This window comes from Papaver somniferum, chromosome 9 (genome assembly GCF_003573695.1).
Source record: "Papaver somniferum cultivar HN1 chromosome 9, ASM357369v1, whole genome shotgun sequence".
NCBI classification, from domain to species: domain Eukaryota; kingdom Viridiplantae; phylum Streptophyta; class Magnoliopsida; order Ranunculales; family Papaveraceae; genus Papaver; species Papaver somniferum.
Genome location: NC_039366.1, coordinates 81,278,828 through 81,350,339, shown reverse-complemented (window position 1 = coordinate 81,350,339; position 71,512 = coordinate 81,278,828). Strand labels below are relative to the sequence as shown.

Sequence of the window (71,512 nt, the reverse complement as noted above, 5' to 3'; positions counted from 1 at the left end):
TAACAGTAGCATGCCATTCATAATCATGATCACGCTTAATCATTTCACGAGCAGGAAAGAGTTTCCGTTTAGCAGATCCCTCAGTACCAGGAACATACTTCAGCTTGGCATCACTCACCTCACTCAAAAGACGAATTTCACCACGAGGAGCAGCAATGTTTTGAAGACTAACACTCCACGGCTTACGGTTTCTACTGTTTACATAATCCCCAAAGGAACTGTTAAAATTCTGAGGAGTGTACCACTCTCTCTCAGCAGGATTTGGAACATAGCAGGTCATCATAGTCTCTCCCTTGCTCCGCAGGTAACATTCCTTCAGTGCACGAAGATAGTTCCCAGACAGTTGTGACACGGAACGATTATGAGTGTTTGTGGAAGAGCCTTCGCGACTAGCCAGCGCGTCATAATAAAAGGAGTTACCCGACTTATATAGGGGCAACATGAGACCCGCCTCGAAGGCTCCAACCGTAGTCAACAGATGAAACTCATCAAACTGATACTTAGCAAGGAACTCGTAAGTGATATCATCGTCAGGGGCATAGAAGCGAACCTCAAACTCTTGAAGCTCATGTTTTTCCTTGAACATCTCAAGATCAATATGCTTGAAAGTGACCTTCTTCTTACCAACTGAAACGCTGCGTATCACGGGGGCAGTTTCTTCTTCGTCTGCGGAATCTGAAGTATGACTCAATTCCGAAGCTTTCCTTTTAGAAGGAAGATTTTTAGACGGATCAGCTCTCGACATAGTACCCTTGGAGTACTTCCCTTTGAAAGAAACCGTTGGAGGAGGCGGCAAAGATTTCTGCAGAGGCACTGAAGGAGGAGCCATTGAACGAAGGGGCGGAACATCCAATGTTTCATTACGAGGAGGAGGAGCCCGCGTACTCCTAGAGTCATCACGAGAAGGAGCTTGCGTACTCCTAGAATCTTCACGAGGACGAGAATGGGCGCGGTTAACAACATACCTAGACCCAGAAGGACCCTTCGGAAAATCCCCTTTCTTAGTAGGCAAAGCCTTCGCACCAGAGGAAGATGAAACCCTATGACCCCGAGGATCTGATTGCGAAGACTTATAAGAACCTTCCCCAAGTGGAGATCTGTCAGAATCTCGACGCGGATGGGATCTTGGCGGACTAGACGACGGGTTTTGGTAAGGAGCCCGCGGACGATCAGACATATCTACAAGGAAACACAGAAAAAACAGTTTAGAGAAGAATACAAGGAGATCACTAAAGATCAAAAAACCCATAATTGATGGTTCATCCGGATTAATATCAAAAACCCTAAAAACTAAAAATAACCAGAAATACCCCATCAGACTCCAGAGATAATACTTAGATATAGACTCACAGACTTTGTAACAAAGACCAGGGGCAAGCATATATGCTTCGACATGTGTGTTCTTCATCACAAAGCCAAGAATACAGCAGCAGGAGACAAACGGGTAGATAAATAGATAAATCAATGATGAGCAGCTAATGAAAAACCCCATACCTGTATAAGAGAGGACGACAAGCACCAACCACAGTCTAAGATAGAAGGATCGGAGATATCAAAAGCAAGTTATCTTTGATACAGGGGAAGCAGCAGTCAAGAGCGAAAGAAACAGAAAATTGAATGTTGTTATCTTCCTCACAAGAACGACGATAATAAATGACTAAAGAACAAGAATAGAAAACAAAGAAAGGATGAACACTGACAAGAAGAGGATAAAAGTTTTTTTCACATTCTCTTTCCTATTTATAAAGCTAGAGAAGACAATAAATGTCCCTCGTACCAAGGAGCAGTTATGGGGAAAGTTAATGCAAAAGTGGGAAACGTGCCCGTATTTATAGGGGAAGTTATTTCAGGAGAGATAGAACGTGTATGGCGACCTTTCTTCTTCTAAATTGCAAAATACGCCCAAGTCAGAAGAAGAGGGGCAAATTGTATGTACACCTTTCATCATCCACCACGTGTACTGGAAGAGACACGTGGAAGGCACGCAAAGCGAGATATCAAAACATGATAACAAGCCGTCATAACCTAGAGGAGCATCTCATCAGAAAATGTCACCGGTCAGCAGATCTGACGGTCAGAGACAGAGGATCACAAAGGTATGATGGCTAAGAGGAGCACCAGATAATACCCCTTGGGTGTTAGTACATCCAATCCCGAGGAAGATCCCAGATCAACGGCTGAGAGAGAGTTTGACTGACGCAGATGTGACCAGACTAAGAGACACTTGTCTGACACGAGCGGACGTCCATCTACCCGCATTAAATACCAAGAGATATACACGTGTCAATCAGCTCGTGGAATAAGCGAGGATAACCCTTCGTATTCAAGCTTAGACCACAGCATATGCCGAAGATCTCTGCGTAATGGGCACAAAGCACAAGAAGATAAGGTTGCAACGGCACCTCAGAAGTAGGACCCACGTTCCAACCCTATAAATACTCCTCTCTACTAAGAGAGAAGAGGTCGACCAATCCAGAGCAAATATAGGAGAATATAGGAGAGAGAAATAGGAAGAGTAAGTGATCCCCCTACTTCCGCAGACCTATGTGTACTCTAAAGTCATTCGACTATCTTTGTAATGATTAAATACATAGTGAAACACCAGCCCCATGGATGTAGGCCTTAGTGCCGAACCACGTAAATCTTTGTCTTGTTTACATTTCAGCACTTTACATTCAACGTTGAACGTCATGTGCTTTACATTTATATTTGATTCTCTGTTTACCCCTTTATACGAACATTATTTATGATAATATTCGACTAGACAATGATAAGCTCGAAGGCTTAGAGTCGATGAATCGATATAATCATCCCCTTTACGTATACGACGTACAATTTCAGAATTAGAATGTATGCGAGTATTGTTTGTGAACACGTGGATGGCTTCGAGATTTATGTGCTCACGTAATCCTTTCCTCGTACTCCTCCTCCTCCTTACTCCAAATTTGTCTAATTTCGGCGTGGGCATCATCCATTGTATCCCACCATGTTCCAGGATCACAAAGACGAGCATCATCATTCTGATTATCAAATCCATCATCATAATCATCATCAGATTCAACATCTGTGTCCCCGTGTAGTTTGATATTCTTTTCTACGTAATATTCTCCACACTTGACAGCCGAGCTAACATCACATTCTTCAGACTTATTAGACATAACTTTTTTATCTTCTCTTCTAGCAGTAGTGCGTACGACAGGTTCTAGTAGCAGAGGAGGAAATTCAGATAAATCAGATATATCGATATTATCACCTTCTCCAGAATTTACGACTGATCTAACTTCATCTCCTCCTCTAGAAGAAGGTTCATATTTGGGAAACCTAGATTTAACAACATTTAAATACGTGGATGATTCAGAGATGGTACTCTCTCTGAAAACATCATCAATAGTTTTAATCATTGTATTTGCGAGTTCTAGTGATAGGGTTCTGGAATATATAGTTTTCCGAAATCCTAGAACAAGCAGGTTCTGATAAAAGGAATTAAACTCAAACACCAAGCAAACTATATAAGGCTGCTTCTAAAGATAAGCTACAGTAAATAAGGAAACATATGCGGTGAATTCAGTAACATGCATGATGCCATGTAGCTTCGTCAACAGGGCCAACGAGTTATGCTTGCACATTCCTCGTTCCATTGGTAGCCAAAAGCATCACAGTTTCAAGAGCGAAACATGAAATATTGGATGAATGCGCAATGGGAAGGCAAATCCAGTCTACGGCTGTTAATAGGATAAATTACGAGTGGTATAATTTGCACCTCTTCCAGAATTATATGAGCTTACTGATAACGAACAACATCCTCATGAAAATCATATCATTTTACAATAAAAATAGAAAGCTTATAGCCTTTGTTGGTCAAAATTGGTAACATCTTGTCTATAAGGGTCTACACCACTCTTATCTAGAACTACATGATTAAGAAATTTAGTCCCCAAGCTATGAACATGTTTATACAATATTCCACTTTAGCTCCAAGGCGTTGCAGATCCGACCAATGCAGCACGCAGCACGCAAAGGATACCTAGAAACTGCAAAAACCCAGAGTAAAATATTAACTAGGAAGTAGAATATATAAATTGAAATCAGCTTAAAAGGCAAGGCAGACTATATTGTGTTTTGCTAGTATATACAACTGTAACAGTTTTCACATACCGAAAGGATAGATAGATACTGCAGAACAGTAATTCAAGGTCATACAAACAGGAACTATCAAATGTGATATATTCTGTTCAAAGTTTCCTAGCTTGCAGTATGAAAAGGTAATATTTTTTCATCATCTTAGACTAAAAAATAAATCAAAATTGTCATTCCGTCAAGGGATTTTTCATTCAGAAAAATAGATAAAAATCCACGAGTCAAATCTATGTAACTGGATCACCAAACAAGAGATCCTAGTGTTACCATATGGATGCAAAAAAAGGCTCGAGATAAAAAGTACTATAGAATCATTACATGCCCGAACCAAAAAGAAAAATAAAACTCAATGGGAAGTTACAAACTTAACTGCACAAAAATGAGAAATTCGATATATACATTTTGGTAGAGGAACAGAATTCACAGAACTAGTAGGAAAGCATATCTCCGTACTAAACGGGGATTGAAATTGTTTTAAGTGCAAACTTCTTATAGCCTAGGTTGAAAAACAAAATGACCACAACGAAATACATGATTGACGTATATAATGAGATAGGATGATCTGCTTATATGCATGTACTAAGATTCACAACACTCTTCCTGAGAAAGCCATTCAGCAATCTTCTCCACCACCATTTTTAAGTTATAAGCTAAAATCATGTATAACATCCACAGTTCTAGATAATTTTAATTTACTTGCCTGATATAATATCATCAGTATAGTCGTTATTGATTTTCCCATGAGACATTCCCCCGACCTGGATGTATATGACAAAACAGGATATTGAAATCAGATTAAAAAGCTGAATAACTAAATTGTCATTAGGACATCGCCCTCAAAAAGGTGACACCCACTACAAAAGCAAGGGTAATAATAATACTCAGGTACGTACCATGAACACAAGGTTCATATCATCACTAGTAGCATTCACGTAGTCCCTCAATTAAACCAACTTCGATGAGCTATATGAGAGACCTGAAACCAAACAAATCGTCAAATCCACTAAACCCACAAAAATGGCAATAGCAGCTTTTGCGCCACATCTAATGAACTCACCAATTCTACGAGAGTTGAGTGGTAAATGCTTTTTTACTCGATTATCAATCACACGCAAAAGCTTTTCCCTCTTTCCAGTGGCAGTTATACTCAGTTTTTGTAGTAGCTGCACTGCAGTAGTAATTGACACAATAATACCCGGTAATAACAATAACACATCTATATATAAATCCATGATTTATGAGAAAACCCGTTTAACTTACCCATGATACCACAAAACCTCTTAAAAATTCTTGGCATACGGCAATGAGGTTTTACTTCAAAAAGCACCCCTTTCTCAGTTTTCACATAAACAGCTTGTAACTTCCCAGCCTTGTTAAGTGGACTATCTAATATCGCAAGCAATGCCTGCAGATCATCATAAATTATACAACTGTGATAACAATTATGTTTAACTTTATCCGACACATGGGGATTTTTGTGTATTGAAGCTATGGCAATGTCACCATCCATTCAATTCATTAACAAAGCAGAAAGTTTTCAATAGATCAGAGACCATAAAATGGAGAAATTCACTGACCTGATGAGCGATGTCAGGCCTGTAATCGGCTGGATTGTCACCGCGTTTCTTTAGAAAATTAGAGTGTTTATCAGAATTCAAGAGCTGGTTGGTCTGCACACATTGCAACAATCAGAAAACCCCAAAACTTAAAACTAATAGTAATAAAAAGGAAAAACTTAGTCAGTGTATATCCAAATAATCAAAAATCAAAGACAGACACTAAACCCTCTTAAACCCCAAAAGTGACTAAACCCCTAAATATATATTACCTTTCCAACTCCGGAAACTTCCGAAGAAGCTCTTTCAAGAACGAAAACAATCCCAGGCTTTGATTTTTTATCAGATGGAACAATTGCGGAATTATGCCTGCACAAAAAAATAAAACCAAACACGAAATAAATTGTTATGGCTGCGGACTAGGTCGCTTTCTTCAAGACGTTTCGCGGCTCTGCCCAAGATTGTGCAAGCAGTTCTTCAATTACGCGTCGTCCCAGGATAAAACAGCCGAAATCAATCTCTTACACAATCGCTCTTGCACGTTGAGAGGATGTGAAACTTCTACTCTTTGTTTACGCTCAGAAACTCTTTAGAAAAACCAAGGATGATCACACACTTGTTTTTCTTTCTCACAAAGTTCATTTTCTAATAAACTTAAGAAACATGATAGAAAACTCTCACATAAGAAAAAAGACTTTTTACAACTCTCCAAATTCTTTTTTATCAAAAACTGATTTTCAATAACCAAAAAATTAAATAAGATTAAATGACATGCATTATTAAGTTCTTAATTAGCACCATTAACCTATTCAACAAAAAACGGTTTTTGGCATTAAAAATGAAATAAATTTATTCTTTAAAAGAAAGAATAAAAGTCACATTAAAACCATTTAAATGAGAGACAACTATTCGGAAATTAATTAATGTTTTTAAAACATATATCTCAACAATCCCCCACTTATATTTTTCAAAACATTGAGCAAGAACATACAGAGATGTGCATAAGCAAAGGTGTCTCGCGACTTGAACCTTTACATAGTGTTAATAGGCTCTCTTAAAATCTGACGATAGAGTGAACACAAGTCTTGAACTTTAGTAGATAAAAAGATCGCTTAACACACACGACTATAATTAGTGTAAAGTATAAAGCCAGCACATTACGGCCCTGTGCTTGTATCCCAGTTTAATGAATGATCTAGAGAACTGCACATATTCTCATAGAACGCCGTCACACTTTCACATTCACATAGGTGAATTTATCAAGAGTACTCCTGAAAGTACTCCACTCTAAATAGAGATATAAACATCATTAAGAGTTTAAAAAATTAAAAAATTAAATCTTAAACTCAACCTCTACTCACTTCAGGATATCATGTCGTGGGATGAATTCTTCAAAAGCATGATTCTCGCATCTCCATATTATCTATGACTTGGTGTTCCATTTGAACCTATATTTTGGGATCTCACTCCATAGGTAAGGGTTACCCTTTTGAACCTACTTTTGAGATCTTGAGTTATAGGTTGGTAACCGCATCGTAAATAACTCAATCTCAATGATGCTATATCTATGACTTCGTCTAGTCCCTTTGAACCTATTTCTAGGTTGGGTATCCATCACAAATGACTCAATCTCAATGGGCATCAACCTCATCCCTAAGATGTATTCACATCTTCTTATCAATCCTTTCGTCAAAGGAATAACGAAAACTCTTTTCAGACATTATATAATCCATTTTCAAAATATCAACTCTTATAGTTGTCGTTGCATGCATTCTCAATTCTTGCAATAGCCGCGGTACTATCACATTGGATGTATATGTTTGTTCCTCTATCTATTAGAGGATCGAATCGCTTCATCCCTTAAAGGATTCAACTGAAAGTATGTCCAATCAGCTTCGCAATATCCTTAAAGGATTGCGGTAACCATTTAGATAGTGTATTTCTAGGCGTAAAATGTGTTTGAAACACCTCAAAACCTTCTCAATATTTTACCAATTTTCCATACTAGGATTGGTAAATCTGAATATAAATTAACCCCCACTATGGAAGCAATATATTACACCCCCACTACAAAAAATACTTATATATATATAATCAATCACGTAGCAAAGAAGCATACTGAGCTACCATACTCATGTCTAGTGCAATCACACACAATCTCAAAATCATTAGCACTAAACCAAATGAGTGAAAACTTGTTTACGGTCAAGATTATATATATTTTTGTCTCTTTTAAAAATTCTATTTTCATTGAAATGAAAATTGATCCAAAGAAAGAAAAGATTCGTTTCAAATATAACACCATATTCACTCAAGTCTTTTGGTAGGACTTGAAAGAGTACTTACGACTATGTCTAACTGCAAGTGCACAGTGTCACAATATAACACAGGGTAAGCACATGTCGATCCACAGGGACAAGGTGGGTGTAGATTTGAAACTATGGTTTTAACTATAATTGATTCGAAACAAGAGTAGCACAAAATGGGATTTTGTTTTGTCGATACGACGGAGATGATGGTAGTAACAGAGATAACAAAAACGAAAACAAAAGTAATCCAACAAGCAGATAAATATGATGCTAGGGCAGTCGAATCCACCTCTTAACCACACCAATTCAATTCAATCTCAACAATGTTCTAGTCCCTTATAATGGATACCGGTGGTATTCCGCCTATCCAGGGCAGTTTCAGGAGGATAGTTTAGTGTCACTAAGATGATTCCTAACCCTAGTATTAGCTGCCCTCTCACAAGACAAACTAACCGCAGATCAATCACTTAGATAATTAAACAACCCTGATATGGATATTCTAATCGCAACTAAGGTATTTCTCAAAAGTACTAACTGTCTTTTCAGGGCACAACTAGTCAAAGGATCGAACAACAATCAATTAAGCATGAGTTGTAGCACAATCAACATAGTGTTACTCTAACTACAATGGATACATGGCATACACTGTGAGAGCAAAATGCTGAAGGCTCAGATTATATTTATCCAAAACATTATAGCACAACAAGAACAATATCAATACACGAAAATGTAGCGATGGATTAATGGTTTCATCTAAACCCTAACTACGAAATTAGAACATCATGGAGATAATGAAATCAAACATGAACTACTGCTTGGTGCACCGGCTAATCCGGGCATGAATCCTACTCACACACGCACACTCAATTTATAGTTACAATGAGTTCTAAAAAAAGAATCCCTAATTTTCAAAACTAGGGTTTCGAAAATTACCTAACCAATTCGTACCACCCATGCTAGATAACTGCTCTATCACTTCGACCCATGTTTTTTCTGCTCTCCCCCTGCTCCAATTGACGCTTATGATGCTCTAATTGTTCCCTAACTCGAGTTGTTTTATTCGCCCCAAACCTAGGATTCAGTGGTTGTGAGATGAGTAAAAGAACTAGGCTAGGGAGATGGTGGAGATGTTTGGAATGATTTGATGGAGATGGTGGCAGTGAACATCGGGGTCTGGTGGTGGCAGGATATGGTGGTGAAGGAGTTGCAGGTGATGGAAGAGAGGAATTTGGGGAGAAGAGGAGAAGAACCCGATAGAGAATGGGTTAGGGAGTGTTTGGGTATAGGTGTTAGGTGTTGTAGTGTTGAGCGGTTGTAGCAAATTCGATGTCCAGCGAAGATGATACGTTGGATGATCACATCTGGATTAAATCGAACGGCTAAGATGGAACAAGCTTGCAGCGACCCTTGGATGCGTGATACAACAGTTCCGATGGCTTAGATTGGAGTTAGGTACTATGATGTTTGACAGGAGCTTCAAGATTTGATGCTCGGTGATGAGGCGAACGTTGGATGATGTGATGGATCCAATCTGACGGCTCTCATGGAAATGGGTATGGATATTGGAAATGGATTTGGGTAAGGGTTTTGGGCCTTGGGTATGCCAAGACCATATCTTCTTTAAGGACAATTCTTCATCTTCAAGCCCACTTCTAGTTGATCCGGCTCTTACAAACATCATTTTTCGCTGCCTTTCTGCGGGAGTCTTTGTCGTTTCTTTGCTCTTTTCGCTCCGTGAGTTAACCAGGATTTATTTAGTACCTAAAAATGCAAAATTAATTGAGAAAAGTATTTATTCTTGAAAACAACGAAAACACAGAATATGGGATAAAATGGAGCGTTAGTGCACAAATGATGAGTTAAATGCCAATAAAAAGGTGCAAATATATACAATATTTGGCACTCATCATCTTTCATGTCAAACAACAAACTAAGCATGTTCTCAGTTTCATTTTCATCATATAAGTTAGAATAAAAAATCAACAAATCACTTATGCATACAAAACAAAGAGTATTGTGCATTTCACTTTCATCAATTTTGAAATCATTCGAATGAATCAAGTAAACAATTTTTCTTTTTTTTATAAATTGTTTTAAAGTTGTTTTTATCTAACTTATATGATTTCCTTTATTGTAGAAACTATATAGTTTTCCATGCTTGGTTTACACAGATTCTCATCCTTAACTTACACAAAAGTATATATTTCTACTTACGAATGTAACAAATCATACATTGTAGAAACAACATCAAAAAAACAAGCATGTAAGTTATTTAGCGACATGAATGCAAGAGTCAACAATTTTCTGTTTGCTTGTCTAAAAATAATAAGGTCATAAAAACTTTTTTCCAAAGATTTAATAGTTTGAAGAACAAAGTTACTCTCTGTAAGAAGTTATTTTCCAGCAACAAAATATTCATGACTAAAATTTAGTCTCAGTATATATGCTTTTCTAGGTTCATTTTTAGTGAATTACTTGTCACCTTCATTTTTCTAGTTCCTCTAGTTTAGATCAAAGCTGTTAAAACATAGGGTATGGAACCCCCACTATTTTTTTTGACTCAAACAAGAATTTCAAAACAATATCCAAAGATCCCAAAAATTGTGAAAAACTAATAAACCAATGATCTAAACCCAAAACGTTTTCCACAATATAGAGAAAAATTCAAACAATTTTCTTGAAAGCAACATTGCCTAATATTTACTACTCAAAAAACATATTTGATATTAAGACAAGTTACTCGAAGCATCTTTATAGAATTCTCAAATACTTTATTTCATCCAATACTATTGCAAGTTGCGTAAGATTTGAAAATGTACATGCTTTTATGAGTTAGGTAAGATTATTACATACATGTTACTCAAAAATTCACCAAGTTCATAAGAAAATATAACATGCTCATATTCATCACTAACTCATTGATTTCTTAAAAAGCATGACAAAATCTCATATTTCAAATATTCAAAATTCGATTTATGTTATGATAAAACTGTAATATTCTATTCAAACATTTTATCCATCACTTATCATTTGTAGCAGTGCAATGACCAAATTCAACAAATTTCTTATCTCACTCTTGTTTATAACAAGATATGAACATCTTGTTATTAACAAGTTGAACATCTTGGAAACCAGATATATCCTTAACAAGATTGTTCTACCCAAAGTAAACTTTTAGACTATACCAATACCTAAAGTCCTAGTGATGTGAATATATCTCAACGCCACTTTCTTTCAAAACGATTAGGTTCAACTTTTGAACCATAACCTATCAGAACAAATATGGTGTAAAACACCAATATATATCAACCTCTCACCGTATCCATAGTCCACATTAACTAAGCTTGAAAAGTGTTGTTAATAACATTTGATATCCTTGCAATGCCATGCAAGAATAGCAAATAATCTCATAATCAGTATTATGTTCATTTCTTGGTGAGAGTTGATATTCACATTTGTTTTGACTAGGTTTCTAATTATTTAGGTTTTGGGTTCGTATAAAATTTCATCTCATAAGTTCAAAACTTATATGAGTCACATGTTTATTGTCATACACAATAATTCTTAATATCTTGTTTCCCTAAAATTTATTCTAACATTGAATAATCAACTTATTCAATTTAAAATGCCATTATTTGATCACTACAATAACTACAAATAGTTCATCAAACATACCTCAATTGCTTTTAAAGCTCAATTGGTTGTAAACCATTGTCCATTCTTTGCACACCAACAAAGAAATCAGCAACCCCATTGCTCCACACATCGATTAATCTCTCGCAATTTTTATTTCAGTGGAAAATAAAAACTTGCTCAAGTAAGTGAATGTTCACCTGTCACAATCATTTACATGTGAGCATTTGAAACCAAACATAAGCTAGTTATGCACTTATGCAATTACTTAAAAATCAATTAGAATATAGCACTCCAAGTTTCTCTTAAATTTCAAACAAAGATCCAAAATTCTATAGTTATAACATCATATATTTATAACTCTCTATCAAGCATTTTATCAAACATATGTGGTGCACTAGTTTGATTGCTAACTATAATCTTCCTTTTTCATTACCAAAACAAGATTATGAAATACTAGAAAATAACATTATTTTTAAAGTAATTTCTTACATCTCTTATCTCTAATATCAAGTATCATGTCTCCTATTTTGGACATATATATACAACAATTTCGAAATTACCATATCTCAAACTAAAAATCCAAACAGGAAATTTCAAAAAGGGTTTTGAAGATAAGTTCATGATTTACAAGTTTCATCTTACACATAAACCCAAAATATCAACACAAAGATCAGATAAACGAAATTAATCAGGATTAAATTTCTACCCGTCAGAAATTTTCAGCAACGTTATGCAGTTTTGTAAAATACTCTAAAAATACTTTTCGGACTCCAAAAATTCTGAAATTTTACAGGTATGATCCCAATGATGTCTAGTATACTCTTTCAAAATTTCAAGACCCGATTCATTTTCGTTAAAGACATGCACATAAAACTCTACATGTTAAAAACACCCATTTATCATCAACAATATTTTTCTATGTCAAAAATTCACAAATAAATATTTAACCATGTTATTCCTAATCTATCAAGATCATACATAAATTTACTTTAGGTATTAAGTAAACTAATTCCAAGCATCTTGCTAAATTTCTAAAGAAGAATTGTACCGTTTATATAATTTAATAAAACAAATTAAACAATGATACTTATCGCGTTTCAACAATCGTTTCTTTTGATATCCGTGGCAGAATAAAACGTCTTAAAATTGTTGGAACAATTGCCGATTATGCCTGCACAAAAAAATAAAACCAAACACGAAACAAATTGTTATGGCTGAGTCGTGGACTAGGTCGCTTTCTTTAAGACGTTTCGCGGCTCTGCCCAAGATTGTGCAAGCAGTTCTTCAATTACGCGTCGTCCCCAGGATAAAACAGCCGAGATCAATCTCTTACACAATCGCTCTTGCACGTTGAGAGAATGTGAAACTTCTACACTTCGTTCTCGCTCAGAAACTCTTTAGAAAAACCAAGGATGATCACACACTTGTTTTTCTTTCTCACAAAGTTCATTTTCTAATAAACTCAAGAAACATGATAGAAAACTCTCACATAAGAAAAAAACTCTTTACAACTCTCCAAATTCTTTTTTTTTTATCAAAAACTGATTTTCAATAACAAAAAAATTAAATAAGATTAAATGACATGCATTATTAAGTTTTTAATTAGCACCATTAACCTATTCAACAAAAAATGATTTTTGGCATTAAAAGTGAAATAAATTTATTCTTTAAAAGAAAGAATAAAAGTCACATTAAAACCATTTAAATGAGAGACAACTATTCGGAAATTAATTAATATTTTTAAAACATATATCTCAACATCAGAAGAAAAAGGTGCGATCGGAATACCAGCAAGTTCACTCTCCATTGCTGTTTCCTCTGCATCTTTTTCTTCTTCATTATAATTATTATTTTCCAAGGTTGATATTGTTGCTTCAATCTCTGCATCATCGTATACTTCTTCTCTCTTCTTTCTCTTAACCCCACCTTTCACTGCGTAAGGCCTTACCATCCTGTTTCTTACTTTGTCGACTGAAGAAGCGGTTTCCTGGGAACTCGATGAAGGAAAGCAAAATTATGACAAGGAGATGCAGTGTAAAATATCGAGTTTTAAAGAGGGGCTTTGTTTTATATTGGGCAACCCCCAGTATGGATACACTTTTTATATTTTAAGCGAGAGGTGCCTGTGGTAAATATATAGGGCTTACAAATAGGTCAAACAGTGTTGACCGGCTAAACCTAAACTCTGGCCGTTTTACGTCTGATCAATATTTGATGAGGTAACTAAGAACTATTTGTTGAAACGCAGACGCAAATAAATTTTCTTCAGTTGGACTATATGTGGCTGAGGAGTTACCAGCCAATAGTTTCCGATGTGCTCGTCTGTCTGCTTCTGATTTCATCTGTGAACACGTAAATCACGTAAGCATCTATATGTTCACAAACAATATTCAAACTCTAGGTACCAACTCGTGCTGATAATACAACGGCATTGATTCCTTGGCTCAAAACCTTCGGGTTTATCATAGCCTCATCTAAGAATACTGCGAGTGGCGTTTACGCAAGGGGGATAAAGAAAACGAAGCATAAAAGTAAAACTCATGAAGCGTTAGACAAAAATAAAGTGCTGAAGTGTAAATGAGACCGGGATTTACGTGGTTCAGCACTAAGGCCTACATCCACGGAGTTGTTGTTTCACTATGTACTTGATGGTTACAAAGATAGTCGAGTGACTTTGTAGTTTACATGGGTCTGTCCATTGTAAAGGACTAACTTACACTTTCAATCTTTTCTCTCTCCTTATCCAGTTTTTCTGATCCCTTTACTCTAGGTGGAGAAGGGGTATTTATAGGGTTAGAGTGTGGGACCCATCTCTGAAGGCCGTTGGAACCTTATTTTCTTGTGTTTTGTGTCCATCACGCAGGGGTCTTCGTTCGTAACTTCATCACGCAGAGTCATCCTTGTTCGCTCCACGGGTTGATCGACACGTATGCTGCTCAGAGTATTTAATGCGGGTAGTTGAGGCGCCTGCTCGTGTCAGGCAAGTGTTCTCTGCCTCTGTCGTGTCTATGTCAGTACATCTTCTCTCTATCGTTGATCTTGGCTTCTTTTGGGGATGAGATAAAGTAACTCTTTGGGAGTTATTTGGTGCTCCGCAGTACAACGTGTTACCGGAACATCCTTTAACTTCTGCCCTTAGATTTGTTCGGGCAACGATCCAACGTCGGCGGGATGGGCATCTTGGTTGTGGGCACATGTCATCATGCTTTGATGACTTTGTCCGCATGCTCTCCACGTATGTTTCTATATACACGTGTTTGATGATGAAATATGTGCACACAATTTGCCCCTTTTCTTCGGGCTTGAGTGTTTAGCGGGAGCATTGAAGAAAATAGTCGTTACATATTCTTCCTCTCTCCTAATAACTTCTCCTAGATACTTGGGCATGTTTCTTTATTCGTGCATTAATTTCTCATTTACTGGGCACGTTTCCCATTCCTCTCTTAACTTCCTCCTCTTTCTTTCGAGTATATTAAGGAAGAGAGAAAAATTAATTTCATTCTCTCCGTCTTCATTCCTTGCTCTTCATTCCTTGTTCTTCAGCCCTTAAATTCTCTGTCAGTCTTCATTTAAATTCTTTGTCAGTCTTCATTCTTCAGTCCTTAAATTCTCTCCGCCTTAGCATTAATCACACTTGCCTCCTCTTTATTTCTGATTTGTTCTTTCTGTTGCTGTTTTTGCTGGTAAGTTTTTTCTTTTCTTTGTTTCCACTGTTTTACGCTATGTTGATTTGTAAATTTTCTGCTACTGTTATCCCTTGTTTGTGATGAAGAACTTCTTTTAATGCTTGCATGCTAGTTTGCCCCTGTTCTTCGTCTTAAATCAAGGAGGCCATTGTTTTTCTTGAGCCTTTCAGGGTAGTGATTTAGGGAGTTTCGAGCATGTATGCTAATTTTAGGGTTTCTGCGTTATCGTGTGTGGATTGATATTTATGTGGATTTTTTGATCTTATGATGTCCTTGTGTTTGTTTTTGACTTGTTTATGATTAATCTTTTCGCAACCATGTCTGACCGTCCGCGGCTTCCTTATCAGACTCCTGGTTCTGGTCTATCGAGAACTCCTCCGTGTAGAGAGTCTCAAGATGATGTTCGTAGAAATCGAGTTTCTTCTGGGGCGAAGGCCTCATCTTCTAGGGAAGAGGTTCCTTCGACAAATCCTTCTGGGTCTCGAAGAGTTTTCGATCGCTCGGTGTCTCGTCCTCGTGATGATGTTAGGAGTACGCAGCCACCGACTCGTGCTGTCGCTTTTGATGTTCCTCCTCTACGTTCTGTAGAGCCCGAGCGTCATCTGCCGCCCCCTCCTATAAGTTCTTTTAAAGGGAAGAATACCAAAGGTGGTGTTCCGAGGGCTGAGTCTTCAAAAAATCCTTCTTTGAAGAGAAAGGCTTTCATTGGTTCATCCGGTCCCGCCGAGGAGGATGAGGCTGCCCTATTGATACGCAGCGTTTCGGTCAGCAAGAAAAAAGTAACGTTCAAGCATATTGATCTCTAAATATTCGAGGAAAAGCATGAGCTTCAAGCCTTCGAGGTTCGTTTCTATGCCCCTGAGGATGATATTACTTATGAGCTTATCTCAAGGTATGAGTTCGATGAATTTCATTTGTTGACTACGGTTGGAGCGTTCAAAGCTGGTCTTATGCTGCCGTTATATAAGTCAGGTGATTCCTTCTACTATGATGTGCTTGCTAGTCGTGAAGGCTCTTCCACCAATACTCACAGCCGTTCTGTATCGCAACTATCGGGGAATTATCTCCGTGCACTGAGGGAGTGCTATCTGCGGAGTAAGGGAGAGACGACAATGACTTGTTACGTTCCCAATCCCGCGGAGAAGGAATGGTATACTCCTGAGAATTTCAATAACTCCTTCGGTGATTACGTCAATAGTAGGAACCGTAAGCCGTGGAGTGTTAGCCTTCGGAATCTTGCTGCTCCTCGGGGCGAAATTCGTCTGTTAAATGAGGTCAGCGATGCCAAGCTGAAGTATGTTCCCGGCACGGAAGGGTCTAGTCAGCGGAAACTTTTTCCGGCACGCGAGAGGATCAAGCGCGACCATGACTACGAGTGGCACGCTACCGTTATCGAAGTTGTTGGTCCTTGGGCGTACGGTTGGATTCCCGGTCCACGCGGTTGGCGTCCTACTGAGAGTAGCAGGCCACGTGAATCTCCTCCTGCTCGTTATGGAGATTTCTGTCCCTGGCGTTTAAACTTCTCAGGTATGAATTTTCCTTATGCCCTTGACGTCGTTGAGGGAGACGAGGAGGAAGGTTCTGGTGCTATACTTCCACCGAGGAGTGCCTCGACTGCCCAGGTATGCGGTTCTAGCTGCGCTTTTCCTTCTTTAGAAATTCAACTGTTCGGGGAAAAATAACTCTTTTTGGGTGTTGGTTCAGGTGTCGAAGAAGAAAAATTAAGTCGAAGCAGTCTTCTACCATTGTGATGGGTGAGGCTGAGGCTCATGAAGAAGTTACCAGTCCGGTGAACGAAGAGTTTGCTGAGGATGAGGAGATTACAGATGGGGAGGAACGTACTGATACTTCCCCTCTCAATGTCGAAGAAGAGGTCCGTGCGGGTCATGATGGTGATGAAGGGAGAAACAACGCCGTGGTAGCTGATGGCGGTGTTAATGGTGATATTTTGTCCCTGCTGGTGATGCCGCGGATACTCTCCCCACCCTTTCTCAAGAGTTTTCTTTTGACCGGATGTATTCCACAGGGGAGTTCTTCGACGATGCCCTCGATTTTCCTGAGGACTTCTCTCTACTTTCCCCCAATGACGATTGGGATGTGCTCGGGGTTGCTGATAACGAAGACGCTGCTGTTCAGGATGGTGGCGCGGAGGAGCATGGTGCGCATGTTGGTGCCGACATTTGTGCTGAAGGGGCCGTATCAGAAAAGGGGAAGTCGGTGATTGATTCGCCTGCCGCGGATCTTCCTCATTCGCCGACATCTGAGGGTGAGGACGCCATAATGGATTGGCTCAAGAAAAAGGATCTGCTATTTGTCCCTCATCCCGCCCCGGTTATTACTGGTGAAAAGGATTCTGATGCGTATACCCCGTCGTATGATGGAAATGTCTTCCAAGGCGCGGGTATCTGAGGCCTGGGGAAGAAATTTGAGTGTTCCCGAAGCTACCCTTGTGTCTGAGCCTCCTTCTTCCGTTGCGGATATGATGGCCATAGCCGACGGGTATCAATATGGCTTTCCTCAGCGTGTCTTGGAGGTAAATTTTCGTACATATTTCTTCGTGACGATCGAATTCTTCGGTAAAATAATGTTTGTCGTCTTGATGTGTAGATGATGAGGAGTGAGCATTGTAACCACGTGTGTATCAGTTCTTCAAAGCGAAATCTCTGAAGCTCGAGGCTAAGCTTCGTCACAGAGAAAAGGAATTATCTGCGGCTGAGGTGGAAATTGAAGAGCTGAAGAAAAACCTCAAAGAGAAAGAAAAGCTGGGTGAAGCGGAGGCTGGTCTTCGTTCAGAGCTTGCAGTCGTTCGCGCCGAGTTAGAACAAACTCGCGGCCAAGTTTCAGCTTTCACAGGTTTGGCTCTTTTTCCTCTTTTTCCCTCGCAATGTGTCATAATTCCTTCATTACTTAGGGTGTTCTGTCTGAGTCTCCCCACGCTATCTTCAGTGGGTGGCATCCCCGAGCTGATATGGCTCCGCAATGAAAGGGCACGGCAGAAATCTCGTATCAAAGAGCTTGTTGAGAAAATTAAAAGCGAAGCCAAAAAGTGGGACGCTCGGGCTGAGGTATGGCGCGCAAGGCATGTTCAGATAGTTGATATGCAGAATCTGTATAACCATGACCGTGCTTTATTCAACGGTACACTGTTGTGGACACGTGAGAATTTGCGGGAATCCCATGAGCGTACTTCCTTGTTGGAGTCTAGGATACAACTTCTGGAAGAGGAATTACAAAAGGCTCGATCCCTCCCTTTTCCAGGAGTTAAGGATAGTGTGTGTGTCTTAGAGAAAGGGACAATGCCCGTGCCGAAGCCGATGCTCTAAGCAAGGCCCTTGCCGCGTCCCGCGCTGAAGTAGCTCGTCAGGCTGAGTCTGAGAGAAATCTTGAAGTGTGTATGTACAGATTGAGCAAGGGGGTATCAGAGATAAACAAAGAGGTCGACCACCTTCGTCACATGGATTCGATGAAGCAGGTAGAATTAGATGCCAGTCAATTTACTCTCACCAACCTTCAACTAGATTATAAGAAATTATCCGCGGAATATGACCATCTTGATGAAGCGCGAGATGCGGTTGTTAATGAGTATGAAGAGGCTTCGGCTTGTGTCGAAGGTATAACTCTATTTCATCGAGTGTGATTGTGTCTTTACTGTGCTAACTCCCTTGTGTTGTCTTTTTCAGAGCTCGAGGGACAACTCCGCGTTGCAAATGAAAAGCTTAAAAAGGCTCAATCTTCCTTAACGCAGCAGGAAGAACAGACTAATCATTTTAAGAGTTTGGCGGCGTCCCGCGAAGAGGCCGTTGGTGCAGCTTCTAAAGAAGTGAATCGTCTGTCTTCATTGTTATCCCAAGCCCAACCGGACGATAGTTATTAAGCACAAGGCTCGGTGTCAATTGGCTGAGGAGACAAACAAGATGCTGGAGAAGATTGAGCTTGGCCTTAAGACCGAGCATGGCCTTGTGAAAAGCCACGTCGTCCAGTGCCTGCTTCCCTGCCTGGCTCTTCGGGACCCTCGTCTGGTGGGAGCGTCCCTTCAACTCTTCGGAACAATCCTGCTGATGTGGTGGCCTCTTCTAAGTAGAGACCGCAGCATCGTTATCCTTCCGTTGAGATTCCTTGTAAATTTTTGGTGAAAAGAGAATATTTTTGGTGTGTATTCCTTGTAAATTTTGGATGTGTATATTTACAATCCATGGCCTTGTCGCTTTTTGTAACCAACCTTTATGAAATGGATCATTTTTTTGATATACCTGCAATATCAGTTTGTTGTTTTATTTTAGTCATTGTGATGAAAGACTCTAAAAATAAAAGGATTTGAAGTGTTTGGGTGCGATCCCGAAGGGAGGTACCTTCGTGATCGGCTTGAGACCTGTCACCCCGCGGCGAACCCTTGGCCAGAGGATTCCCAGACGGTGGGGGCCGAGGCAACGTTCTAGGATATGGGGTTAAAAAATTTACATACACCCATTCCGTCGACCCGTTGCCTTAAGATTGGTTGGGTATCTCTTTCTGCTGGGTGCCTTCCCCCTGGTCTTACACTTATGGACACTGACGGGGGAGCCCTGAGAGATTGTAGATTAACTACTTTCCCCAATATTGTCGATAGGTTTAGTTGATATATAGAAAGCTTGTTTGATTGATAGGTTGAGGCCTGCAATTCCTCGTCCAGAGATAGAAACATGTAGAGTGGTCACGCTCCCTTCTTCTTCTGGTACCCTTCACGCAGTTGCAAGGCTGCGTTGCCCCTATGGGAAGTATGGTTTGAGCCACTTAGCATTCCAAGGATGTCGGAGGACTTCGCCTTTCAGATTACGAAGGTAGTAGGAACCGCTTCCCGCAATATCGTGTATTATAAAAGGTCCTCCCCACGTAGGTGCTAACTTTCCCCATCTCTTCTCTCGTTGATACTGTGGGATTGTTCTCAACACATACTGCCCCTCTACAAAATTCCGAAGCTTTACCTTTTTGTTGTACTCCCTTGCAAGTCTTCGTTGGTAATTTTCCATCTTCTGCAATGCTGCTTCCCTTCTTTCTTCTAGGTCGTCCAATCTCTCTAACATCATGTCTGTTGTGAGATTTTTCTCCCACGCTTCGGTCTTTGTGGTTGGCATGAGTATCTCTGTAGGGATGACTGCTTCAGCTCCATAAGTGAGAAGAAACGGGGATTCCCCAGTGGCAGATCTTCGCGTTGTCCTGTATGCCCATAACACATTGTGTAACTGTTCACACCACCGCCCCTTATGTTCGTCTAATTGTTTTTTGAGGATAAGGGCGAGGGTCTTGTTGGTGGCTTCCGCTTGTCCGTTGCTTTGAGGGTATATAGGGGTGGATTTGTTCTTCCTTATTTTGAAAGCATCGAAGAGCATGTCTATGTTTTTCCCTTGTAATTGCTTACCATTATCGGATACGATTTCTGCTGGTATGCCGAACCTGCAGATGATGTTCTGGAATATGAAAGTAAACACATCCACGTCTCTGATCCTAGCTAAGGCTTTAGCTTCCACCCATTTACTGAAGTAGTCCGTGGCTACTATCAAAAATCGTCTTTTCCCTGATCCTTCGATGAAAGGCCCGACGATATCTATGCCCCATTTTGCGAATGGCCACGGGCTATCTACAGAATTTAACATTGTTGCTGGCGCGTGTATCTTTTTGGCGAAACGCTGACATTCTTCGCATCGTCGGGACATTCTTGCGGCATCCTGTATCATCGTGGGCCAGTAATATCCTTGCGTTTTGGCTTTGTCGGCTAGTGATCTCATACCGCTATGATTCCCTGCGTCCCCATAATGGATGTCATTTAGAATTCGGTGCCCCTCTTTTCGAGATAAGCAACGTAGTAACGGTCCGAGGAAGGATTTCTTGTACAGGACCCCATCCCGAAGATCATATCTTCCTGCTTTGGAGAGTATTTTCCTAGCCTGTTTATGGTCCGCGGGTAAACTTCCCTTTTCGAGAAACGCATGGATCACCGTTCTCCAATCATCTTCGTTGCTGAAGTCTTCGTCTTGATTTGCTCTTGACAGGATATCTTCTTCGTCGAAATCGTTATGGATGTCCTCTCCTACCTGGTCTTCGGTATTTTCTTCCACTGTATCTTGATTGGTAGCGAAGGAGAATTGAGGTGTAATCGAAGGCTCGTATACCCTTGTTATTTTAATAGCTTCGATGCTTTCGTCCTTCAGCATGGATGATATATATGCCAGGGCATCTGCGTGCCTGAGATCCCTTCTGCATAAGTGCCGGAACTTGATGTTCGGAATTTGTGACGCCAATGTTTGGACCAAGGCCATGTAAGCTGAGAGGGTGTCATCGTACACGTTGTACTCGAGCCCTATTTGCCGTATGACAAGCTGTGAATCACTTGTTAGTCTTACGTCGGCTACTCCCATCTCTATTATTATTCGGAGGGCATGTACGACTGCCTCGTATTCGACGATGTTGTTGGTATGCTCTTTGAATTCTAACCTGAGTGCCTGTACAATCCTTTCTCCGGTTGGGGTGGTGATGACAATGCCTATTCCTGCTCCTTCCTTATTTTTGGAACCGTCGACGAAGACTTCCCATTGTCTTTGACTCGAGGGTTCGAGGATATCCATTGGATCCTTGCTTTCTTCCTCGGCTTCTGGTATTCCCTTAATCTCATCGTCGTTGTCCAGGGGAAGGTCTGCTAAGAAATCCGCCAAAACTTGGGATTTTCGAGAATGTTGAATTTCATGAATGATGTTGAATTGGTCCAGGTGGGTGTTCCACTTGGCTATTCTGCCCACTTTTCCCGCGCTTTTGAGGACTGCTTCCAGTGGTGCTTTGCATGGGACCCGGACGAAGTGAGTTAGGAAGTAGGTTCTCAGCTTTTGAGTAGCCCATACCAATGCTAGGATAAGCTGTTCGATCTTTGTGTAGTTCCTTTCCGCAGAATTGAGGGTCTTACTGACGTAATAGATAGGTTGTTCTATCTTCGTATTGGTTTTGACCAACACTGCGCTGACTGCGTCTTCGGTTGCTGCTATGTATAATGCCAAAACCTCATCAGGATCCGGCTTCTGCAGGATCGGAATCGAAGCTAGGTGTTCTTTGATTTTTTGGAAGGCTTCTTCGCATTCTGCGGTCCATTCAAACTTGCTCCCTTTTTTGAGAATATTGAAGAAATGTCTGCATTTGTCCGAAGATCGGGCAATAAATCTGCCCAAGGCTGCTATGGACCCATTGAGCTTCTGAACTTCTTTTAAATTCTTTGGGGATGGCATTTCTACTATGGCCTGAATCTTCACTGGGTCTACCTCGATGCCCCTTTTTGTTACCAAATACCCGAGGAATTTCCCTGAGGTGACACCGAAAGTACATTTCTCTGGATTTACTTTCATGCGGTGTTTCCTCATTGCTTCGAAGATGTCTCTCAGATCCTTGTGGTGATCTTTGCGCAGCTTGCTTTTGACGAGCATATCGTCAACGTAGACTTCTAAGGTGCTTCCAATCCATGGCCTGAAAATAGCATCGACCATTCTTTGGTATGTTGCCCCTGCGTTTCGAAGTCCGAAAGGCATTCTAGTGTAGCAATAAAGACCATGTGGTGTGTAGAACGCTGTGTGTGGCTGATCCTCTTCTGCCAGGGCCACTTGGTTGTAGCCAGAATGTCCATCCATGAATGACAGTTCTTCATATCCTTCTACTGCTTCTACCAGCTGGTCTATGCTTGGCAATGGATAGCTATCCTTTGGACATGCTTTGTTGAGGTTAGTGAAATCGATGCATATCCTAACCCCCCCATTTTTCTTAGGAACGACGACCATATTGGAGATCCACGTAGGGTACTTGACCTCCTTGATGAAACCTGCGTCTAGTAGTTTTCGAAGTTCTTTTTCCACTGCCTTATGATATTCCGGCGCGACTTTTCTTATTTTCTGTCTGAAAGGTGGCGTGCCTGGTTTGATGCGCAGCTCATGTTGGATTATTTTTGGGTCAATCCCAGGCATATCTCCTAATTTCCAGGCGAATACATCTGCGTATTCTTTAAGTAACTTGGTCAGGGAATCTTCTCTCTTTTCGTCCATTATGGTCCCTACTTTGATCATCTTCGGGTTTTCCTCCGTTCCTATGTTGATTTCTTTTACGGGCTCTACTGGCGTGAAAACCGGCTTCGGATCCCCGAGGACTGGGGCGTTCTTTAATTGCTACTTGGTATGTTTCTGTCCAGCGTTGGCTGCTGAAGTACTTGTCTCTGTGTTCCGGACATTATCATCTTTGGTCAAATCCCTTCCTGTAGTTTCCTTGAGGAACTGGTCTATGGCCTTCTCTTTCGCAGCTTCTTTATTTTTAAGTCTTCGGGTTTTGTTTGCTTTTCTTGTTCGTTGTTGATGCGATCCTGAGTGGCTTGGCACTCTCTTGCAGAGACCCGATCTCCCTTGATTTCCATTACTCCCTCAGGTGTAGGGAATCTGAGATATTGGTAGTACGTTGCCGCCACCCCCTTGAGTTTATGTAACCATTTTCGTCCAATGATGGCATTGTAGGGGGACGGGGCGTCTACTACGCTGAACCGTGTTTCTACTTTCATGGGTCCAGCGTCAACCTGCAACACGATGTCTCCCAAGGGCTTCGTGGGTGCTCCATTAAATCCGTAGATGGTGTAATAAGAGGTCATTAGCTGTTATTCATGGAGCTTCATTCGTTTGAATGCATCGTAGAATAGAACGTTCACTGAGCTCCCCCCGTCTATGAGGATCTTTTTAAGGTTACATCCAGCCACGGGTAGTGTGAGGACCAAGGGGTCGTTATGGTCTTCCATATCTTCGTCGATATCTTCAGCATCGAAGATAATAGGTGAGTCCATCCACTCTTCATGTTCGTCCACCTCTATCCCATCGATCTTACACAATTCGCATCGCTCCTCGAAATGCTTCCGTAACCTCTTTCCTATATGTGCTGTAAGTGAGGGCCCTGCGGTTTCAGAACATGAGATGGTGTTGATTGTGCGGTTCCCTTCTGGAAGTTGGACTGTCTTGGTTCGTTTAGATCTATCCTCTGCGACATCCTTTCGTATGTAATGTTTGAGCTCGCCCGCATCAATTAATTTCTGGATCATTATTTTGAGGTTTTTACACTTTTCGGCCTGGTGACCGTTGAAACAGTGGTATTCACAGTAATCTTTGGATTTCTCGGTTCTTGGGGGTTGTTTTCCCTTTGACCATGGCCATTCCAGATTTTCCCTTCCTTTGACCTCTCGCAGGATCCGAGCATAGCTAGCATTGAGCTTTGTGTAAACTTGATCTTCGAACTTCCGATCGTCTTTTCGCCTTTCGTCCCTTCGTTCTTTCCTATCTTCGTGGGGTCGTTCCACCGAGCAATTCCTTTTGGTTCCAGTGGTTTATTCTGCGGAATTCGTACGGTGAGTTCTCTGTGGGTACGCCCTCGGGTTTTCACGCTGGATTTCTTCGAGACGAGCGTGTTTTTCAATAATTATTCGAAGATCCCCCTCTGTCTTGGGCACGCTTCCATGAATCTCAACAAAGAGTGGACTCATTCGGTCTAATCCCCACTTGTAGCAATTGATACTTACCACCGGGTCCACACTTCCTATGGCTTGGCAGACCTTGTGCCATCTGTTGGTGTATTCCCTCGTGGTTTCCTTATATCCGATTGCCAGTGAAAAAAGCTTATCCATTCCAGTATTAACAGCCTTGTTGTTCATGTAAGTTCTTAAGAACTTTTCTGCGAGTTGGTCGTAGGAGTGGATGGAGTTTGGCGGCAGAGTATCAAACCAAGACAATGCCGATCCCTTCAGACTCGATGGGAAGTATCTACAGAGTACTGCGTCGTTCTGGCTCCACCTAGCCAGTACACGGTTATAATACCGAATGTGTGCAGCGGGATCGCTGGATCCGTCATAGCATTCGAATGTCGGGACAGGGCATTTGAGTGGAATAGGTGTGTTGGCCAGGCGATGAGTTAAGGGTGTGGAGTTAGCCTCTCTCATGACTTCTTCCAACCTTCCTCCGCCTTGTCTACTTTTTAATTGCCTGATCTCTGCCATCATTTCATCACGCAGCTTTTCCATCGCGCGGTGGTGCCCTACATTCCTCTGCTCATGATAGCTTGACTCTCCATCGTTATAATCTGGGTCGGATGCGCTACTTCCTCTGGCCGCGTTTCCATTGGCCGCTACGATGACTCTTCGGTCTCGGTTTGGTTCGGGTGCCTTTGAATTTGCTTCATCGAGTTGTTGGCTCGTCTTTGTGCTTAAGGCAATCCGGTCTTTTAAATCCTGGTTTTCTCTGACTTTTGGCTTTTCTTCAATTCTTCAAGTTCGACCATCAATCGGTCTGATTAGTTCGACCCTTGATTGGGAGTCCCAGCTCGTGCTATTACGGCCACCGTGCCGCCTTCTTCTATGGTTTGTACTAAAGGCGGGGGAGGTTCAGCTTGGATTGTTGGCATTCCCAGATCGGGCGGAGTGCCCATCTGCGGTGTTAGAGCCACCTGCACAGTTTGATTCAACTCATTGGTTGATGGCATTCCGAAGGTTGGCGGGTGCGCGGGTTGGTACGTTCTGGATTCATCCACCATTTCTTTTGGTTGGTGAAATTTATTCGTAGCAAGAGTTTTCACGGCTTCCTAGTCTTCGGGACCGCCGCTGTCGTATTATATTTTGTCGCCGCTGCTCTGAGGGCCGCGGCTGCAACGGAATTAGCATTCATAGGCGAAGTGATTTCCGCAGTGTCCTGTCTCTGACTGGTCATTTTGGCTTTGTCTCCTTTCTTCTTGCTCCGGGTGATGACCGGGGTTGTCCTCGGTGCTTCCTTTGACGTGGCTCTGGATTTTCCTACTTCTTGCATCTTTCTGCACAAGGGAATTTCAAACAGCGGGAAACAGAAATGTCCGTGCGGATTGGGTTAGTTTGCGAAAATTCCTAATTCCACGACAGGGAGAAACTGCCCGAGGGCCACAGAGAACTCTTAGGGTAGCCCATTTGATTCAAACATGAGTTAAAAGTATATGGATTAAATTCTTATTAAAAGTGCGGATTCATTGAAAGTATGAGGAAACGCGAGAAAACCCCTTTTAAAACTGCACGTAAATCCTTTGAAAACTTACGAAAGTCCAACGGAAAGATAGGTCCGTACGAGATCTAGAAAAATGTAGATCCGTGGATCTAAGTAATAAATCTTTTAACCAGTAAACGACGATACTGTCGGTAGTACCGAAGACAACGGGTGCGTTTTTGAACATGGCAAAGTTAATAAAAGATAAATACTGTTAAAGATAATGAAGCAGAGCAATCTTACGCTAATTTAATTATGAAATCACAGGATAAGATAAATCTTTTACCGGGACGAAGTCCCTGTTTCTAGCGCCAAATTATGAACACGTAAATCACGTAAGCATTTATATGTTCACAAACAATATTCAAACTCTAGGTACCAACTCGTGCTGATAATACAATGGCATTGATTCCTTGGCTCAAAACCTTCGGGTTTATCATAGCCTCATCTAAGAATACTGCGAGTGGCGTTTACGCAAGGGGAGATAAAGAAAACGAAGCATAAAAGTAAAACTCATGAAGCGTTAGACAAAAATAAAGTGCTGAAGTGTAAATGAGACCGGGATTTACGTGGTTCAGCACTAAGGCCTACATCCACGGAGTTGTTGTTTCACTATGTACTTGATGGTTACAAAGATAGTCGAGTGACTTTGTAGTTTACATGGGTCTGTCCATTGTAAAGGACTAACTTACACTTACAATCTTTTCTCTCTCCTTCCCCAGTTTTTCCGATCCCTTTACTCTAGGTGGAGAGGGGGTATTTATAGGGTTAGAGTGTGGGACCCATCTCTGAAGGCCGTTGGAACCTTATCTTCTTGTGTTTTGTGTCCATCACGCAGGGGTCTTCGTTCGTAACTTCATCACGCAGAGTCATCCTCGTTCGCTCCACGGGTTGATCGACACGTATGCTGCTCAGAGTGTTTAATGCGGGTAGTTGAGGCGCCTGCTCGTGTCAGGCAAGTGTTCTCTGCCTCTGTCGTGTCTATGTCAGTACATCTTCTCTCCATCGTTGATCTTGGCTTCTTTTGGGGATGAGATAAAGTAACTCTTTGGGAGTTATTTGGTGCTCCGCAGTACAACGTATTACCGGAACATCCTTTAACTTCTGCCCTTAGATTTGTTCGGGCAACGATCCAACGTCGGCGGGATGGGCATCTTGGTTGTGGGCACATGTCATCATGCTTTGATGACTTTGTCCGCATGCTCTCCACGTATGTTCCTATATACACGTGTTTGATGATGAAATATGTGCACACATCATCTAAGTATTTTTTTTTATCTACATTTTTTTAAACCAGTAACACCTGCACAGATATTTTGGTTTTCTTATCCATTTTTCACTTTTTTTTTTGTCAGATCTCCCACCAGAAAACAAGACTTTCATAGTCAGATATAGAAGATATTTTCTATAGCAACTTACAAAAAGAATTTGGTTGGTTATCAATTATGTAATCTATTTACACAATGAGTCAAACATGAAACTTCTACGTCTCTTTTCAGAAATAAATCAGAATCTTCTCACAAAATCAAACTCCTGCCCATTTATAACTAAAGCCAACCATAGCAGTAAGCTCCATTGCATTGTTTCTTTATTCAATGGCTGCATTATCATCATTTCCACATTCTAAAATTTATACCAGAAACATTTTAGTTCCATCCTTGAGATCCAATTCAAGAACCCATGTTTCATTTTCTTGTGTGTGTGGTGAACCAATCGGTTTTTCAGATCCAAAAGAGAAAAAGGGTGAGAAAGCAAAGGAAAATAAACAACTGATACCTAGAATTTATGCTGATTTTGAGAAGATTGGGAGGGAACTGAAAGAAACAATGAGTCCTAAAGAGAAGGGTGATTGGAAAGATGTTTTACTGATGTCTTTATCATTTGCTGTTTATGTTTACATTTCTCAAAAACTTGTCTGTGCTTACTGTCTTTGGAGTTCAATGCTAAAACATCCCTGGTAAACTAAGATCACAGTTTCTGTTTGAAGAATATCGGCTCATCTTGTATTCACTGTGTTGCTTTTCACTTTGGTAAACAATCTGTAATAACAATAAATTTAAGGTGTATATAGATATTCTATAAGTACTAAGTTATTATTCTGATGCTCTAGATTTGCTGCTCGATCTTGAACAATAACTCAGATTAAGCGTTTCTGTTTTACTGAAAATGGGAATCAAAAATCAGTTCATAGCTTCAGAGTTCAGGCTTTTACTTACTAATGTAATGCTTGAGAACATCAAACACTCGATCCAAACAGTTTCTGCAGTCATCTTGAATTTCCCTCTGTGTTTATAAAACACTCTTAATCTTTGATCTCCAAATGAATGATGAACATCGGTTAATCAAAGTGAGGACTGTTACATTCATCAAATCTGGGATCATAAAATCATTGTGATGAGAGCTCTACATAGATTTTGGTTAATCAAGTGCAAACAAAATTCAGTCAAAGCTAAAGGTGTTGGGTACTCGAACACATCATTGTATTAACTGGATTTAAATTATTTGGAACCAACATGTGTACACTTACAAATGTACAACAGTGAGAGATGAGAAGAATACTGAGCTTATGTTTTTAAGCCTCGGGAGAGAATGAAGTGATACATACATTTACTCCCTGTTATTATACAGTTTTCTTATCCTCATTTTCGATGTCGGGATCAATGATTGTGAAGCTCCTGCAATACAATGGCTGTTCTTGTTGTTGCCATCTCCTTTTAAGTTTAGGTCCAGCTGCAAATTCTGATATATTTTCAATCATTTGTTCAGATGAAATCTCTTTCTTTTCAGGGCTCGGCCCGAAGATACCCTTGTAGAAATCTTTTTGCTTCTGTTTAAAAGCTTCCTCTTGCTCAACAAGCAAATGTAATTCCTTGGCTATTGCTTTCTCTTCAGGTGCATATTTACGAGCCTTGAGGAAGTCATCCCTGGCAGCATCTGTTTGCCCGAGTTCCGCCCTAGCTTTTCCTCGCCTAAACAATGCTTTTACATTCGTTTCATCCTCAGTCAACACCTGAATCCCAAAAATGAAACCTACTTAGACTTTTAGAGCCCTCGGAAGGAGTAGTCGTGTGAATACAACTGTCACGAAAATGAATAGTAGACAAAACAAAAACAAGGAATGTAAGATTGTGCATGGATAATTTCGCAGGAGAATTAGATTATATGAGGTCATGCCAAAGGATCAAAGTTCTATGAGGTTCATCTGATCAGGATGTATATCAAATTTAAGTCCATGGCCATCTCGAAGCATCTTCATCTGTGGTGTAAACAGGATATCCTATGATGGTTGCAGCATAATACATTTAAGAAAAAGGGACTGAAGTAATTCTAATCTTTCGTAAGGTGCCACTATAGTGACAAACTAAAATGGATACACAAACTTTAAAACAACTTAAATGCCATGAAAGAATTGAACTCACAGTGCTGCAATGTATCACCACCTCTTCGTAGCGCTTGAGTTTTATTAAACACATTGCCATATTGAGGTGGCATGGGGTCTTCACATCCACAGCCATGGCTCGTTGCTTCCCCGATAACGATAACATAAAATTACTCCCCATGTATGAAATCGCCTGACAAGATGAATTAACATCAGAAAAAGTTCCTATACAAACTTGGAACAAATATAAACTGAATGACAGTAAATGACAGGGAGAAGATCATATTAACTAACCATTTTGTACTGTTCCATAGCCTCCTCCAGTTTCTCGTTCTTGAAAAAAACATTTCCTACCATCTTTCTCTGATCTGCAGCTGTGATCCTTTCCTCCACACTCATGTCATTAAGAGGTTTTACCTGAAATAAGGTACAAAAAACATGTGCAATCACTAACTACAGACCTCAATATTTTTACCCGGAAGCCATGTTACTATTGTTATCCCAATCTAGATTCAAGCAAACCAAAATTCAGAAACTCATTGTACATCCATGGCTAGTAAATCTTACATTTTTTGGTCTTTGAAGGGCGTCCGCATTAGAATTGGTATGAGAAAGATTTTCTGCACGCACAAATGCAGCATGTCAGCAATGGTTTCACAATCACCATCTGAATCTGTAACATGAATGAAACATCACCAATTTTTACGCTAATTCTTAAAATCAGATATACAAATTCCATAATACAGTTTTCACCATCACAATATACATTCAGTAGCTTCGAGTGCCATATGTAGGATTGAAAATGCATTAAGACAGTATTTCCAGCCAACGATAACCTTATGATTACGAGTTTAACGCACAAAGCCTTACTTGATACGAGTTATTAGGTGCAAGTACAAGATTTTTGGATTTAAGTTAATTTGGACAGTCTTTATGAGTGACCTGCAAATATGCATTTTCTCACTACAGCAACATTTTATACTAGTTTCACTTCTAAATTCAACACTTACAATCCATCTCAGGCGAATTATTGATGAGTAAATGAAAAACCTATTGGGAGAGATTTAGAACAATTGCATAAAACAAATTTGTTTAAAATACCCTCACTGACGAGATAAATTAAGGGTTTTAATGATGTATTACCAGCCGGAACACCCTTCATCACCGAATTAAAAAAAAAATCTCCTTTCCTGTCTGCAAAGATGGTCAAAATTCAATCACATTAAAATCACAACTCAGAAAAACAATTGATCAGAAGATAATGAATAATTACTTTGTCTAATTGTGATTGAAAAAGATAAGAACAAATGAAAAAGAAATTTCAAAGACCATTCGCTCTTTGTGAAATTTACCAGAAGACTTTAGAGTTTTGGAACGTTAAGAAGCAGGAAACCTGGAAGACAGGAGGAGGAGGAGGAGGAGGAGGGAGATCGAGATGATGATGGGAGGAGGAGAAGGGAAGGGGAGTCCTGTAGTCTTCCTGGTTTCTCCTTCAAAGGAAAATTCTGAAACCTGTATTATTTTTCTATACGTGGGTCCTTGAGGACCTGACCAAGACTTGGTTAAGTGGGGGCTAAATAACCATTTGCCAGGGACTCCATCCCCATGGACCATGTGTAAACTGAAGCATTGGCCTGAAGTGAATTAATGACCGGTTGTGTCAGGACTGATTTAGTGTGAAGTATGTAACAATTAGAGATCTGAATGTCCAAGCGGTTTCATGGGGTATGAAACCTGAGGCCAATACTAAAGTTTTACATGGATATGTTGTTGAAGGCCATTTCAAAATGAGGGATTCATTAAGTTATCCCCACAAGTACAATTTAACGGATGAATCATGAATTTTAGTACTGCATTGTTGGCCCCTGTTGAAAAGGAGATGGCAGCACTACTATGGCAATAATCAGAGAAGTTTAGAGATACGTCAATTATTGTTCAATCCTTAATGGATATGATTTATCAATATAAGTTTAGAGCTACGGAAATTGACGTAACATGAACCAAAACGAGACGTCTGACAAAAATAAAGCAAGAATGCAGCCAAAATTAGTCTTCTTCTTCTTCTGATTTTATTTTTATTTCCTTTCAATCCCCTTTTTGTTACATCTCCCTCTGTCGCCCGTGTTTACTGTTCTCAAAAGAGAAAATTTGAGAGTCAACAACTATCACCTCCTGACCAAAGATGAAATGGTTTCTATACCTTCCAAATAAACTGAATTTGCTTGGCACTAGAAGTTAGAAGTGAGTACCGCAAAAGATATAATATATATCATGTTTTCAAGTTGAGATTCTTAGCCACGATGAGAGAGCGCATCTGCGATAGAATTCCTTGCTTTTTCACACAATATGTCAGGGTTGTTTCCTTCTATAGGCTTGTGAATAACAACTTTCACCACTCCAGAATGCAGCGAGGCCTCTTTTCCTACTGGCATAAGGCTGCCTGTTCCAATTAGAGTTATAGGTACAACATGAACTCCTGTTTTTGCTGCAACACTAAATGCACCTTTCTACACGTGAAAAAAAACAAACAGAAATCAGACTTAAGATATCCCCGGCAAGAGAAAAAGAAAAACCACAAAAAGTTTAGATGACCAGTATGAGTTCTAAAGTCGTGCACTCCTCATACATGTTATGAATTGGAAATCAAGTCCTTGTTTGAAAATTTGGTGTTAGTTTTTATGACCGACAGACATAGAGAATTGCAAGACAGATTCCTGTACAGGTCTCACCTTAAAAGTACCAAGTGCCCCATCTTTACTCCGAGTACCCTCTGGAAAGAAAAAGACGGATGCGCCTTTTTTTACTAGATCAATACAGCGCTTTAGACAATCCTACATCAGAACGCTAAGATAAATTTCAATCACATACATACATTCCGTGAAGAATAAAATGAAATACAACAGAAAAGAGGAGAGAAATACCAGTTGACTTCTGCTGTCCATACGCTTCAAGGGAATTGTGCCTAGAAGGTACATGGCCCATCCAATGATTGGAAATAAAAATATCGAGGTCTTGCTTATAAACTTGAAGGTTCTCCCGAGAATCAGAAGAGGATAAATATCCAAGAAGCTTTGGTGGTTGGACACATAAACAGCAGGGGTATTAGGTGCAGGCAGATTCTCTAAACCCTCAAATTCAACACTCAGAAACGGATATCCTGTTATACTTGCCCAAATCTTGGCAATAAGGTGATGCCAAGTTCTTCGGTGTCGATCAAAAAGCATAACTAAAGGATGTCCCACAGCCATCAACACAAAGAGAACAACAGCACTCAAGGAAGCTACAACATAAAAACAAAGTCCTCTGATTTTGGATCCCAATTGGAACTCTGACAATCAGAAGAAAGGAAGTCTTTCAGTTCGTAATTGGATGAACAAAATAAAAATCAGAAACAAAATCACAGCAGAATCAAGGTTGAGGTCAAACCAGCTGTCGGATAGGCGGCACTGTGAGACCCAGCTCCAGCAAGTTCGGATCTGACAACAATATTTCTCAGGAGTTGACATCGTTTTTGCAAATTCATCCCATTATTTAGTCCAACGAAATCAGCTCTGCGGTCCAATTGGAGCCTTGCAATGACTAAACTTTTCTTTGGAAGTCCACAAGTGTTCATACGAGCAACTGGTAAAATTAAGAGAGAACAGAAAAACAAGTTTACTTTTTACAGTGAACAGAGGGAAAGGAACGGACATTTATATATGAGAAGTATAGTTAGAGGAAACAAGAAGATAACAAAGAAAAAACTACGGTAAAAGAAATGCTTACTTGGCTTAGGTGGAGAACACATGAACTTGAATGAAACATGATGGAGAGATGAAAGAACTTCCATTCTGTTACTGCGAAGTAGATTCCGATTTACAAATTCATGGGTAAGAAAGAGGAAAATCCAGCGCAGACATATGATTGAGAAGTAACTTCTTCCTTCGTACAGCTTCAAGTTACATTACCTAATAGTCATCGCTAGTCACAAATCTGTTTGCACAAAGATGAAAATGCTAAGGGTGTAAGAATAGAGATGTTATTCAAGTAATTAGCTTATCAAGGCTAATATTGTTAACTGCAAACAGGTAATTCACTAATCCCTATATGAAAAAACAAACAATTCTAATACCCATTGAAAATCAATTGAACTGATGTACAACCACTTCAATACCAAAGTTACACAGATAATGTTCAAATAGATGCTAAGGTTACTATGACTGCCAGAATACCACTAATAGGTTAGGTCGCACGAAACTTTCTACTTAAATTTCTACAGAAAGTTCTCTTTGACAGTCAGTTTACTCTTCAAGTAAAATCATTAAGTTGGTGTCAGTACTGAAACCAACTGAGCATCTAACAATATTACCATTAACTATTAACAAACAAAATCACCATTACATAATAAATTCAAAAAAACAAAAACAAAAAACAAAAAACGACAATACCTAAACTACAGACGGTATCCAGTAACAGTCATTCAAGGAATTGAAATCTAATTGCAAAGGTAATTCTACAATAAGCAATGAATGAGACGAATTACTTACAGTAGAATAACGAGAAACAGTTCCGAAGTCTTTGAAATAAAAATAGAAATCCGAATATATCTCTATCGAATTAATAGAACTCGGCTTCTATTGAGATATATGAGAGTAGTAATTTAGGGCAGAGATTTCTAGGGATTTCTCCAATTCCGATGCTTCTGCAATATTCGAGTAGACAAAAACAGAGAGATGGATGGGAATGGGGTTTTACTGTTTACTGGGCACAAGGTAAAACTATTTGGAATTTGGATCCCAGCCAAGCCAACCTTGACCGTTGGATGTTAATAGTCAACTCGCTTTGGTTAACAAAATCTAATGGATGTAAGATGGATGATTTTAATTTTACAAATTTGGCCCTGATATTTTATTTTTATTCCATTTGTGCCCACCTTTCTTTTTTCCAGGCCCGGACCCTGGTCCCTGGACAAGGAACTAAACATTAAAAAGGTTGAAGGGAAGACCACAAAAAGGAAAAGAGAACTATAAAAACTAGGACACTTGAACACTCATTTCGTGTGTCAAAAATCAAATACAATGCTTAAAATGTTACGAACCAGGATACAACAGTGAGAAGAACATTTTCCTTCCATAATGCTGGAGTAAAAGAGATCAAAATAGTACATTTAAGGCGATAAGTGAAATTTTTCTGTACAGACATTGTTAATAATGAAAAGGATTTCTACCCTGCTGAAACTAATAGTACATCTGAACAATATAACCTATGGTAGCTGAAAAGCTGAATCGGTGTGTGTATGCGATGAAGAAGACTTAAAGATGCGAACAACTTCCACCTGTAAAAACTTAAGTCCATGGTAGTTGAAATATTTACGGTTTTCTTGAGAAGGCGACAAGTATCAAGTAAAATCTTGTCATCAAAAAATAAATAATAAGTATCACGTGATCCCTGAGAAGGCTCTATCAGGCACTGGTATCATTTCCATTACCATGAACAAGGTTTCTTATGGTAGATTTCATCTGTAACAGCAATTCATTGGCTTCAGATTCCATCCTCATTTTTCTATCCAGGAGCTCGCGGTGTTCTCTTTCTAAAACTTGAAGATCTCCTAGCTTTTGTTTTCGTCTTTCCTCAGCTTCAACCAAGCACAGGTTTGTTATGCGGCTACTGTACTCCTCTTCTAACTTTTCATTCTTAGCAATAGCAGCACGTTTTAGGCCTTGAGCTTCTTCTCTTGCATTGTCTGCTCGTTCCTGGAACATCTTAGCCTCTGCCTTCTTAATCCGCAGAATGCTCTCTAACTTAACTAAGATAGGGTTCATATCAGCATTAATTCCCAATTCCATATGAGTATTCCAATCCTCTCTACTCCCAACTACATGTGCCCTAGAAGCAGTTTCTACACGAGGAGAAGCCGTTTCAGTAGGAGCAGAAGCTGCCAACCACTTGGCTTCTTGGATTGGACCGAGACCCCCGCCGCTACTCCCTTTTCCTGGGTTTTTAAGGGGTGGTTCCCTTGTAGAGAACGTTAAACTGTTGCTCAGCTTCACATCAATTTCTGTGGCCAAAAGAGAGAACATTAATGCAGCAACCTCACAGTTTAGATATAAGAAGTTGGATCTACGATATTTGTATTACTATCAGTAAAATGAATTATCAGTTTTTCATTCACTTGAAGCACAAGTTATATAGGAATTAAGTACTTTAATGATCTGCACAAACAAATAACTCAATGCTAACATTAAATAGTGTCAAAACAACAAGCAGTTCACATGAAAGTTTGCACCCATTTTTACCTGCTTACAGGTTTGAATAATGTCTGTTTCTTTTCTAGAGGTTTAGGCTCTTATGCCCCTCCTTTTTGTTATACTCATTAATTATCAATAAACCCTTTTGGAGTTGCTTAAGAAAACAAGAAATGCTTCTCATAATGGATTTTACAGAACTACAATTAGGAACTTAGAAGTTAATCCCATTTGTTTCACACACCATACTGAACACACAAAGAAAAAATACAACCAACTCATAAAAAGTAGCTTTAAGCAACACTATGTTCCAAGAATTTAAAAATAATCAATCATTCTCTGGCAACAACAAAAAGTACCAAAAAGCTGTCCACAGAAATTCGCAGCGAACTGCTTGGTTGGAGGCACAACGAAGTACAAGAATATCCTTCTCCACACATATATGCTCTAATGAGACTATGAAGGGGATACATGTACAATCGTACTTGGAGATTATGTTAGTTGGTAAACCCATATGATAGCTTATCTTTCAGTAATGTGGTATTATTCTAGCTTTAATTGACAACTTCAAATACATAACTATTGAGAAAAAGATGAACCAGATGGCTTAGAGAACTGAGCTTCATGGATGTCTGGAAGCAAACACTTGTGAATAACACTGGGTTCTCTGGTTAGTAGGACAAATCTTATCCAGCTACTTTGAACAAGAACGAAGTTCAAATTATGGATGTACACAACAAACAGACCCAGTTATGACATAGATATACAATTCCTTGTGATTTTTCTTCCTACCTTTTTTCTTGTTTGGAGTTGTTTTAAGTAGCATATAAGGACATTTATGAAAATGCCCAAAAAAATAAATAATGCATAACAAGGAGTTTTAGAAAGCATGCAAAGCATCCAACTGAAAAATATTGCATATGGATCCAGCATTATCTAAAGTAGAGTCCGACAAGTAAAAAGTGGAGAGATTACCAGCCAAGAACCTCATAATAAAACTGTAGACCTCGGAAAGACTGGACTTATTTTCCAGTCTTGGCAGCAGCCGACTGGCAATGTCATGCATTTTTCTCCCACGCCAATCATTGCTGGTAGCAAAGACTCTCTTCACATGTTTGAGTTCCTTGGAAAACGTCCCGGCTTCCCATTTCTTGGCACAAGTTTTGAATACTTCTTCAACAAAGCCGAACATCTCAGAAGGATGATCACAGGCAACACAATGATATTGCATCTCTGTCCCTCCATGAGCACCAGTGACACTCCGCCCGTTCCTTATAAAAGATTCTCTTAGTGCACAATCCGTATGACACCAATGATAGCACACATCACAGCCAACCCAACTACAGGTATTCCATGCCATGTCAAATTTTGAGCACACAAGACACATACAAGCACTGCAAAACCCATTCTTCTGCAAGCAGATTTTGCAATCACACTTATTTACAGGAATCAGACTACGACAAGCAGGGTTTCGACATTTCATATTGAGAAAAATATCAGCTAAATCAGAAATAGGCATGTCATTAGAAAGCTGAAGAAAATCATGCACGTTAGTTTTAAGAGCCACCAGTATCTCCAACTGAACACGATGGGATTTTAATAGTGTCTCCAATGTAATATCAGACCTATTCTGGAGTACTTTCTGTAATGGCCCACACTTATCTTTATGCATCATCATTTCATATGCGATATTCTTTAAATATGCTATAGACTGCTCTGTCATTTCGGGAAATCTACTAGCCATCACTTGTATCGGCTCTGAAACTATCATGGCAATGATCTTCTCGCCAAAACAGGTTCCACTCATCACAAGCTTCTGTTCGAACTCCCTTTGTCTATCACTTCTGATTACACTACGACTACTTGTTTCTCTCAGTAAACGCTTTTTGTTACTATACTCTAACCTGGTGTTTTGAGAACCCATACTGCCGGTAAGCCTTGCATCATGATGCTGTCTTGACTGTAATCCAGATAACTGTCTCGACACACTTGATTGTGGATCCAGCCAAACAGGTACTCCGCTGCTGCTCCACTCAGAAGCTTTATGCTTCTGTCGTCGTGATTCTTGAGGATTCAAATTGCCTTGGGATGTTTGAGGTGCATGAGGTGAACCATTTCCACTCGGTAACATTTTCTGATAAAGCGGAACTTCCTCTCGTTTAGGATCAAATAAAAACTGTTCCCGCCATGTGCTGGGAGAAGCCTGATCAACCCTTTGAAAGATAGGATGGCTTCCAACAGATTGTTCATAGTCAAGGGAATTATGGGTCATTGAAAAGCTTGGATTGTGAAGAAACGTCTGAGAACCAGAAATGGAAATTGATGTTGTAAATGCATCAGAGCTTTGATGTAATGTGGTTGGAAAAGATTGAGCATTCCTTGGATAACTAGGCAAACTAGAATGTGGGATTGGATCAACGGGCGCCAGTGGTAATGAAACACTAGGCAACCCTAAGCAAAGCTCAAGTGGCTCACTTTTCAGCTTCTCATTTATATGTTTATTAACAAGAGGGCTGGGGAACAGCTCAAAACCCCTACTACTTGGTCCCTCCACAGCATCACCTCTGGAAGACAGCAAATCCCTTTCCATCCACCGACCAACTCTATGAATATTAGTAGCTTCAACTGAAGGAGAAACTGCCAAACTCTTACCTTTGTCAATGGTGTCGTTTATGAGCATCAGTGTTACATCAGGCGCTCTGTTTTCCACTGCAGCTTCGTTAACTGAACCGACCAAATTCACCTCCTCAGCCTTGATTTCTAGATCAACGATTGTCCCCACACTTTGTAGTTCCTTAAACGGCAACAATTTCATCGTACTTTCACCTTCATTTTCTATCTCATTACCCGGGTTTTTAAGTTTTTCATTTGCTGTGGGTTCACACTCAATTTCTGGGATCACACTTCCTTCCAACTCAACTGCTTTTTCTTCGTCTTCTTCTCTACTCCCACCAATTCCGTTAACAGAATGAGAATTGCTATCAGAATAAGGTAACACACCTATTTCCCTCACAGTACAAGGCCATGTAAACAACCCTGGAATTTCTTCCTTTAAGTTAACATCACTGGTGCCTTCTGACATATCTCCCAACGTAGATTCTGAGTCTGTTATCTCTGGATCAATCTGGTTCTTGGAGTTATCTGCGACAAGAATCCCAGGTATACATCTAGGTATTAGTTTTTGTTCTGGTTCAGGGGGTTTAGGCTTTTTTATGGATTCACTTTCAGGTATAGGTTCCAGCTCCCCCTCCTCCCTTTCACTGCTATTACCACTCTCACTCCGTACTTCATCATTCTTCTTCATTTCCACACCCTTTGGTTGCTCACAACTTGATTCTTTCAACCTTGGAGGAGACTTAACAACATTCGTTGATGATCCCCGTGGAGAATTAACAACATTTGTCGATGATCTCAGTGGAGATCTAAAAACAATTTTCAATGACCCCCGTGGAGATTTAACAGCATCGGCCAACGACCCCTGCGGAGATTTAACAGCATTTGCAGACGATCCCTGCGGAGATTTAATAACATCTCTCAACGTTTTATGTGGAGATTTAACAACATTTGTTGATGATCCCAGTGGAGATTTAACAACAACTGTCAGCGACCCCTGCGGAGATTTAACAGCATTTTCCGATGATCCCTGCAGAGATTTAGTAACATCTCTCGACGATCCCTTCGGAGAATTAACAGCATTTGCCGACGATCCTCGTGGAGATTTAATAACATCTCTCGACGATCCCTTTGGAGATTTAACAACATCTCTCAACGAACCCTGCGGACATTCAACAACATCTATTGACAATCCCTTCTCACAATTCACATTTACTCTATCTTCGGAAGCAATCTGACTGTTTTTAGTTCCTCTACTCGAATCTGAAGAATGTCTTGGAACTGCATCAGAATCTTTGTTTACATTTGATCTTCGCCATGAAAGGACATTGGTTTCTTCTTGTCTAGATGAAACGCCTCCTTCTATCCGTAATCGATTTCTTTTTGACCTAATTCCTTTTGGATAGTCACTTGTAAACCCAAAAATACTATCTGATCGATGAGAATGAGAACGATCTCCGCCAGCACACGCATTTTCAGGTGAAGAAACTGGAAATCCTCTATATCTGTCTCTCTCATTATCTCTATCACTATAATTTCCGTATCTATCAAAGTTCTTTTTACTGCTAGTATGGTTGGAACCATCAGAATCATGATTTGTTCGTTCTTTAAAAGATCTAGAAACTTTGTGTCCATCATCTATAGACCTACTCTTTGAGGAAGAAGATGATAATCCTTTTCGTCCATTATCATAAAGTTTTCTGAGCGATGACGATTTTCTAAGCGATGACGACCGACCAAGATCCTGATCCCTTCTTCTCCTATCTCTAACTCTTCCTTCATCACTCCCATAAACGTAATCAAGATCATCATCTGAAGACTTTAATCTCTTCATTTCTAATAGATAGAAGCACTCAGTTAAGTTTGAAACTTTGTATCCATTGAATAGGGTCAAATTATACAACTGATTCCACTCCAACCTAAGACCTGCAAGTAAAGTCTAGGCACATAAATCACCACACCTGAAAATAAACACATTATTAGTAAGACGACGAACAATTCTTAAACTGCACAGAATCATAAAAAGAGATACTAATAGCTGACAGTAGATCACATGACCCATTATGATCCCAAATCAAGTAGAATGAAATTTCTCATTTTACAAATTGGTAACACTCACAATAAAGCCTAACAAGATCTTTCTGAATAAGATAAAAGGGGAAATCAGGAATAAAGAATTCTGTCACATACGAATGAATATAATTAGGTTTAAAAAAATCAGCTCCCACGGATTAATGTGTTCCTAAGGTTTGTAATTTTTCATTGTAATTAGGTATAGGATTAGGAAATTGAGATTTGTTCATCGGATATAGAAATCAAAGAGACCTAAATACAATCTTAATGATAGTGATTTGTGATGCCCTAGCAATAAGATAACTCAAGTAAAAACAACTGACCTTTTCGCCTGTTCTCAAACTTGAAATGAGTTGTATTGATGTATTATTGGCTGAACAGCCTTCATTGAACTTTATAAGAAAAATACTCTTTGCGCCTGCAAAGAAAAGAAGATTGACCAGAAGACGATAATAAATCTCGTAAACAAAAGTAAACGAAAGGCTCGAATCATTTTGCCAGAAATTTTCAATACCATTTTGATTCTGATACCAGAAGACTCGGACTCAGGAGGATTTGTGATAGTTAAGCTGCTGCAGTGCAACGATGGAGTCGTTTGTGATCAAATAGAGTACCAGGGGGCGGAGGAGGGAAAGAAATTCGTCATCCTTTAGTTTTTCCATCCACCATTTTGACAAATATAGCCAAATCCTAGTAGAATTTAATAGCGGGGTGGGTGGGACACATAACCATTTCGTTGTCGTTGGTGGCGAGCCGAACGTGTTCCTATCAAGAGATCGATCCTAACTTGTTTTCGAGACAGGTTTGCTTAAAATTCTACTAGCATTAAATTTCTCTAAGAGGGTGTTTGGCAAAAAGAAGGTAAGTAGTTTTCAGAAGAAGTAAGGAGCAAAGTATTTGCTTTCCAAGCTGATTTTTAACGTTTTGACTGAAATCAGACGAAGTAATTCTGAGAAGTCAAAAACTGGATAAAATTAGTTTGGCAGCTTTCTTTCAGTGGTCTGTTTTGGATATGCGTGGTGGAGCTGTCGGTAGTTTCTCTATTCTATAGTGTTTGGATCTCGACTATTTTTATAGAGCAGCTTCCAGACACTTGTCATTCCGTGTTTCTTCATTCAATATAATTTTTCTTTTGCGTCACAAGTCCTATTAATCCCGACCCAAATCTCTGAGCTATGCCAGAAATACAAGATAAATAGAACTGACCTTGTAGTGGCAGCCCCATCCTTTTTACAGAATTGAAAATTTGGCAGAAAAATAATCAACAGGGTCTAATCTTTCCATCTATTTATACACTGTAAGTCTGTAATCGTGAATTTTACAAACAGTTGCATCAAAACAGTGTACACATAGTATGAACAATAATAAAATCACGTTAAGAAGCGAAGATGATGGCTAACAAAATATTTGCATAAACTTGCTGAAATGCTGAGCCATCTTCCATGGTGAAGATCGAAGCAATCAAGAAAACAAAAGAATCACTTTTATATGTTACAACCATTCACAAGAAAGATAATGAAACGCAAAACTATAAAAAGAAAAAAAGAATACACAAATGCTTTTTCTATCTAATTCGCTAAAACAAGCTGATACTGCTCTTCTTCTCCAGTTGATCAGCACAACCACCTGTACACCAACAACTTTAAAAACCTTTTTTAACTTTATTATGTTCAGATAACAGCCTACTCTCTCCCTGTACCCCCGTGTATGTGTAACCTACTCATATTAAGACATATTTGTTTCACCACGCACTTATTAATTAACACCCTGCAGCTTTCAAGAAGTTATCGTACGGACTCGATGCTGGAAGCTTTAAGTAGTCAGGATGATGTTGATATGCAGCTGCGCACGGCAATGGACCAGTACCAATAGGGGGCTTGGCGTGTCTGGCATTAGAATTCTTGTCAACGGCAATGGCAGAACTGGAGTTCTGCAATTTAGAATACAAAAACCATACATGTTTAGCTTGATGTTGGGTATCTACATATTCTGAATATATTATACAGTAATGAATGTGTTTCAGTTTTCTTAATTGTTGTTTATGTTCAGTTTAATGACATGATGCATGCAACTGTCTCACATCTAAAGGAAGATAGATACCGTAGGGAATCCAGGATTGGATGGTAAAGTTGCTGCCTTGTTAGCATTATCATGCAAAGACTCCTCCATCAAATTCTCCTGTTTTTGCTGAGCCGTCATGAAAAAAGACATCTTTTGCTGCTTTCCCATAAGAAGGGTCTCACAGTGAAGAGCCATGTCCTTGTAAGGAATGTCAGGTGTGGTGGAGACTGAAAATCTTCCAACCTGATGTGAAGTCTCATAAACCTGCAATGATATAACTTAGTCAAAGAGAAAAGCGCTACTGGTATAATGAGATAAACTGTTTGGATATTAGATAAAATCAAAGCAATTGATGCAAGAAAATCAGTCAAGGATTGGAACTTGTAAAACTAGTCTTAGCATATTAGGATACATATGTACAAACATATGATAAACGGATGGTTGGAGAACTACTAATGAATGGCAGCAAAGGTAGTTCGTACACAAGGAGCTCAAAAGGGAAAGATAAAAAAGCTAATAGCAAAGGTGATGCTCCAAAATGATTTATGAAATCACCGAATTGGAAACTGACAAATTTTTAACATAGTCGTATAGTGAATGATCTAAACTCTTAACGTTAACATCCCTATTTCCACGAATAACCCAAAACACATCCGTTTTAAACCCGGCCCACTTTCATCTGTGTTCATCCCAACCACTGTTATGTTGTCTTTAATACGAAGTCAAGAAGCACTATAAATTCCAAGCATATGCAGGCAACTACAACTAGAATCTCAAAGAAAAACAACGTATTAAACTCTCATATTTTCACCAGCTATCAACAAGTTTTATCTTAAGTAAACTGATACCCTGCACTTGTAATCACAATCAAACATACCGAATCTAATAGTTGATTGACACTTAGAAGGTTAGGAGACTGCATTCCAACAAATGAACATGCATCTGTTTTACTATCAGATGTCTCATGGCCATCTTCATCCTCGTCATCATCATCACCAATAGTAAAAGTCGCACGCGCGCCCTGAATGAATATCATACCCAATAAGTATACAATTTCAAATTGAAAAGGCCAGAAGCTGTAAAGGATAACTACCTCATTCAAAAATGTGGTTCCTGATGTGAACTGAACCCCCAAAGGACATTCATCATCTGGCAGGAATTCGTTTAGCAACTGCTCTCTTATGGTGGACATCTCTGCCTACACAAATATGTGAAATGCTGATTATCAAACAAACTGGTACAAATTGCTTTGTTAGAAAGTATAAAAGAAATCCGAATCGCAAATAGAAGAGTTTACTTCCGACAAATTTCCCATGCCCTTCAAAACCATTGAAGCCAGAGATTCTTTAGTCTGATTATCTGTGATCTCTATCTCCGAAAGAACCTTCAAAGAAGTAGCATCATCTTCTTTAGATCCATAAACTTTTGATGGAAAATCAGATCCATTTCGAATAGCCTGTAATCTGGAATCCTGGACTAATTGTAGGAATGGATCAACCTGATACAAGAAGAAAACATTTTGCATGATGTTGGTAATTAATCTGTATGCATTCCCGAAGTGGAAGGAACAATATAACAGACATGTATAAGTATGTAGTAGTCAATTGATAAAGAGTCACAGCTCCGTATCAGATACGTACAGTCTTATCTGTAAGTAAAGCCTTAGTACGGGCAACAAGCGGAATAATCTGGTAGGCTTTTGACGTAAAGATGATCAATGACATTGCCAAAGTAAAGAGTGATCTACGACGTGATGGTTGTAGTTGACCTGTAAAAAGTGTCTCAGATGTGATGAACTATGTAAAAAAAAAAAGTGATTCCTTATGATCAGTTCAGGTCTGTCACAAGGCTCACAATGTTAGAAGGTTAAGGGATCACATAGAAGAAAATTCAATTCTTCAACAAATTTTAAATGTAAGAGGAAAAAATATCTCTGGCTAAAACATTTTCGGGCTCAAATTTAACTACGCAAACATCTATATCAAATGAATGGAAGCATGAAAGAATTTCGAGGCTCCGAAATTCCTATGTCACAAAATTCCAGCTACAAGTAGGTGATCATTCTAGGCAGTGGCTTTATAAGAAACTCTCTCTATAAAAACTATGCTGGTGTTGTCATAGCAATAGCATTTAATATACAGCATAGAATATCGTCTTGTTTCTTTCCAGTTTTCGCCTTGGAGTTGGTAGTTTGACCTTCCTATCAGAGCTTCATATCTTTCTGCTCATTTGTCAAGGTAGATACAGCACCCTGATGGTCTACTGTTAGTCTGTTACGTGAAGATGTGGATGTGCCTCATTCAACTAAATAACACAGAGTTACCCTATGAGGTGGTATAGTCTAGTTTACTGTACTCTTCTGAGGTAGCCCATCGCTTTAACAAATAGCCGTGTTGCATCGTGCAGTTTGTTAGCCCTACAACACGCTTTTTCTTTTTCATAAAACTTCTCAAGAACAGTAGTAACAACTAGTTTGTTTAGTATGGTATATCAGTAACATAACATAAGCTATAAAATGCAACGTCCATGTAAAGAAACAAGAAATTTCATACCAACTGTATTTTAATGTTAATAATTTGAAGAAAAATGTACTCTACCTCCTCCGAGAGAAATGCTCCTCAAGGAAAATGCAAGCTGAAAACTTTTAACTACAACCTCATTGCTAGAGTTCTGCAAGATGTATTTAGAAGATATAAGAGTCATGAAAATGAGAAAAACGTGATTGTACATTTAGTTATGTGTACAGGTATGCATTTATTAAAAATAAATAAATAGGGGGTAAATCTTGAGTCAAGATTTATAATATTCTTCTAGTACATTGCCTAAGGTACACTAATGGAAAGGATTCTAATTGTGGACTTGCTCTGTATGGTTGCTCGGGCCTTTAAATGTGTTACATTCTGAGTAATAAAATTTTAATAATTATTATATATATAATACATTCTATATTATGTATGAAATGCATGATACAGCAGACACAAAGCCGAGATGATATCCACCAAGTACAAAAAACAAAATATGCTACATAAAAAGCATTCAGTTATTTTATTTTTATTTTTTTCTTGAGCCACCAGCACGGACTTTGAGTAACCACCGGAAGAAGAGGCAATAGTGCCACCGGATTTTGAGTAAAGCCCAGTTTTACTTTTGGGTATTAAGTATTTGGAAGAAAATTCACCAATATAGTTCTAAAATAGGCAAGGCATTCCAAATAAAGATCTGATAAGTTTTAACATGTAATTTACTCCTGATTTACAAATGACGAATCGGCATGGAAGGATTCACATAACAGTTAATACGTCAAGGAAGAATCATTACTTACCTTGCCTCGAGAAAATAATAGAACTAAGCTATATGTATGAGCAATAGCTTCATAGTTTTCAGGTTTGTTTTCAGGAGATATTGATTGTGCCCAAATTGAGGATAGCAGAAGAGTAATCTGACGACTGCTCAATCTAAGGGATGTTTGATCCTGTGATTTATAGTAAAAGTGAGACATAAATGTTATGGTTGTGGCCAAAAGTCAGGATTTAAGAAAGAAAAACAAAAGAATCTTCTTGAAATGGAAGATTGATGGTATGAATTGGAAGAAACATACATTAGAATGTAATTCCTCCGTAGGTGAAGATGACCCTGAAGACTTTCCATCTTTAAAAGAAGCCAAGCGTGAAACATTTCTACTGCAGACTCTGCTGCCAGGTGCCTGTGAACTGCTCACAAGCTGCTCACTGTTGCTATTTGGTTGCACATCTTCTGTAGTTAAAGCACTAGAAGTTTCACATTTTACCTTTCTTAGCTTCTCAAAAAGAGCAGCTGAAGAAGAAAAAACAGATACAGTTCTTGACAGAGTTCTCCTATGATCAAAATTATCTGGTGCAGCAGTTGAGGAAGGTTTTGGGCAAATAGAAGATGGCACCAGAACAACAGAGAAGATACGGTGAGCTTCAACCCTTGTTTGATGGTCCACATGGACCATAGCCACAAGTAAATGGTGAAACAAAGCTTCCGGGAATGCCTACATTGATGGAAGAAATTAACATCAGGCAATAAGCACATAGACGAATAGTTACAGACTGATGTATTCGAGCTAATAGAGAAGGTGCCGGACTTGCCTTTTGTTGATATGATAGATTTGATACAGATGCTACAATTTGAGCCGTACGGTAAACTGCTGAAACTGTAGTTCGGGCTAGAACTGTATTGCTAGAAATGTTTTCCAGCATCACCACCATCGTGTCAAGAACGGGGCCAGCATCCCCAACCTGTTTATTAATCAAAACCAAATTTCTTTATAAAATTCTGTTGTTTATAAAATCAACAGATCTTAGTTTTAGAGGTGGTGACGTTTTTTTGTTTTTTTTTGTTTGTATTTTTGAATCCGGTTTTAGAGGTGATAACGTTAAATATAATATTGTATAAACCTTAAAACATGCTTAAGAAAGAAGCAGTTCTGGCTCAAACTATTGATCTACAAATATAATTGAGATGAGAGATCTAAATTAGCACAGAATAGAATATTGCCCACCTTATTCACTATCTGAACAAGGCACTTATCAACTGCTTCTTGTAGCTTTCTGCTCCACTGTGTTAAATCAGCTCCTAAGTTTGAATCATCAAGTGAGCAGTGCATACTTTTCCGCAAATGCCTCATTAAGTCAGATACAGTACCCATTATTGACATAGAGGCCTGAACTCTTGAGTACCTAGCAAGGCATGTTGTAACATCTAAAATGTCCAGCTGCATGTCCGGTTGTTTTATGACATTCTTGTGATCAAGGTGCTTAATTAAAATAGATAACAGAAGATGTGTGTTCTGACCTGCAAGGTAATATATAAAGTGAACAAATGAAGATGAATTTCATCCAAAAATGAAATAACATCTTAATTGAATCCTCTGATATGACAAATAATGTAAAAATCTCTTTAAATAAGCAAAAGTAGTCATCAGCAAAAAGACTGTATCCATAATTGGTTTCGTAGTGCCCATCGTTTGTGAAACTGATGGGTTTCCAAAATTTTAACGGGTAAATCTGTGGATGAACTATTTGGAGTTGCCATCTTAGACCATTGCGGATCCTAAATCTAAGCTTGGGTAAAAAAAAATGCTAAGTTGTTACCAGAATTTTCCAATAGTAATTGCATTTCCAGCAAGACAGAGAGAGTTAGCCCATGTTGAGGAGACCATGTATTGCCATCATCAAAATAGCGAAACAGAGACTCTAACACACGACGTACAGTTGTAGCTTCCTTTGCTAGCTTAACCATGTTCTGTAGGCAAACTCTAGACCAGAACCCTGGGTTTTTGGAATCTTCTCTGTTGAAAATAAGATATGATATTATGGAATAAACAACAAAAATTTCCATAGGACAATAGAATGGAATCGGTTTGAAACAACTGGACCCAAGAGGACTTACAAAGACACATGCATTTCACCTTTCTCGTCCACTAGCTTCTTCCAAGAACTAACCCTTTCCATGATTTCTGGTGGAGGAGAGACATGGCCTTCGGATTTAAGCACCTCTTGCACCCAATGACTATGGCTATCTAGCTTGTCCTGGTCATTATTCTCAGATGTTTTCTTAGTGTTGCCACCATAGTTGTCCAAGACCACTGAGACAACCTGACAGAGAAGAAAGAGGTAATGTCAATGGATGAAGAATTTAAGAGGCATATTTTCTCCCAGGAGACAAATGATGAACTATACAGCTATTCCACCGCATATTTGTTGCACAGATAGCCCAAGAGAAAATTTCCTTACTCCCTAGGTATACACACACACACAAACAGGACAGAGCTTGAGGCTCAAAGTCGTGCTTCCATTGCCTTGCATATTATATTCTGAATGATTCATAGATATGTTCTTCTTTTTCCAAAAAACACTTGAGCAGTGGTTTGTTACGCGAAGACCGGGTAACTAGGTGTAAAGAAAGAAAAATTCCCTCCCACCCAGATGCAAGTTATATTTGGACCCCAGACTTTTGGTACAACTACCAAGTGCCTAACAAACTCAACTATTTAAGACTAGCAAAAGAATAATAAAAATGAGTTATAAACATATTGAAAGTTTGTACATATTTGAAGTAGCGAAGTATGTCCCTGTGGATGACATGCAAAATTTCCATCTAGAAAATTAATAATAAAGAAACAGATCATCTTAAGCAGTTAGATAGTTCACTTACAGAATCAAATTCAGATGAAATATGAGAATGTTCACCCATGAACCAAACCTGGTCATCAAATAAAGCACAACCACTATCAGTGCAATGAAATAATATTATCAGTTGCACAACTAAGTGTAACAACAGCAAAAAAAAAAAAAAAAAAAAAAAAAAAAAAAAAAGAACTGTGACTACTCATGATGGACAAACTGTAAGAAAAAACCATAGGGGGGAAATTGCTCGAGTAAAATGTCACAGCAGCTTACATAGTAGTATTACAAAAAAAAAGTCAAACTTATATAACTATTTAAGAGTTTGTACAATTCAATTGTATATTCAAAAGCACAACTAAATGAACAGCATTAAGAGTCTGTGTTATATAGTTCTATTATAACACAGGGAGTTTACATTGGCATTTCGTTGGTCGGCAACCTGGCGATGTATAGAGAGAGATATATAACAATAGGAGTAAACAATATATAGAGATAAGAAGTATCTACCAGGGAAGAAAGGGCTTGGAGTGCAGCTGCACGTATCTGTAGAGCTCTCTCATCCTCCCCCACTTCTTGAGCAAGCTGACAGACTTTCGGAATCAAGCCTTCTAAGTTGAACATGTACGTACCATCTGTCTGTCACAGTTCACAAAAAACATTAATCTAATGTTGGAGACATAAACTATGAACTAGCTACTAAGTCTATAAAAGATTAATCAGATGATATTGCAATAGAAGTGACTACTTGAATATGAAAAAACAATGTAACAGGGATACACCTGGCTGTTTACAAAATCAAAAAGAGTCAGGCACCCTATAACCAGCATTTCATCCTGACGAGTTTGGTCCAGCAGAGTCTGTATGACAGTTAATAAGCTACTTGCAAACAACGGCCTGCAAAACACATTGTTGGAGATTGTGAATTCCGCTATTCTAAAAACATCGCAGCCAGCAAAACAGCAATCTACAAAATAATGGGGAAAGTAGTAAAATTGATATAGATATCAATCTCAGTAAGAAAACAACTCACATTTGCTCCTTACAAGAAATCAGCAATTTTCTATACACACACATGACCACTTTTACGATTCGAAACTGTTCTGTCCTCAATTCCTTGTAGCACCTTTGCTCAAGAGAACTTGTTATCTGCCAATGAATTTCAATCCTTGTTTTAGTAAGGATATGAATCCGATTGATGAAATAAGAAGAGCTAATTTGTTGGGCAACTTGCAGAGCAACGAGAGGAATGGCTATTAGAAACTAGGTGCGCACTGCTCTGCGTTGGTCAAGGAAAAGGTGGGCAAACAAGTTAAGTTTGCCTCAGCTGATGTGTTGTATTACTAGATACAAATTTGCCTCATTATATGAAAGATACAACCAGGGTCATAAGGTTTCGGCAAGAACTCACTTTGCGTAAGCCTGTTATAAGATTCTGAAGTAAACAAGTACCTTTGGAATACGTAAAGGATTTTTCATAGCGTACTCACACAACTTGCCAATCTTCCTGTCATTGGGTTCTTCATTCTACAGAATTAAGAAAACAATACCATTAGTAAGACACCATGAGAATCCTAGAATTGTAGTGACCCAGAATAAAACAAATATAGAAACATGCAATAACCTAGTTCGTTAATGACAGCCACGCATATTGACTAGAACGCATATCAAGCTTCCATTATAGAAACATATCAAGAAGATGCTAAATTAGAAAAAACTGTAGTTCACAACCAGAGAGTCAAATTTCAAACTTACACACATAGCAGCTTACAAAGATATAAAAGGTTAGGAAGTGCTAATCGGGGTGACACTACACATAATTGGTTTTGGTTCCCCTTATGAGTTTACTCAGAAACTGATGTATTGATGAGAACAGAAGAGGTGAAAACGGAAAGCAAGCCTCCATATATAATGAAAAAATATCCATCACAAACTAAGCACATGGTGTGTCCCAAGTTACACCAACTATTTATAACCATAGAGAAAACAAGATAGATCGTGCGTCCTAACCTAATAGGACTAGACACTAGCTACTTCCTCAGCAACTGCAAACAAGAAATCAATGAGTTATTGTAAATTGCCACCCAATTCTTAGAGTTGGGATCTGCTTCTATCCAGTAGAGTCTATACCAGTGAAATATAATCGTCACCGAAAGAAGTAACATACGGAACAGGTATAGAACAAAACTTCCTGACATAGTAGTACAGCATCGATTATGCATTCTTTGATAAATAAATGAAAAACTTCTTACAAATTTCTAAGGTATCAGTTGAAAGGGTCAGGGAGTTCATCACAAGTGTCTTGTTTCATGAACAAGATAATCCAATTCCTGGATAAAAGCAATGTGGGCACATTGCAAGGAACTCAACTACTAACACCAAACATTGAACAAATGTATTTGCAGTTTATCTCAGTATATTCATAGGCAACCTATTCATATAATCAAAATTCAAAATGCAAGATAATAAAATTCAATGTCAAAGGTATCTCTAAACCAGTGGAATAGATATAAACTAACCGGAGAACGTGGGAAAATATCAGCAAGCAATTTTTTGTATCGCTTAAGAGGTTGTCGAGACCTTGGCCTCATTGCAGGACATAAATAACATAGATTCCCACACGCTGGCACAACGTCTCTTGATATAACACCCATCATTGTTTCTAAAATACCAAAATCAAAAAGTTCCTCAAATTTCCCCTTTGATCAAAACCGGAATATGACCGCCACAATCAAAATGAAAAAAACAAATTCAGATTCCGGGACCAGCCTGCAAAATTCAAACACATTTACAAAATAAAAATTTACCCTAAAATCGGAATAAAATTGAATCGAAGAATGGAATTGAGAATGAAAAGTTAGAACCTCGAATCGATCGCCGCCTGGGGAGGCAGACGTGATGGGGGGCTGGAACTCCCTGGAAACAAATTATGCACTGGATATTCGTCAAAACTCAAAACACCCCGAAAATTTATGAAGAGACTTTCTAATTAGTTTATATTTATCAACTTCTCCGCCGGCAATGAAATCTTCAAACATTTCATTTCATTTCATTTCATCTTTGATTAACTCATCCATTCATGCGTTGGTAAACCTCCAGTTCCGTATTTAGTGAAAATTTATCCTACAATTTACCGAAATTGCCATTTCATTTTCAACATTGTATTATATTCTTCATCACATAACGGTAACAAAGTCAAACTGGTCGTGCCTAAATGACTTCCTATGGTCCTATGGAATTGGAAGCAGGAGCCCCCCCTTGATTACTCTAACCAATTCAAATTCAATTTTCCCGTTAAAATAGAACGCTAAACACTCTCCACCATTTAACTCTAGTTAGTCTTTTTTCCACCACATAACATGTTTACAGATTTTGTTAGTCTATGTTTTATCCAATTTTCTGTCAAAGTCCACTAATAAGCATGCAAAAGAAAATGAAAAAGGAGATGAAATGTAAAAGATGATGAACATGCCGGGAAATTATAACCAATCGGTGGTGCCGCCACCACCACCACCTCTTTTAAATCAAAGAGAAATTAGGGAAGCCATGTATAATCAAACAACAGTAGATCAGGATTGTCATTATGCAACAGGGAGTACATTTGCTGCTGCAACTTTATTCATTTGCTTGTTCCTCTTCTTTATCACCAAATTCTTTAATATGTTGTTAGTACCATTCCAGCAGCCTCGTCTCATCACCGAACTAACCGTACGTATCTTTTTTCTTATTTATGTTGATCATTTTCTTATATATTTTGATACGCCAAATTGTATGCATGATTTGCTATATGGACCCATATTTCATTAATGCAGGTGGGATTAGTAGTAGGAAATCTGGGCTTCATGTCACAATTACTGGAGATGGTGATTCCACAATTGGTTAGTTCATTTGCAGAAATGGGTATGAGTTGTTACTTACTAGTTTTAGGCTTAGAAATGGATCTGGCAGTGTTAGCCAAGAAACCTAATCGCGAAGCAATCGTAGCATACACGGGAATCATCTCTACATTCTTAATCACAAGTACAGTAACACCTTTTATAAAACTAGGAAAAGATGCAAACACTATTGGGTTTATTGTCTCTCTTTCGATAACCTTAACTGGTACTTCATCACCCGTCTTAACTCGCTTGGTTACTGATTTAAGAATTAGCAGATCAGATATTGGACGACTAGTAATCGGTGCGGGACTGCATACAGATATGGTAACGATGCTTCTAGTTTCAATGTCTTTGGTTTTTCATCCTTACAAATCGAAGAAAAACGATCAAATGAAACTCAAAGAGGGATTGCATGTAGTTTTTGTATTGGCTCTTATAATAGTGTTTCTCTCGACTGTATTGCCTATTTTTGTAAATTGGCTAAATCAGAGAAACCCAGTTGGGAAACCCATGAAAGGATCGGATCTCGTTCTTTTTGTTGCTACCATGATGATTCTATGTACTACTGGACCTACAATGGTTGGTTATAGTCCTACCATGGCGTCGTTCTTGATCGGGTTAGCGTTTCCTAGAAAAGGAAGATTATCGAAGATGATGATTAGTAAAATCAATCAAATTATGAACTACGTTATGTTCCCATTATTTTTTATCTGGATTGGTGCATTGGCTAGTTTTCGTGACCTGAGACCTGATGAGAAATTCATATGGCTCAAGTTACTATCTTTATACGCAATCGTTACGATAGGGAAGGTTTTAGGAGCTCTTCTTGCTGCTATGCTTTTGGGGTTTCCTTTCCATGTAGCAGTTGCGATTGGATTCTTTCTAAATGTCAAAGGACATTTTCACATGTACGTTGCTGCTTATGCTCTCGGGGTAAGTCCTAGCTCCTAACTAAATATTCTATTCTGGTTAATAAGTTTCTGGACTGATTTACTGACTTATTTCTATACTCTCTTACACTTCAAGTAGGAAGATCTCGTGACAACCGGAACCTACATTATGATGATATTGTTGGCCATGCTCACCATTGCAATAATTCCATTAGTTGTAAAAGTAATGGTAGAAGGAGCTTCCAGGAAAAGATCACCATACCGACAAATGACCCTGCAACACCTAGATCCGTCGACTGAGCTGCGTATCCTATTAGGCATCCATGGACCTCAGAACATTCCATCTATGATCAACATAATGGAATTTTCAAGGGGAAATAAAGCAACAAGGATTGGAGTTTATGTTACAGATATGATAGAAATCAATGACTGTAATTCAACGATATTTGTTCCTGAGGTGGACGGTAGTTTAGAGAATGCAACAATGGCCGACGAATCAGTGGTGTCCTTGAGAGAACAAATAACAAATGCGATCTTATCATACGTAGAGGAAAGTGGTAAAGGGATCAATGTACAACGATTACTTGCGATATCGACATTTGCTAACATGCACCAAGACTTGTGCAATTTGGCTGAGGCAGTGCAGGCCTCGCTGCTTATCTTGCCATTTCACAGGAACCAAAGACCTGATGGAAGGATGGATGGAGTTAAACATGGATTTAGATATGTAAACCGTAAGGTACATGATATTTATGCTAGATATGTAGTCTCTTTAGTTTGTTTATTACTAGACTAAAGCACTGATGACCACGTGGGGAAATGGTTATGTGCATAACAGGTTCTTCGACAAGCCCCGTGTTCAGTAGGAGTACTTGTGGACAGAGGTCTTGGAAGGATTCAGAAAAGATCAGCGCCAACGGCAGCATACATAGAAGTTGCAGTCGTTTTCATCGGAGGAAAAGATGATAGAGAAGCATTATACTATGCATCACGTATAGCACAACATCCTGGTATTAATCTAACAGCTGTTAGATTTTTAGAAGAAACGGATACATCGAAATCATCAACAAGAAAACATAGAAGAAAACTACGTTCTGTGATAAAAATGGAAGAAGAAGAAAGAAAACTTGACGATGAATGTTTTACAGAATTTTATGAAAAATCAATGTCGCGTGGAAGAATAGGATACCTTGAAAAGCATGTTATTGATGCCAAAGGTACAGTCTCGACGTTGAAATCATTCGAAGGACATTATGCTTTGTTTATTGTAGGAAGAGGAGGTAGAGTTAATTCGATATTAACCGCTGGGATGAGTGATTGGGAAGAGTGTCCTGATTTGGGTCCAATTGGAGAAATTCTTGCGGATTCTGATTTTTCTCTTACGGCTTCTGTTTTAGTTGTTCAGCAACATTGTTTAGATGGACTTGAAAACGAGTTTACAGTCATGTCAATCTGAAAGGGTTCATCTTTTTTTCTTCCTCTTTTTGACTAGTTGATGTAGTTTGATGATAGTGAACGATATTGATTGCTTAGATTAAGATGCAGCTTGTATAATGGTGTAGATATGGACGCAACAACGTATACTCATAAAATTGTCTCGAAACATAAAATTAACTTTCGCATAATCGCAGATTAAGCAATTCTTGCATGTTAATGTATCTAACGAGTTATACTGCCCGGAATTGACTCTTTCAACTGCTCAGACATCCAAGGATTTGATGTGGTCGGGCCACGTACTTATGGCACCTATTACAATTAAAAACCTGTCCCTTCAAATTCCCGTCAACATTTCACTTTTTAATAAAAAGTAGGGAATTAAGAAAAAGAATTAGTTACACTTTCTAGTATGTAAGTGTTTTAAGATTTTTTTTTTTTTTTATAATAAGTGTCACAAAATTAACAGGGATCACATAGTTGCAGTATGTGGTCTGACCCATCGTAGCCGCACCACAATTGGAATTAACTCTTGCAGATAAATCTTTCTAATTTGGATCTTCCGGTCCCTTTTCTTGATGGGCTCAGGTGCCATCTACTATTTATACTGCCCAAATAAATTCCGCCAACCCATATATTATCTACAAAATGTTCAACTAGCACACTTATATTTAAAAACAATATGTTATTAACAAGAGGAAAGAAATAGATGTGACGAGGGGGAAATCACGTGGGGTGGACTTAGGTTTGAAGATTTTGTGACATTTAGAAGGATTAAGTTAGTGATTTAAATTCAAGTTTTTAGTTGCAAAGGTGAATCCGTGATAGACAATCAAGGTCGTGTCACAATCAAAACCCTTGATGATCATGTTAGAAATACACAACACTCCAATTTAGGATAGTGTCTGTAACGGTTTAACACAATGTGGTGTTCAAAACTGGACGAGCTCTGAGAGTTTTTCTGTAGGTGCAATTTTCCTCGTTAACAAAACTTCAGGTATCTTGTGTTTTTTATTTTACGCATTATACCGTTTTATCTTTAAAATATAAAAATAAAACAAGTAGTATGTAATCAATTTAGGTAGTTTAAATCCTTATTGATTGTGATCAATAGCGAGACTTGTTCTTGTTGAATTCGTATCTTGAAAGATAAATTACAAGCTTCATACTTGTCGGTCATCTTGGTTTCGATACAACTAGATTGATCTTGGATATTGATTTGTGAGATTGTCCAAGAACACTTCTACACAATCAGGTTCACAGACTTTTAAGTCTAGACATATTGATTGTGGAAGAGATAAGAGAAAACTCTATATACATGTTATTCAAGGATCTTTAATTTAGATCTACTTACAAAGTTATTAGGTTTTGTCTATTCAGTTTGTCGAACGAAAAAGTTAGTGGTGTCAGAGCAAGGAAATACCGATAGACCTAACAAGTCTGTGTTTGTGGCGATCTGAATCTATGGACAAGAATTCAAACTCTGATAACGTATCATCTGTTGTGTTTGTGGTTTCAACTTCATTTTCTTCCATGATGACAGTGGGTTTTAATATAACTTGTCTAGTCCAAAGGGTAGAAACTCATAAGGAAGATTCGTGCATAAATCTAAATGTTGGCTTGTATCTCATGGTGAGTGTAAAAATACTCACCTTTGTGCTTTCTAAGCAACATAGATTTGGAATGTCATCGTTATCAAAAATCATATAAGATGAAGGTCTCTAATTAACAGGTTTTCTATTTCGTTCAAATAGATATGATATATGTTTCCTTACACTTTATATTTTTGAACCATGTTGCTTGCAATTCTTCTCAAATACTATGTCAAATTTGAAAAATACCAGATGCACCCAACTTTTTCGTTCGACAACCTGTATAGACAAAATTTAATACAGTAGCAAGTAAACCAACTAAATGATCCTTGACAATATGTATATATATAGAGAGAGTTATATCTCAACCTTTACTCAATCAGTATGTGCATAGACACAGGGTCCGTGTACCTGGTTGTTAAGCAGAGTACTTAGACGATCTCAAAAATCAATATCTAAGATCAATCTAGTCGTATACAAATAATCCAATCGGAATTATTCCAGGTGATTAAACTTGTTATCTATCTTCCAAGATACAAATTCTACAAGAAACGAGTCTCGTAATCGATAACAATTAGCGGACGTATCTACTTAGATTGGATACAGACAAACCTGTGCAAATCCAATTATAAAGATAAACTATACAATGCAGAAAGGAATAACATAAGACACCTGAAATTTTGTTAACGATGAAACCGCAATAGCAGAAAAACTCCGGGACCTCGTCTATATTTGAACATCATACTATATTAATCCGCTACAGACACTATCATACTATCAGACTTCGGATTGAAATGTAGTTAGGACCGAATCCACCCTCCAAACGATCCAGTTAAACTCGTGCTCCTTATGTCTCTTGAACCTCGCAAGGCTCTACGCACTTGATTCCCTTAGCCGACGTCATTTACAGCCTAAGAGTTGTTTCAGCCTAAGAGAAGACTTTGGATATCAATCTGCTTCTAACAGATAAGCCTATTTGATTTCCATGTAGATTAAAGATCAAGGTGTGAAAATATGTTTGCGTTAGACAATGCTAGCAAACCTCACAAATCCGGAAATTACGACTCCCGAAGAGCAGCCTAGATTTTTAACTACCTCTCGAAAACAAACTTCAAAAGATAAACTAAGATCAGTTTTCAGATTTTTATCTTGAGGAACAACAAAGTCTGAGACGAAGAGAACTTTGGGATTTCTATGTATCTTGCCTGAAAGATATTACAAGAACCTCGATAACAAAAAAGCAAGATCAGGATTCCCGAACTATCAAGGTAAAGATAGTCGGACCTGGCTTCACGAATTCCCAAAGTGAAGTCTTTTAGTCGTAGACCTAATTATGTTTCTCATATGAAACCTAGGTCAATAGAGGACGAATCTAGAATCAACTAGGACATAAAGTGTCAGGGATTGATTTTCCAAGTTGAAAGAGCATATCTATCTACAGTTTTTCAAAGACCAAGGGTTTCTTAGAATTCAAGCTAAGATAACTTGAGAATCAAGCAAACTTTATTTTTGAAAAATATAACAGAAGAATATACACTTAGGTTCGGTTACTGAATCGTGTATAATGACCATTCGGTTTGAAAAATTATCCAATGAACTAAAATCAATTTGATATTCATTCAAACACTTAAGAGTTTAATCATGATGCACACACATAAGTGTCTAAGTGATCTGTTAGAGCATAGCTCGGTTTAACTCACCAAGTGTTGGTATGTCAAGTTTGGTTGTCATATTTTAGTATCAAAACTCATCTAGAGTCGCTTGATTAAATACTAGAGTCAACTTCGTTTAGGTTAGACTAGAAAGTCTAGGAATATTGAGACATACAAGTATTACTCTGAAGACCTAAAGAATGCAAAGAAGTAACGAACTACAATGACGACATCATCCTGCCACTTGAGGTTAGTAATATTGACTCAAACTTGTTTCATTTCTAACGTATCTTTCAAGTCGTGCATATTGAAAACGTAACTGCGAAGCTGTATATACTATACATATTGTATAATACTCTAGTGATGTGACATGATCATAATAGTACGATCATAGTATTAGGGAATTAGACTACGAAGTATAACGCTTATCTTTAGAACTTCGTAGATATGACATCGACACAATCTTGTATATATTATTATGATTATGTAAATGGGTTATGGTGAAGATTTCATCATAGGAGACAATGTTTTACATTTGTTTAAAGAAATTACAACTTGTTTCGTGAAACGAAAGGGAAATCATTAGGCTTATTGGTCCGGATATTCATTGCAAATCTTTGGATGACCAATACATGTGAGATGGTAGAACCGATCTTAACTTAGGTTATGTATCTTGGTATAACTAATCACAATGCCTGACTTATGATTTAGTATGACTTGTTTTTGTTAATTGGTGTAACGGATCCTAAGTAATCACTATGTGATGGTGTGATCGATCCTTGTAATTGGTGTGACCGATCTTAGTAATTGGTGTGACCGATCATGAGTATATGTGTGTAATCGATCCTTGTAATTGGTGTAACCGGTCCTGGTAACTGGTGTGACCGATCACAAGTAATACCATGTGTAGATGGAACCGATCCTTATAACTGGTGTAACCGATCCTAGTGACTGGTGTGACCGATCACAAGAGTTTCCATATTTAGGTATAACTGATCCTAGTGATTGGTATAACCGATTGAACCCATGTATGTGATTTGGTATTTGATCAATCACATAGTAGTCTTGGAAAACAAGCGAACCAATTCTAAACTTGTTTGGAAGTGTGGTATAACGGATTCCAAGAATGCAAATCCATGTAAATATGAAATAAGGATTTGCACTGAAAAGATGTCAACATACTTTGAACACGAGCAGTAACTCTTATCATTTATTGTTCAAAGATATTCTTTAATGCTCAAGGTGATCATATTCCGAAATAAATTAAGAATCTTTTAATTAAGGTTTTGATTTTATATACATTAATTACCAATAATTAATGTATAGCTCTTGAAAATAAAAATTAGTAATGTGCATTTACTAGTTCGGAATTTTTTATTGAGATATTTCGGAAATATTGGACAAGCATTTATTGGAATTATGAAAACCGAATTTTTCTATTCATTGCATATCTTGAGAATATTTTCGGTTTTGGAAATTCCTTGGTGTCCAAACATCCTTAGTCTATAAATACCTAAATTTGCATTTCTAGCAAACTAAGAGTCAGGCAAACTTCATTTCTTGTTGTTTCTGGTGGAGTCGTCTATTTAGAGAGGAAAGTATCCTAATTAGGTGAAATCTCTTACGACCGCTCGTTTAATGACTTCTGTGGGATCAAGAAGCACTACGAGTACCGTTGGTGGGAAACTAGATAATTGCAGTGTTGTTAGTGTTTGATTGATTTGATTGACTAACGGTTGCTGAAACTTTGATTGCATCTAGTTTGTTTATGTTTGAGAATCTTTTCTTTTGTATAAGATTCACTCAAACTAAATCAGAGTATCGACGGGATCTTTAGAACTGTTATTAGATCTAATGACATCTTGTGATAATCCATTGTTAACTAACTTTGTTCTGTGCGTGATTGATCACAAGAGATTCAAGTGGTGTTGTGCAGGTTATTGAAGTTAAAGAAGATTTGAAGACGAAGAAGATTTCTTATTGGTTTTCGTATCTTGTGAATTGTGTGCACAAACCTTGATCGGCTGGGATCCAACTAGAATCGGATTTATTCGATTGATTAGTTGCGTGATATCGGGATTCTCTATATATGTATTTTGAGATTTATTTTGATTGAGTGTGAATCTAAACTTGACTATTTTGGTAGTTATTAGATAGATTGATCTAACCAGACAAACGAGTTTATTAGATTAAACGGAAGAGCCTTTGTCAACAACTCATCTAAATATGTAACAAGATTGATTAGAGTGGTTACCAAACAGATTCTTCCTTTGCTTTTTGGAATACGATCCAAAGGACTTGCAATTCATGTGCGTGACTCTAGAAGTCGAAGGTGCGAGGATACTGAGGGAACTAAGTAGCTCCGAGATTATGCTTGGTCTCAACTATTCGAAGTAGGTATTAGATTTTGTATAGCGGCTTAATTCTGAGAGTATTCAAAACTGGACTAGGTTCCGGGGGTTTTATGCATTTGCAGTTTCCTCGTTAACAAAATCTTGTTGTGTCTTTTACTTTGATTTCCGCATTATAATTTTCTATTATAATAAAGTAAAATACACATATATGTTAACTCAACATTACTTGATAGTGATCCTATAGTGTTTGGTTATCACCGAACCTATTATCAAGTAACACACTTTGTTGTTGTATTGTCTCGATCTTGTATCCATATCCAATCACACAAGTTATCTTGTTGTCGTATTGTCTCGATCTCGTATTCATAAACGATCACACGAAGTGTGAACCGAATAGTCGTGTTGTCTCGATTATGTCCATAGACGATCACATTCGGTAGAGGACTTATAGGTTGATAAATAAAAGATTGTGGTGTATTTGGGTACCCTCGTCTTTTCATGATCAATGAAGTCTTAGAAGTGTTTAAGAGAGTTCTAGTAATGCTAAGCATATTATGAAAATAAGTCTTTGAGCATATACTAAAATATAAACTGGGACTAGGCCTATCAATGGAAGAATATCCGTCGGATATTCAGAAATCCGATATCCGACAGGTTAAGCACTATCGGATATTCGATATCCGATAATATCCTATAGGATATCAAAATCAGATATCGATTCTGATAGGCTAAGCTATCGGATATCGGATATTTATCCGATAATATCCGGTTCTGAAAAAAAAATGTTAAAAACCCTTTAAAATATGTTCATAATTGAAATTTAAGTTCAATTTTTCAAACATTTCATATCGGATATGGGATATTTGTATCGGATATTAGGGTAAATCATAAATATGGTTAGGGTAAATCACAAATAAATCAATGTTCTATTGGATATCGGATATTAACCAAACGGATAGAGCCTAATCCGATTCCGATAAGCTAAAGAAATATCCGATAAATATCCGTATTTGATATCCGATATCCGATAAAACGGATAAATTCCTATAGGATCCCGAATACTCCGAAACGGATTCCGGATATCGGACATATATTGACAGGCCTAACTGGGACAGTTGGTTGGTCGGTTCGCCAACCGCATGACTTATTCACGAGTCAGGGGTGCAACGGTTCGTGAACTGGGTTTGCCAACCCTACAAGACTACTGAACTCAGTTGATAACGGTTCACGACCGGGTTCTCCAAACTACAAGCCTATTATACCAACTTTGAAAATTCAGTTCACCACGGTTTTCCATTCGGGTTCGTGAATTGTACCCAACTGAACTTGTGGTTTGCGAACTGGTTCACCAACCTTCCTGTATTTTTGAAACTCATATATATATATGGTTTGCAAACTGGTTTTCCAACCTAACCTGAGTAGAAATATCGGTAAGTTTAATATTTCTCTCTTATGGTGTTTCAAACATTCCCAAGTGATAAAATCGTTTGCAGGGGAAATTTTTAATTGATCCGCAGATTAATTCATAGAACTAATATTGTTAAGGACCGTTTAACATCTTTGCTTAGAATCATATTTCGAGATTTTTCACAAGACAAGCTTGACTCGAAACTTCTTCTTTGTAAATATACTAGAAGTCATACGTCATAGTCTCAATAGATAAAATGGTGAGATAGTGAGTTAAATAGAATGGTTCGGTCTTCACGTACCTGATACAGAAGCTATCCAAATGTCTTCGAGGATATTCAGTCTTCAAGGGTGATGTCTGATACTCAACTAAAAATCAAAATATAGTTTTGATCACCTAACATGAAAACAAGCTTGAGATAGCAATACTTGTGGGTTCAACCGAGAAATGCTATAACAAAATTGTTATGTTCCATCAGCTTTAAATTAAGAAGGACAAAAATTGATATATACTTTTGTTGAGCCCCTGCTCCAAAAGATGTATCCATCCTCAAACCGTTGCAGGACTGATTGAGTAGAATGGTTCAATGACTAAACAAAGGTTTATCATTATTGTCTTTTATGCACCTTCATCATTAGTTAATGACTCGCTGCAACCACATCATATTTAAAGTCCAAAATGTAATGACTTGATGTGGGTATCAACAAATTTTATGCTCTTTGTATTATATCCTCTCTGCCTATTTGATGCATAAGCAACAAACAAGAACAGGATCCACGGGAATTTCTATATGACAAGCTAAGATGTAAGGTGTGCTCTTAAATTTATCTAATCACCTGAATTGATAACTTAAGCTAAATTGAATTGGACTACATAAAAGTGACCTTCACATATTAATATTGAGATTTTATGTGCAACAATACCCTTTTAGGAATACAAAAGTGACTGTGAGGTTTGTATAAAGTTGTTTATGTTTTTCTAAAACTTTTCCATAAGAAAAACGGTTCACAAATTGTTTTTCTCAAAGGGTAACTCTCCAGTTTCCTATTTTGGTCTATCTTCCAGAAAGTGGTCACGGAACTGACCTTATTTTTTGGAAATACCTTTTGAGTTCACCTTATATATACCATATACTTGAGTTAAGTTCTCTCATTCAAGTCCTCTTGCAATTAAACATGTCATGACTCTCGAAAACATGGAAGAAGCTCTCAACAATGATTGCATGCTAATTAGTCAAAAGGAGAGAATAAAATAACTCTGGTTGAAGATGAAGTTGAAAATCCTAATACTACTGAGGATCATCCTGATTCGAATTGTTACTATGAAATCTAAAAAAAATTAAGGAAGCAAAGATTCAACTTGTTGAAGCCTTGAAGGGTCAAGACATGTTAAGAACTGAGTTGAAAAGGTTTCCTATGGCCATGTTCTCATAAAATCACATGTCAATGATCTTCTCAATGAAGAGATTTCCCTGTAGAGTTTGTGGATGTTGTTGAAGACAAACTCAAAGGCCTCAAAATCAATGATGTTTCTAGCGGTAACTAATTAGATAGTCTTTATGTTAATTAACTCCTTGTAGGAATTTTATTCTTATTATTTAAGGAGCAACATGGTGCATTTCGGAAGTGTTTAAATCGATAAAATTTTCGCAGCCGATTAAAAATTGAAAGGTAACCGATAAAGGTATAAATTGATAGAAATTAGTTGATGTTCAAGGATATATCCTAAATTCTACAGGTTAGACTTCGTTAATTCACAACGAATGACAACTATAAATATAGTTTATCTAGACCTTGTTAATTCTCTACGAATAATAATTATAGATATGAGATTAATATTCAGACCTCGGGTAAACCCAACTATCAATAAAAATCAAAATCAATAAACTCAACCAGTTTAATGAAAACAAAACAATATTAGTTAATCAACAAAATCTCTCAGTTTTCGTTTTTGGAGCCCCTTATATAGATAACTCCCTTAACTTAACAAAATTATCAAAAACTTATTTCCCAAGGTATCTACTACCTTAAGGAAACTTTCCTAACATATTAAAACTCTTAAAATAAACTTCTAGACTACCTAAAATTGACCTAATTATTTTTCTACTAAAATTATCATTAATAAAATATAAATAATAATAATAGGAAAATAATATATTTGGTTTCCATAAATCTCCCTTCATCATTCTATCATGTTATGCATGTGTATCTCATTGATGCAATCTTCGTACACACGAATTGATGTCGTAAAAAATAATTTGTGCACGGTAAAGAAGGATGAGGTATGGTGGAAACCCAAAATGGGTCTTCGTAAGGTTATTCAACAAATTCTCCCTTGTTAGGGTAGATATAGGAGACGATTTGTGTATCACAATAATCAACAACTAGCTTACTCTCGACCATAGAAAAAGAAAATATGTCAGTATCTTCAAATTCTCCCTTGACGAAGAGTAAGGCAACTTCTTCTCATCACAAAGTTTACTCCTTGATCTCCAGGAACAACTTCATCAGTAGGTTCATCATCTTCAGGAGCGTCATAAAAAATGCCATCATCGCCACTGTATTCTTCCGTGAACAACACCTTATTCATTCGTTCTCCTTTATGCAGAATGTTATGTCGAACCAATATATTTTCGATATATATCATTGTATGTTCTCTTGATGCATTAGAATCTTCTGGAGAACCTCCTCGACCTTGAATGATTTGTATTCTTGGTGGCATCTTATCAACCCTAGAATGGACCTTGCTTTGGTAACAACTGATGCAGATCGGAAGTAAAGAGATGATGAAATTGCAGCAGAATATAAAATTGAAAGTAAATGATAAATTGTTCAGACCATGAGTTATTCTTACGAAAAACGACTATGAACAAATGATCCAGACCTTGCAACTTCGAAGAATCACAACTATGGCACCTACGGATAAGATAATTATTTAGACCTCAGGATGAACCAGACTATAAATAAAAGTCAAAATAAAGTTAAACAAAGTTTAACGTCAAACACATAATTTAATTAATCAAAAGAGTCCACTAATTTTAGTTTTTGGAGCTCCTTATATAGATAATTCTAATGAAATAAACTTTAAACTTAACAGACAAATAAAAACACTTATTTTCCAATATAGTATTACCTTTAGGCAACTTTCCTAACTTATTAAAACTCTTAAAATAAACTTCTAGACTATCCTAAAATTACCTTTAATTAATAAATTCAAAAAATGATAATTTTTCTACTAAAAGTATCATTAAAAAAATACAAATATTAGTAGGAAAACAATAGATTTAGTTTACATAAATCTCCCTTCATCATTTTATCGGTGTTCCATAAACACTAACTTTTGAAGTAGCCTATGAAAAGGCGGGGGTCTAACAACCACACCCAATATTTCGCTTAGCAATCTGTATGGACTAACTCCGATATACTTTCAAGAGAATCAACTAGACAGTAATCTTAAGAAAAGTATATCAAAGTGTTATATCTCAATTTCTCAATTCAATCTGCAATCAAACAAATAGGAATTTGCGAGCCCGATTGAATATAAGAAATAACTTGGACAGTATCAAAAACCAATATCCAAGTGTCAATCAATTTAATCAACAACTGAAGATTGGATTCACAATTGATTGAACTTACGCACAACCTGTGATATTTCAATTATATAAACAAATATAATGCGGAAAATAAATAACACAGACACCAGAAGTTTTGTTAACAAGGAAACCGCAAAAGCAGAAAAACCCCGGGACCTAGTCCATATTTGAACACCACATTGTATTAAGACGCTACAGACACTAGACTACTCCAAGTTAACTTTGGACTGGAATGTAGTTGAGCCCTAACCAATCTCACACTAATCAAGGTATAGTTGTGCTCCTTACATCTCTAAATCCAAGCAGAACTCTACGCACTTGATTCCCTTAGATGATCTCATCCACAACTAAGAGTTGCTACAACCCAAAGACTTGATAAACCAATCTGTCTCACACAGAAAAGTCTATTGAATAGATAAATATGTCTCCCACAGATAAACCTATGAGTTTTGTTCTGTCTTTTGATAAATCAAGGTGAACAGGAACCAATTGATATACCGGACTTATATTCCCGAAGAACATCCTAGAAATATCAATCACCTCACAATAATTTTAATTGTATGGTAGCGAAACAAGATATTGTGGAATCACAAATGAATAGATGAAGATGTTTGTGACTACTTTTTATCTTGCCTATCGGAGATTAAATCTCGAGCAAATCTTAGAGAACATAATACTCAATCACGATAAAAAACAACAAGATCAGAACACGCAACTACAAAAGAAAATAGTTGGGTCTGGCTTCACAATCCCAATGAAGTCTTCAAGTCGTTAACCTACAGGGTTTTGGAAAAACCTAAGGTTAAAGGAGAATCGACTCTAGTCACAACTAGTGTCACACAGGAGGTGTGGGGATTATTTTTCCCAGTTGCTAGAGTTCTCCTTTATATAGTCTTCAAATCAGGGTTTGCAATCAATATTACCTTGGTAACAAAGCATTCAATATTCACTGTTAGATGAAAACCTGATTAGACTTAAGCTAATAACTTTCAACCGTTAGATCGAAGTTAGCTTGTTACACACAAATGAAAAGTGACTTCATTTAGATATGAGTAGACGTACCTAAACGTGTGCACCTTTGTTGGCTCAACAATAGTTAACCGAAGTTAGCTATATGAACACTTTCATACCAACCATATTCATCTTAACCTTAACTAGTTCAAATGACTCAAATGAAACTAGTTCTAGAGTTGTTCAATTTTTTATATTCTCATAGAAGTATACAAGACACAACTGAAGCAAAATCGATTTTGATTCACTCGAATTAAGTCATGAACATTATAGCCACGGTCTGAAAAAGATTGCATTCCCTATTATATAAATGTATTACTTCATGAACAAACTGATTTTAGAACATAACCCACTCAAGCATGCAAACGGGTACGCATACCTTAATGGTCGGACTAAGTTTGGGTTCGCCATTATACGAACGGGTACGCAAACCACCAAACTCGGTAAATCCCTGGAACTTGAACCTAACGTCAGTACGCGTATCGGTATGCGTACTTGTTAGAGCATTTCTCGGTCGAACTCGCATGCGTTGCTATCTCAAGCATGTTTGTCAATATTAGTGATGAAAACTATATGTCTTGATTTCTAGTATACTTATAAGTAAGTCTCGGTCTAGGATAGTTAGAAATAGTTGAGCTCCAGACTCCATGGAGATTATCTTGCAAAGACGAAGAACTACTCAAGGAACCAGTGGAACTTCATCCGACCAAAAGGTATGTGGAGACTTGAACTCATCTTGTCACTTAAAAGTCTATCTACTCTATGTCCTACTCTTGAGAGAAAAATCGTATAAGTATGATAGTTCTCATACATACACATTTGCTATTTCGAGCCGAGTTTACTCGCCTATCTTTTTCTCGAAATACGTGTTGGTAAGCTTTTGCTTTAACCATCTTCATCTTTACCCGTGACGAAAGTCATGATGACGTTTCAATCTTGAAAATAGCTTTGATGACGATAGTCGATTCTTTAAAACTAATGACTGTAATAACATTATAGAAGAATATTTCAATGATTGAAATATAGAGTTGAGAATATGTAACCACCTATGGATGTAAGCATATAGTGTGTTCGCACATTAGTGTATAAATCCATGTGCTGGAAACCAAGTGCGCGCATATGTGTGCCTGCGGTATTGGTGAAGGAGACAGGTTCGGTACGCATACTGGCAGAAATTCACGTCCGTGAAATTCTGCTGAGTTTGGAGTTTACGAACTCAAAAACCAGTCACCTTAAGTATGCGTACCCGTACGCGTATTGGCGGAACTTTTTCACCCGAAAAAGTCTGCTGAGTTTGGAAACTAAAACTAACTCAAAATACGGTAGCTAAGGTACGCATACCCGTACGCGTACCCAAGCTAGTTATTTCTCAAATCGGTAGTTCATGGACTTAAAACAATAAATTATAACGAATGCAATTTTTGCAAACCGTGGGTATATTGTTCATAAATTGATTCAAATGAATCAAACCGATTTTGTTTCAATTGTGTCTAGTATAAAGACTTAAGCAATTGAACAACTCTTGAACTAGTTCTTATGAGTCATTTGAACTAGTTATGAGAAAGATGAATACGGTTAATATGAAAGCACTCATATGGCTAACCATTGGTCAAACATTTGTGAATCAACCAATTTACACGTTTAGGTACGGTTACTCAAACCTAAATGAAAACAATTCATTTGTGTCTGACAAGCTAAGTTTCGATCTAACGGTTGAAAGATATTAGCTTGGATAAATCTGGTTTTTCATCTAACGGTGATTATTGAATGTTTTGTTACCAAGGTAACCTAGGTTGCAAACCCTAATTTGAAAACTATATAAGGAGACGTCTAGCAACTGTGCAAAACTAATCTCCACACCTCCTGTGTGATACTAGTTAGTTTGCTAGAGTCGATTCTCCTTTAATCATAGGTTTCTTCTCGAGACCCTGTCGATTAACGAGTTAAAGACTTCATTGGGATTGTGAAGCCAGACGAAACTACTTCTCTTGTAGTTGAGCTATCTGATCTTGCCATTTTCTATCATACGAGTTTAATTGAATAATTGACTTGAGATTATATCTCTGATAGGGCAAGATAAAAAGAAATCACAAACATCTTCGTCTCATCGTTTGTGATTCCGCAATATCTAGTTTCGCTACCATATATACAATTTAGATTATTGTGAGGTGATTGATAATACTAGGATGTTCTTCGGGAATATAAGTCCGGTTTATCAATTAGTTCTTGTTCACCTTGATTTTTATCAAAAGACATAACAAAAATTTTAGGTTTATCTGTGGGAGACAGATTTATCTATCCTTATAGACTTTTCTGTGTGATACAGATTTGTTTACTAAAGTATTCGACTTTGGGTCATAGCAACTCTTGGTTGTGGGTGAGATCAGCTAAGGGAATCAAGTGCGTAATATCTTGCTGGGATCAGAGACGTAAGGAGCGCAACTGTACCTTGAATCAGTGTGAGATTGATTAGGGTTCAACTACAGTCCAGAACGAAATTAGTTTGTAGTAGGCTAGTGTCTGTAGCGGTTTAATACAGTGTGGTGTTCAATCTGGACTAGGTCCCGGGATTTTTCTGCATTTGCGGTTACCTCGTTAACAAAATTTCTGGTGTCTGTGTTATTTTCTATTCCGCATTATATTTTGTTATATAATTGAAATATCACAGGTTGTGCGTCTGTATCGATGAATTGTGAAATCCAACCTTTGCTTGTTGATTGGAAATTGATTGATCCTTGGATATTGGTCTTTGGTACCATCCAAGTTTATTATCCTTGTATTTGATAAATACTCGCATATTTCTATTTGCTTGAGTAAAATCAAATCAAGAGAGAGATATTAACTCCTCGATATACTTTTCTCTAGATTGAGTTTGACTGTCTAGTTGATTCTCTAGAAAGTATATTTAAGTTAGTCCATACAGATTGCTAATCGAAATATTGGGTGTGGTTGTTATACCCCCGCATTTTCAATTGGTATCAGAGCAGGCAAACACGTTAAATACCTTATCAATCTGTGTTTGTAAGCGATCTGACTCTATGGACAAGAGTACTATCTCTGATGAACGCATCACCAGAAATTAAAGTTTTGTTTTTAATAAATCTATCAAAGAGAAAGATCCCTCAATCTCTCTTATAGACGAACCCAGTGTTCAAACGAAACAGTCTAACACTGACATGTGTTTCTCTAATGAATCTGACTCTGTTATTCAAGAGGAAACAGCTAGAGAGAGTAAACTAATTCTAAACCTTGTTAGAATTCAAGCTGATAGATTCAAACAATTGAGAAAACATGTCAATGTTCTGCTTGGTGTAGTAAAAGACTGTGGCTCCTGTGAAAAGGCTTCTTTTAAAGAAAATCCTGAAGTGCGATCAACTCGTATCTTACTTGAGGCAAAACTTAAAAAGGATGCTTTGGATATTGAACATCTTCTGAATAAACTCTCCATTCAAGGATGTTCAGAAAAGTCTGCTATGCCATCTACTTCTATCCAAACTGAAAGAGCTCCAGTTTCAGATTTAACTTCAGATTCTCTTCCCACTCAAACTAATGTGCAAGGGATTCACACATCAGTTGGAAGAAAGAATTCTCCGAACGATAATGTTAGGTCTGAAATATCTAATCACTCCCGTGATCAGAAAGTGTGCCTTTTTTGTAATTCAAAAGGGCATACTGTGCAAAAAGGGAAATCGAAGTTTAAAAACAAATCGTTGGTTCAACTTCAACACACCTTAGATTTCATTCTTAAAAGGTGTAACTGACATTCGTATGTCTAAACCAGTTGGTTTTAGTACACACCCTGTGATCCCTACCAGGAAGGTCAGTTCGATGAGTTCTTCAAATGCACAAAAGCATAATATGTTAGAGCATTGCTTGGTTGAACCCACTAGCATTGGTATGTCAAGATAGTTGTCAAATTTAGTTGCCAAAACGCATTCTTGATTTAGTATACTAAAGATAGTTTCGGACTAGACTAGGTCTAAGAAGAGCTATTCTTGAAGGATGAATACTGAAGATTACAAGAAGACATCAACAAGGACTTCATCAACAAAGGTTTGTGGTAATTGATCTCATTTGGATCTTGTTAAATTCTACCTTTCTAATCTATCGAAACAAATGCTCACTCTATGGAATAATTCCTATGAAGGTTAATATACATTTATGTATATATACTTGAGGTTATTTGAGCCACGACTTTTGTAACAATAACCTTTATCCTTGGAAAGGTTATCATGTTATAATGAACGAGCTTACGAATTCAACGAGCCAATCACTCAATTCCGAGTTATAACAATGAAGTTATGAGTGATTTATTAAAGTAACAATTATAAGTATTGTTGTAATTGTTACAGTTCGTTAGTAGGAAACAATCCATGGACTGTTTGTAACGGTTCACGGACTTGGGCCCAATTACGTGAGTAAAAGGCATTGTTGGTCAAGTTGGTGATGTTTCCTTATCTAGGAAAGATGGTTATTAATCCAAACATATTTGATTACCATATTAAAGTGTTTGTGATAACTTTTAATTCCTGCCTAAGTTAAAAATGTGATTTATTCACATAAATACAATATTTGATAATTAATTAATTATTTTGACAATTAGGGAACTTCCATGAGATGAGAGACATAAATTAAAATATAAAATAGGGAATGGGAGTGTGGGACCGGCAAAAAGGAAAATAGGTATGCTTAGCTTTCAAGATACCTTTCACTATAAATAAAGGGTTCGTGAGTGCTACACGTTTTTCATCCCCTTTGGAAAATTGGTGTAAGCTCATAAGGTTGTTTTCCATGTCTTTTGTTCTTCGTGAACAAGAGTGAGATAAAAGTCTTTGTATT

The 71,512-nt window shown here is 38.1% G+C and overlaps 5 protein-coding genes across 7 annotated transcripts; 1 reads left to right on the top strand and 4 right to left on the bottom strand.

The window, feature by feature from the left end:
- Positions 1–28,821: 28,821 nt before the first annotated feature.
- LOC113309055 (peptidyl-prolyl cis-trans isomerase FKBP42-like) lies at positions 28,822–31,263 on the bottom strand. Its single transcript, XM_026557484.1, has 6 exons — positions 31,095–31,263; positions 30,886–30,936; positions 30,310–30,362; positions 30,037–30,159; positions 29,783–29,935; positions 28,822–29,373 (listed from the first exon to the last, which is right to left on the bottom strand). Exons 2-6 carry the CDS (start codon positions 30,902–30,904, stop codon positions 28,984–28,986), a joined length of 738 nt encoding a protein of 245 aa, XP_026413269.1. The 5' UTR covers positions 30,905–30,936; positions 31,095–31,263; the 3' UTR covers positions 28,822–28,983.
- A 413-nt stretch (positions 31,264–31,676) lies between these two features.
- On the bottom strand, positions 31,677–34,463 carry LOC113309054 (1-acyl-sn-glycerol-3-phosphate acyltransferase 1, chloroplastic-like). Of its 2 annotated transcripts, XM_026557483.1 has the most exons (7): positions 34,269–34,463; positions 33,508–33,714; positions 33,169–33,363; positions 32,664–33,070; positions 32,472–32,573; positions 31,992–32,249; positions 31,677–31,870 (listed from the first exon to the last, which is right to left on the bottom strand). In XM_026557483.1, exons 2-6 carry the CDS (start codon positions 33,569–33,571, stop codon positions 32,034–32,036), a joined length of 984 nt encoding a protein of 327 aa, XP_026413268.1. In that variant the 5' UTR covers positions 33,572–33,714; positions 34,269–34,463; the 3' UTR covers positions 31,677–31,870; positions 31,992–32,033. The 2 variants fall into 2 exon arrangements, with proteins under 2 accessions (XP_026413268.1, XP_026413267.1); XM_026557482.1 differs by having other exon boundaries at positions 31,677–32,249.
- Positions 34,464–34,774: 311 nt separating this feature from the next.
- On the bottom strand, positions 34,775–41,646 carry LOC113313892 (protein OBERON 4-like). Its single transcript, XM_026562670.1, has 4 exons — positions 41,167–41,646; positions 40,976–41,070; positions 36,942–40,540; positions 34,775–35,779 (listed from the first exon to the last, which is right to left on the bottom strand). The coding sequence occupies exons 3-4, from the start codon at positions 40,411–40,413 to the stop codon at positions 35,184–35,186; spliced, it is 4,068 nt and encodes a 1,355-aa protein (XP_026418455.1). The 5' UTR covers positions 40,414–40,540; positions 40,976–41,070; positions 41,167–41,646; the 3' UTR covers positions 34,775–35,183.
- Positions 41,647–42,016: 370 nt separating this feature from the next.
- On the bottom strand, positions 42,017–51,967 carry LOC113310395. Of its 2 annotated transcripts, XM_026559063.1 has the most exons (20): positions 51,727–51,967; positions 51,382–51,631; positions 50,315–50,389; positions 49,896–50,011; positions 49,645–49,759; positions 49,373–49,501; positions 48,894–48,941; positions 48,129–48,334; positions 47,831–48,027; positions 47,239–47,531; positions 46,826–46,975; positions 46,312–46,728; positions 46,036–46,185; positions 45,311–45,383; positions 44,354–44,481; positions 44,011–44,211; positions 43,807–43,911; positions 43,591–43,734; positions 42,753–42,977; positions 42,017–42,582 (listed from the first exon to the last, which is right to left on the bottom strand). In XM_026559063.1, the coding sequence occupies exons 2-20, from the start codon at positions 51,517–51,519 to the stop codon at positions 42,412–42,414; spliced, it is 3,081 nt and encodes a 1,026-aa protein (XP_026414848.1). In that variant the 5' UTR covers positions 51,520–51,631; positions 51,727–51,967; the 3' UTR covers positions 42,017–42,411. The 2 variants fall into 2 exon arrangements, with proteins under 2 accessions (XP_026414848.1, XP_026414849.1); XM_026559064.1 differs by lacking the exons at positions 49,896–50,011; positions 50,315–50,389; positions 51,382–51,631; positions 51,727–51,967 and having other exon boundaries at positions 42,305–42,582; positions 49,373–49,497.
- A 286-nt stretch (positions 51,968–52,253) lies between these two features.
- On the top strand, positions 52,254–55,255 carry LOC113309423 (cation/H(+) antiporter 28-like). Its single transcript, XM_026557855.1, has 4 exons — positions 52,254–52,570; positions 52,675–53,673; positions 53,770–54,369; positions 54,469–55,255. The coding sequence occupies exons 1-4, from the start codon at positions 52,322–52,324 to the stop codon at positions 55,084–55,086; spliced, it is 2,466 nt and encodes an 821-aa protein (XP_026413640.1). The 5' UTR covers positions 52,254–52,321; the 3' UTR covers positions 55,087–55,255.
- Positions 55,256–71,512: the final 16,257 nt, after the last annotated feature.

Excerpts from the sequence above, each read along its gene's own strand:
- LOC113309055 (XM_026557484.1), bottom strand. Across the intron at positions 30,160-30,309 it reads CCCTTCAAAGACCAAAAAAT|GTAAAACCTCTTAATGACAT; the intron begins GTAAGATTTACT and ends ACCTTATTTCAG. Across the intron at positions 29,374-29,782 it reads TGGTGATACATTGCAGCACT|GTGTTGACTGAGGATGAAAC; the intron begins GTGAGTTCAATT and ends TTTGGGATTCAG.
- LOC113309054 (XM_026557482.1), bottom strand. The coding sequence starts at position 33,571 with ATGGAAGTTCTTTCATCTCTCCATCATGTTTCATTCAAGTTCATGTGT. Across the intron at positions 33,364-33,507 it reads GTGTTCTCCACCTAAGCCAA|TTGCTCGTATGAACACTTGT; the intron begins GTAAGCATTTCT and ends TAATTTTACCAG. Across the intron at positions 32,574-32,663 it reads TGGACAGCAGAAGTCAACTG|GATTGTCTAAAGCGCTGTAT; the intron begins GTATTTCTCTCC and ends GTTCTGATGTAG.
- LOC113313892 (XM_026562670.1), bottom strand. The coding sequence starts at position 40,413 with ATGAAGAGATTAAAGTCTTCAGATGATGATCTTGATTACGTTTATGGG. Across the intron at positions 35,780-36,941 it reads TATTATGAGGTTCTTGGCTG|AAATTGATGTGAAGCTGAGC; the intron begins GTAATCTCTCCA and ends TTTTGGCCACAG.
- LOC113310395 (XM_026559063.1), bottom strand. The coding sequence starts at position 51,519 with ATGATGGGTGTTATATCAAGAGACGTTGTGCCAGCGTGTGGGAATCTA. Across the intron at positions 49,760-49,895 it reads ATTTCTTGTAAGGAGCAAAT|GCCGTTGTTTGCAAGTAGCT; the intron begins GTGAGTTGTTTT and ends TGTGTTTTGCAG. Across the intron at positions 49,502-49,644 it reads TTGATTTTGTAAACAGCCAG|ACAGATGGTACGTACATGTT; the intron begins GTGTATCCCTGT and ends GAACTGTGACAG.
- LOC113309423 (XM_026557855.1), top strand. The coding sequence starts at position 52,322 with ATGATGAACATGCCGGGAAATTATAACCAATCGGTGGTGCCGCCACCA. Across the intron at positions 52,571-52,674 it reads GTCTCATCACCGAACTAACC|GTGGGATTAGTAGTAGGAAA; the intron begins GTACGTATCTTT and ends TCATTAATGCAG. Across the intron at positions 54,370-54,468 it reads TTAGATATGTAAACCGTAAG|GTTCTTCGACAAGCCCCGTG; the intron begins GTACATGATATT and ends TGTGCATAACAG.